This window comes from Phoenix dactylifera, chromosome 2, assembly GCF_009389715.1.
Source record: "Phoenix dactylifera cultivar Barhee BC4 chromosome 2, palm_55x_up_171113_PBpolish2nd_filt_p, whole genome shotgun sequence".
Taxonomy (NCBI): Eukaryota; Viridiplantae; Streptophyta; class Magnoliopsida; order Arecales; family Arecaceae; genus Phoenix; species Phoenix dactylifera.
Genome location: NC_052393.1, coordinates 3,504,144 through 3,575,331, shown reverse-complemented (window position 1 = coordinate 3,575,331; position 71,188 = coordinate 3,504,144). Strand labels below are relative to the sequence as shown.

The following is a 71,188-nucleotide window of genomic DNA, read 5'->3' as shown; positions in this document are numbered from 1 at the left end:
AAGACTCCAAATAACAGTGGGAGACAAACCTTATGTGGCATTATGGATAAGTGTAACTTTTTAGCTGGATTGGATGTCTAAGTTTAGCTCATACTCAGACTTTTGACCTTAAGAAATGCTTTGCAGCCTTTGGAGTCAAATTTAAAATTATAAGAAATGTTACACTCCATTGGTGCTCAATGGCGGCCCTTAGAATGGAGGGAGAATGGGGCATCAATGATTCAAACGATTCGGCGGTATTTGGATCAGGACAAAAAGAATTCCTTGACAAAGGTCAAGGGTGATCACAAGAGGCAGCTAGGACACTGAGAACAATTGAAGTCAAATGATTGGCTAAGAAAGTTACTGCATTCCCTGTGCCTCGTACGACAAAGGCCAATGCTTAAAGAGATTTTTGTATAAATATTTTTATAAAAATGTAAATTTGTATAAATACTCTTTTAAAATTTATATTTATTTTTGTACTTTTATAAAATATTGTTTTTGCACAAATACTTCTAATATAACGGTTCTTCTAACAGCATTAATAAAAATTATATTTATTTTAATTAAAATAAAAACTATATTTATTTTGTTTTCCATCGTGATAGCTTTTTTTGTTGCGCATCTATTCATTAAGAATATTTTAGCTATTTTAAATTGAAACCATTAATTTTTTAACGACGTTAGATGGCGTTGGTACATATGCAAAAATAAGCATAAGAAAAAGGTAGAATAGCCAAACAAGTGTTTTACGAGGGTACACATATAATATCAATTTTGAAAAAGTATATATATAAAATTTGATATTTTGGAGGGTATTCATATTAAAAAATCTATGTTTAAAATTGGCAATGGCACGACCATTGTAACTGGTTCTCAAATAACAACCAGTATCCAGCACTTGTCCGGCTATGATGGTTGTTATATGGTAATAATTTTGAGAATTGTTCTATGCTTTTACTAACTACTTAATTAAAAATATATTTTTTATTCAAAATTATGTGCAAGAAAATAAGTGTTGACTTTATTTGATGATCTTACTCGAGCAATATGCATGCAGGGATACATTTTTCCTTATTGTGTATTATTTTATAATAATCAAATATTGATATTTTGTTCTAAATAGACTCAGTTCAAACTGAAAGGGCAAATAGTGCTCATGGTTTCGTTATGACCAAAAAAAAATGGTTTCAAGGGAAGTTTTCCATCCGTTGGCAGCGATCCGGCATTATTGGAACGTTACCTAAAGCAACTATTAAGAGAGAAATTAATGTCTTAAAGAATTGTTGAGGGTGATCATATCTTAGTGGTAGTTATACAAAGTAATGATGATGAGCTCAGATCCTCTTGGATTCAGGGTCGAGGTCCTGAAGCTTCATTTTGAATAACAAATCATCTCGCCCCCTTTAATGCTTACCACTCTGGGAAGATTCTCTAGAGATGTTATGTATATGTTCCCTCACCTCTAGAGTGTATTATCTTTCTGGACTCTGATGGTTGTGCTCACGCGAGGCTAATATGAGCAGCCATCAAAAAAAAATAAAAAAAAATAACAAACCATCCATGTGTGGCCAGAATTATGATCGGATAGGACTCCTCCGCTGTGTAGAACATGAACCACAAGCCTTAATCATGTAATCATGGCTGATCTACAGCACACAAACTAGGGCATGACCTCTCCAGTTCAATCCTAGACTGAAGAGGATCTTGACTCAGAGGATCGCATCCAATTGATGCCAAAAACCTATAATACTGCTGATGTAGGACTCAAGTCAGAGTATCTTCATGTATGGCATCATCTTTGTCCCACATTTCTTGAAATTTAGCAGTATGTCACTTCGTTTCTTTTTCCTCATGGCCTAATATTTTTAGTGTTGGATTACACAGGATTATCCAAATAGTAGAGAATACCAAGGAGCTAATAGTTAGAGTATATTTGCATTAAAAAGCCTTGTCATCTGTGGTGGTTTTTTTTATTTTAATTTTCTTCTTGGGATAAGTTCTCTTGAGAGTTGGACGATCATGTATGGCCCAATGCATGGTGACAAAGTTCAAATTTCAAACTTCAAACCGTTCTTTCGCTCTCGCTCGGCGGGTCCAAACTTTCTTGCAAATTTTCGTACCATGGGTGTCCTTGTCTTGTTTTGTTTCGTTTCGTGACTTCAATTGTTTTAGGAAACAAAAACATAGATGTATACGGTATCTATGAATCGATATGTATGGATCTGAAATTAATTAACCTGGACAAAGGAACGCCGCCGTGGAATCGAAGACCAAGTCTGACATAGGAGCCTTGAATGAACTCCTGAAATTTAGATTAGATGGCATGGATCGTTTCCATTCATATTATTTGCAGGTGGATCTTTCTTTGGTTAATGTCAGCTATAGGATTTGCAACTAGTCAAACCGATTCTGTACCAAATTTGATTAATTAGTCAGAGAAGAAGAACACGCATGGAAAAGAGGATTCGACTTAATTTTCTTTGCATGGACTAAAGCTTATATTATCCCATGCTGCGATTGGGATAGCTGCTTGGCACCCACGTTTAATTCTGCACCTGAATCTCTGACAAATAATTACCGTGCCCAAGCAAAGAAATTGAAATGGATGTGAATTTAAATATGAACAAATATAAATAGGATACTACTATTGTTTTGAGAATAGACATTTAATTCAACATATCTTTAATTTTGAATTTTCAACCTCACAAACAAAAAACATTATCAATGCAAACCTAGTAATAACTATATCAAGAAAAAATAATAATGGGGTTAGAGAGTGATCCCACTAGGATTCGAACTCAAAACTTCTGATACTATGTTAAAATTATCATTTATTCCAAAATCTTAAACTGGTAGAATACAATAGGTTTATTTATATATTTTATATATTTTTTTTACAGATTAAGCATATAAATACATATGGTGTATATAAATAGAAATTATATAAATATTACGAACGTCAAACTATACCGGGGTTTGGTAAGTCTCAACCGCAGCCTCACCGGTCTACCAACCCCGCGGCGGACGAATCCAAGCGCTGCGGCCCTGCAGAGAAGTCGCCGACGCATTGACACGGAACGCATTAAAGTCCGGATCGGGAGTGACGCGACCCCGAGCCAATGGCACGACCCGGACGTGCGTTTGGTGAGCCCATTAATTTCTCGCTGCTTTTTTTTCCTCCTTTCCAAAGTAGTTAATTGGCATCGATTCTGTGTGGATTTTAGACTTTTTAGTTAAGCCGCGCAGCTGTTTGCCTCTAATTCCAAGATTTGACGTGGAAAGGCCGGCCAGGGCATTTAATCTTCACCATCCTACGTGGACTTTTTACCCAAAAGATTTCAACGAGCTTGACTCTTCGGCTCGTGTGATCGGGCCGCTGACAAAAAGTCAAGACCGGCGGTTGCTTTCGCGTCATATACAGGTTGGCCACGGATTCTCTGATGGCTGGAGAAATTATCTCGTGCACTGCATGCGCCTTATAGCATTTCATGCTGATGCGCCTTCGTATGGGATACAGCTCACCAAAAGACTCAATCCGTGCATAAAATATTACCCGATGTCCAGGTCATACTCGAGCCAGTCACTTTTTATCGACCCATATACCCTAATTTTTTAGTGGTAGATAACTAAATATCCAAAAAAAAAAAATGAGGGCAAAAGATGTAAGTAAGAGGAAGAACACTCTAGCAGACCGAAATACAACCTCCTTCTATTCTTTGATTGTCCAGCGACTTAGGCATCATAGGATTTCCGCCGGATACGTTCCGGCTAAAGGGCTTTTTTGCTTTGTGCTATTTCAAGTTGGAGGGCTGCCATCCGACGAGGACCTCGATTGCAGCAACCGAGCGCCACTTACCTCCTCGAATTCCGACTAGAGCAGTTGACCACTGAGCTCTTCAGCGTCATTGCGCTTCTCGCCGCAGTACCTAGAGTCAATTAGTTCTCATCGGCAGCACATGCTATAAACCATAATCGCTCGTTTCTATAATGATATATCAAGGTACATGCTTGATGAATTGGGTTCAAAAAACGAGTGGATTCAATTGGTGGCATGCACGGTGATGTGGTGCATACAACGTAGGCAAAAATTTTTCCTCCTCGCTGTTATGATTTGATATGGTTTGGTTTGCTGTTTTACAATTAAATACGCTCATCCCAGTTTTTCTATCAAAAAGGCGGAAGAAAGATGACTAAGCACATTATCGTCGTGGAGTTGGATGAATGGTGCTAGGCATTACGCATGACACATGCACGCGGGCGAAGGATGACTAAGCACATTGAGTTACAGGTATAGTCTGTGTAAATAGATTACTGCCATAGATCACTTGCCATATCACCAATTCAATATGGTAGTTAAAGTTGGTATGGGACATGATGTAGTAGTTATGAGATTGCGTCAGTTAGGCCTGATATAGTAGTCCGGGGTTGGTGAGGTACACGATCGGATTATTTTTAGCATTTTTTATTTAGATGTCATGTAATCTTTAATATTGAATCGAGTAGATCCAACATGGTAATGAGGCTATGTAGTTTGCACTACACGAAGATGCATTTCACGGAAACTATGCTTATGTACCTTGTCGGGCTGGTTTGGTTCGTGAGAAGCTTTTTTTTTTTTTTTTTTTTTTTTTTTTTTTTTTTTTTTTTTTTTTTTTTTTTTTTTTTTTTTTTTTCAATCAAAAAATATGATTTCTGAGAAGGAGATTTCTAAAAAAAAATGTCTAGAAAAGTACTTTTGGCATGTTTGGTTGACCATAAGAAAGTGACAGATTTGCAGAGTACTTATGTTTGGTTGACCATAAGAAAGTGACAGATTTGCAGAGTACTTATGTTTGGTTGACCATCTATTTTTCAAAAAAAGTTAAGTGTAATTCTTATTATACCCTTAATAAAAATTAGGTCTTTAATGCTTCTTTAATGCTGAAGGCTATTTTTGGAAAAAATAAAAATGGAGTGATTTCCGGCTCATGGAAAAGTAACTTTTCCATATTTTTCATAGAAAAGACTTTTTCATGAAATGTGAAAATCATATTTTTATAGAAATATAATTTTTTTATTTTTTTTTTGAAAACTCCAATCAAAAGGCATCTCATTACTTTTTCGTTGACCATATTTTTTCTTCTTATTTTTCTACGAACCAAACGAGCCCGATCAAGTTTGGTGTATCTGGGATTTCTTTACGGTCCACTACGAGAGGGAAAGAAGTCTGACGCAGCAACATTAAATTCCATCAAGCTTTGAATGAAGAATTATGTGATCTTTTGCCCGCAGAAAAATCTTTGTAAAGTCACAGCTGCAATTCCACGTCATCGATTTAGAAGTCAAACATAATTTGGAATTCGCAACATCATTTCTTATGTCTGGTATAAAATGGTAACCAAGAGGTTCCTTTTGTCTTGCGTCATTGAGCCAATAAAAAGAGAGGGAGAGAGAGAGACGCACATCATGCATCAAATCATAACAGCTAGGCCTAAGTCCGCAGGTGTCCCTTGAACCTAGAACCACTTTTACCTTCTTTCGTGAGGACAAGGTAGGAAAAGCCAGAACATGCCCGAGTTTGGTACTTAATTTGTATATTTGGTTAAAGAAACTTGAACTATAAAGTGACAATGAAAATGAGTGATTTCTATTTTAGCTCTTTAGTTAGAAAAGAGTTTCAGATTCTGCAGAAGAATAGAAATACCTCTATCTTCCAAAATTCAATCTCTACTTCAAATCCTATTCTAGCTTCAATTCCAGTTCTGATTATAAATCAAATGCATCGGAGGATATAGTTATTCTAATTTCAATTTCGATTTCGATTGCAAACCAAGTACACCCTAGGTTCATAGGATCTCCAAACATCAACTAATTGGCCCATCCACACAATCTAGGATAAAGGCAGGGTAGTCCTTTTCCTCAGCTGGGAATTCAGCAACCAAGTTAGGCTTAAAGGCCGCTGTAACGTCTGTTAACAGCTTGCGGATAAACAGACATTTAGCCAACTAATTAGAGCGTGACTTCATCTCAGTTGCTATTTTGCTATTTTGGAAGCGCAATGCACATCAAATTAATATAATTATAACTAAATATATACTAAATAATTATTTAAAATACATAATATATTGAAAATGAACAATCTTATTTCAATTACTCTTGACATGCATGGTAGCGTCGAACACGCACAAGCACGTATGCGCGCGCACGCACATATGTATGTATGTATGCAAGCATGCATATTGATTCATTATTAATTAATGTAGTTCGCTCAAGATGACTTAATTTAAGATGTAAGCTGCAAGTAGGGGTGCAAATGAGTCGAGTCGGATTATGAGTTACCCTGACCCAATTCGGTTCCTTGTTCGGGTCACTGCTACAATTTTTGACCTAACGGGTCATTCGGATCGAGTCGGATCCATGTATAACTCGAATCCGACCAAAAAAATTGGAACTGGTTCGAGCTAACTCATCTATGGATTTAGAACTTGTGTTTGCACCTCCTCGGACTGCAGCCCGCGGGCCCAAATAATTTTACAAATCTGGGTCGGATCGAGTCGTACAATTAAAAATCCAAAATTATCCAGATTTCAAATAGGTCGGATCGAAATTCAGTAAACCCAAACCCGACCCAGAAAATGGAACGGATTTATTTTTAGAACCCGACCCGGCCCAATAGATCCTCCAAAATGGATCGGGTCAGGTCACGGTTCAACCCGACCTATTTGCAGCCTTAACTACAAGGCTAACCACCTTTTACATCTCAAGGAGTCAAAGTATAATAGTATAACCTCCAGGTTTCCATCTCTTTAATTGATGGTAAGTTGGGCTAGGCACCCAATTTTTGCAGTCGCCTCATAAAGTTTCAGGTTCCGGACAAAGGGTGTCTAAATCATGGGTATCTAAAATTGTGTCTAAAATTTTCACACCGGAAAGAAAGCATCCCATCCACCTTGGGTATTTAAAATGTGAGAAATGGAGAAAAAGTCAATTATACTGTTTGGGAAATGGAAACGTTATCACCAATCTTGACAAACCAAATTCCAACGTTCTACATCCACATGGCAGGCTCTTATGGGCCAATATACATGCACTCCTTGATGGCCATGGTGATGTGTTGTTGAACGGGTCCTAAGGAGGACTGGTCCACGATGCTTAAAAATACTAGAAGATTTTCCCACACAAGACATTCACCGAATTGAGATGCCTTGTTTTTTCCATTCTTTTTCCTTCGTTCTATAAAGGGAAGATAAAGCTTCACGTAAAGGAGTACCGAACCGAAAGCTCCAAATATAGCTTGTAATTGAAGCCCACAATCAGGCATTTTGGATTCCTTTCGCATGATCACGAGCTGATCCAGACGACTTGAGGACTAGATTTTTAAGCTTTATACATTGTTCTGTTCTGACCAGCGAACAGCATTTTTATGCTTCTTTTCGGAAAATTGACACTCCAGTTGCGCATAGATTACAATTCGAGCTAGAAAGAAGGCATACAGCTACACAAGTTTTTTTATCAAAAAGAAAAATAAAGCATCATTCACAAAAGAAAATATATAGATTCGGAACTAACGCGGTCACAAAGCCATTGACTAGATTTAAGTGATAATGCACAATGTGAAGAATATAGTTAGGCCCAAAGCAAGAATCTTGAATTTGATCTCAGCTCCAACGACCGACCACCCATGATCGATCATTCGGCGAACCATGGATTTAAAAGCTTGCCAATGTGAATGGCAGGAAAGGCGGAGTTATTTTGCTTCACACGAAATCATGGAAATGAATGATTAATCATCGAAAAAAAGGTGTATCCAATCATTCTTCAAAGCAAGACATGAGTTGTCCCTAGAGCTAGCTTATCAGGAATCACATACTTTCGGTCAAGTGGGAATTGATTCCAAGCCAACCACAGGCATGGCCAAAGTGGTTATAATCAGCCACAGCTCCAGATCTCAACATTTCACAATGGAAACAAGATAAGGTCCGGCTCTGAGTGGTCGGGGGAAGTTCGCATCTATAATGCCAATGACAGGTTGCAGATGAAAGGAGCCACGGCTGTCTTGTCTTCATCAGAATCTGCTTTTGAAAATTTTAAGACAGATTTCCATCTGCATAGGGACATCATAGTGAGAGCTAGACAATCTGACTAAATAGTCACCCAATCAGAGTTCTCAAGGATACTTCAATAATTGATGTCGATAAGAAAATAAACAGGACGATGACATGGCTAACACAGCTTGAGCAAGTGCGCAATATTGTGATGGGTTCTAAGATGCTTTGCTTGTTCAATATGATAATCTTTTTGAATATAATATTTAATACTAGAAATAAATGTTAAAACTACTCACTTTGTTCAGCCAATGATTTCTTTGCTAAAGAACGTAAGAAGCGAATGAGAGGCTTCTTTGCTTCAGTCAGCATAGCATCATATTCTGCCCCATTTTCGTCAACCTGGGGGCCTTCGATTGAGTGTACTCTACGAACAAGCTTCCGCAGTTCCTGGCAATAGCATTGTCAAGTCAATAAGTCCATGCCCACCATCACATTTCACATTGATGAACAAGTCTCCAAAAATTTGAAACGTGTTACATTGATTGTCAGACCAGCTATACATATATATCTCATGAAGAAGCAATGACGAAAGGAATTTCAGTCAAAGATTTGCAGCATGCTTTTCTAGCTATCAACATAGAAAGCTGGGGAAATGCGATGGTCCCTTCCTCAAAAACCAGCACATTCATGCAGCTTTCATTGCTTGAGTCCTAATGATGTTGTTGATGCTTCACTTAGAAGCCCCTTTATGAAAAAGCTCATGGAAACTCAATGACCGAATAATAACATGGTCGCATCTTGAGCATATCAAGGATCTAATCTGCAAACTCATACCAGAGGTCTCTCTGAGTTTAAAACTTGGTATTGGTTTTGGTTTTGACCCCTCCAATAGAGTTTTGGTTTCGGCACATTCAGCAATTTGATAGTTCGTTATGAATTTCAGTCAAAAAAGGTCAAGAAAAATCTAAAAATAGAAAATAAGAAAAAAAATAAAAACTCAAGACATGATATCTCATATCATTTGATTATGTTTTAGGTTATCTGAAATCATAAAATTCAGATCATTTTGGCCTGAGTTTAAAATAAATTGAAGATTGATAGCTTTGTCTGATCCTTTGAGTAATATACCAATACTAATATCACTCAATCAAGCCAAAACAAACCAAATAAGTACGTAATTGCATAAAATAGAATAAATTAGAATTACCGATTAAATACAACGTACCATTGCAAGGTGGGTCACATAAATAATGGTGGCCATCATCATCATGTAGGTGAGAAAATTGACAGGGATAGGGATAATAACAAGATAGCACACCACCAATCCATGTAGTTATGGAATGTTACATTTAATTATGTAAAAATTCTTTCTGAATTATTTATAATAATCTTTGTAAAGTACCATAATAAGGATTATTTTACCTGTCAAGGATTATATTTATTGTGAAAAACAAGGGATCAGGGTTTGAAGTGTCAAATGAAAGAAAGGGTTTTGGCTGCTTTTGGTCAGTTTAAGCTGAAAACCAGCAAATATAGTAGATCGAGTCCTAATGATGTTGTTGATGCTTCACTTAGAAGCCCCTTTATGAAAAAGCTCATGGAAACTCAATTATCGAATAATAACATGGTCGCATCTTGAGCATATCAAGGATCTAATCTGCAAACTCATACCAGAGGTCTCTATGAGTTTAAAACTTGGTATTGGTTTTGGTTTTGACCCCTCCGATAGAGTTTTGGTTTCGGCACATTCGGCAATTTGATAGTTCATTATGAATTTCAGTCAAAAAAGTTAAGAGAAATCCAAAAATAAAAAATAAGAAAAAAAATAAAAATTCAAGACATGATATCTCATATCATTTGATTATGTTTTAGGTTATCTGAAATCATAAAATTCAGATCATTTTGGCCTGAGTTTAAAATAAATTGAAGATTGATAGCTTTGTCTGATCCTTTGAGTAATATACCAATACTAATAAGTAATATCACTCAATCAAGCAAAAACAAACCAAATAAGTACGTAATTGTATAAAACAGAATAAATTAGAATTACCGATTAAATACAACGTACCATTGCAAGGTGGGTCACATAAATAATGGTGGCCATTATCATCATGTAGGTGAGAAAATTGACAGGGATAGGGATTATAACAAGATAGCACACCACCAATCCATGTAGTTATGGAATGTTACATTTAATTATGTAAAATTTCTTTCTGAATTATTTATAATAATCTTTGTAAAGTACCATAATAAGGACTATTTTACCTGTCAAGGATTATATTTATTGTGAAAAACAAGGGATCAGGGTTTGAAGTGTCAAATGAAAGAAAGGGTTTCGGCTGCTTTTGGCCAGTTTAAGCTGAAAACCAGCAAATATAGTAGATCGAGTCCTAATGATGTTGTTGATGCTTCACTTAGAAGCCCCTTTATGAAAAAGCTCATGGAAACTCAATTATCGAATAATAACATGGTCGCATCTTGAGCATATCAAGGATCTAATCTGCAAACTCATACCAGAGGTCTCTATGAGTTTAAAACTTGGTATTGGTTTTGGTTTTGACCCCTCCGATAGAGTTTTGGTTTCGGCACATTCAGCAATTTGATAGTTCATTATGAATTTCAGTCAAAAAAAGTCAAGAAAAATCCAAAAATAGAAAATAAGAAAACAAATAAAAACTCAAGACATGATAACTCATATCATTTGATTATGTTTTAGGTTATCTGAAATCATAAAATTCAGATCATTTTGGCCTGAGTTTAAAATAAATTGAAGATTGATAGCTTTGTCCGATCCTTTGAGTAATATACCAATACTAATATCACTCAATCAAGCCAAAACAAACCAAATAAGTACGTAATTGTATAAAATAAAATAAATTAGAATTACCTATTAAATACAACGTACCATTGCAAGGTGGGTCACATAAATAATGGTGGCCATCATCATCATGTAGGTGAGAAAATTGACAGGGATAGGGATAATAACAAGATAGCACACCACCAATCCATGTAGTTATGGAATGTTACATTTAATTATGTAAAATTTCTTTCTTAATTATTTATAATAATCTTTGTAAAGTACCATAATAAGGACTATTTTACCTGTCAAGGATTATATTTATTGTGAAAAACAAGGGATCAGGGTTTGAAGTGTCAAATGAAAGAAAGGGTTTCGGCTGCTTTTGGTCAGTTTAAGCTGAAAACCAGCAAACAAGGAGAGATTTCATTTCGGTTTTAACCGAAATGTCAAACACTGCTCCAAGATGCAGATTTGGAACTTTACCGAAGTTCCACATTATTCAGCAATTACTGGTCCTGCTCAATAAATTGCTGATGCATAATCTACCTTAAACGAAGTTAATGTGCATATATTGTATCTTAGTCTATAACGTGCTTGTCTGTACATTCTCATATCATTAAGTGTCATTTTCCACCACCACAGTGAGCACAAACATGTGTATCTTATACATTTGTGTTGTCATCCATATTAATATAATATGATTTGCATCAAACTTTGTTGCTCCTTGTTTGTACCTGCTATCACTTCATCTTCTCCTTGCTTGAAGGAGGCTAAAGAAGCACAAATTTCTTTGATTCATAGAGATAAGAAATCATGAAATTTTAACAATCCATGCATTCAGGATCCATTTTTCAAAATTGTTGAGCCTAATTTATTTTATTAAAATACAATCATATTAGTTGTGAGGCTTTTGCGGGTAATTTGATTGATATTACCATAATGAAACTTACTCTAGGTACTGTTGGAGTCAATGATGATAACTTGCCCGCTATTTTACATAATTTTCTATCAAGAGTATGAAGATAAACTTATTGAGGGGTTCATGTCTAAGCCTTTATGTGCAAATGAAAGATAGTCTTTGGGGTTAGTGGCTCAACAGAATATAGTGGCATGATAATAATGAGTGATATGCAGGTGAACCACATCATCAATAAAGCGGATAACTTACTATTTGAAAGTGAGTGCTTGAACAAGCCATGATGACAAGCAAACATTCAAGAAAGCATATTTTGTAGGGGAAATAGGGCAAGATACAGGCCATATATATATATATATAGTTTCTCTTTCAATCTTTCCAATTAGCTTAAAGATTTTCAGAACATAACAATTTCAAAGTTATTTTGAAAACTAACTCATAACCAATCTGTTTAAAGAACAAAAGCTCACTTTTAACATTTTCTTAGCAGATCAAACTCCTTGTTGGAAATGTCCAACTCTCCACCAATATCTAAAAACTGCAACCAAAAAATTTATTAAGTTATGACTGTCTTATGCATGTGCAATTTAAATATGTATCGAACATGATCCTAAGATCTAGACGTGAGTGTCTAGGTAACGAAGATCATTAGTAGCAAGGGATCAATAAAACTAGAAAGAGGTTGTAGGAAGACATCAATGTTTTCCCTATAACACATGACTCTTGTATTATTATAGTGCATTCCAGGTACCGCTATTTAATTACAGCCATTTTAATCCTGTTTAATGGTTTTTGATTTGATAGTTTGGATTATTTAGAGCAATTAATATTCATATCATAAATAACACAAGTATGGAATTTGAATAATGATATAGTGAAACATTGAATTTGGTTTTTAATGAAAGTTTTCCTTTTAGCTACATGAGCCTAACTATCTAACCAGTAAAGCAACTTGCCCTAAATGTGAGCTTCCTACCCACATTTTCCTCCTCCATGCAGACACTATTCAAGTTCAATGAAACCATGGAGGGCAGACTGCTTTTCAGAAAGCATGATCTTAAATCACATGACCAGCAAAATATCCTTCCACCAGTTGGCTTTCTAATTATTACAGAGGGCCCCATTCTTGGCCAAAATCACCCAAGTCAGTAGCTAGACAGCAACAAAGAGAGAACTGATGTTAGATTTTGAGCCCATCATAAAATAGTCTACACTTTGATGGACAAACTTTGATCCAAAAAATCCATATAGATGGAATTAGGCATGTGAATTAAGGTCAAGGTATTGTCATGGAGAAGTTCTCCTGATTAGTATTAGTTCCAATCAACTCTAGAGGTGATTCTAGCCTTTTCTTGTACTTCTTAACTTCAGTTTTCAATTTTTCTTCCAACTCTATATTTTATCACGATTTAGATGATCTGTCACAGTTTTGAGAGAGAAGTTTTTTTGGACAATCTCAAATAAAAAACAGCAGGTTTTAGGTCAAAGTTCCATCGAAATCTCTCTCTCTCTCTCTCTCTCTCTCTCTATCTATCTATCTATCTATCTATCTATCTATCTATCTATCCATCTATCTCTCTCTGAGTGTGTGTGTGTGTTCTGTGTCTTTAAATTTTTATTAGAGGAGGATAAATTTAAATTATGAGCTAAATTGGCTAAAGGAATGGGGCATAATTATTATGGAGAACCCTGAGGACAGCTTAGTTTGCCCTTCAGCTGTTCAGTCTTTTTTTTTTTTTGCTGAAATCAGCTGTTCAGTCATTGGACCACCTTCCTTTCTTTTTTTTTCTCCAGGCATGGTAATGCTGACGATGCCTCCAATAGCAAGTAAAAAATTTGAAGTTATAACCTGATCCGAAAATGGGGTGCCAAATAATAGCCAAGAGCATAGGAAAACCAACAAATCATCACATCTAATAGGAAAATCTTTTGTGAATCCAAGTTTTCTCTTTGACAGCAAACAAAGAGCTGCCTTGAAAATTATTGCCACTATGACAAAGGCATGTAATGAGGCTAAAATTGCCATCTTCAAACTTCACAATCAATACATATAACCTTGATGAAATGAGTCTTGTTTTTTTCTCCTTATGTATAGATTCTTATGACTGCTCATGCTTATAGATGCAAGAAAGCTTGAGTAATCTTGTGCAAGTATTTGCTGAGGATGAATAAGTCAATTGTAGGAGCTCTTAGATTCTAATGAGATGTTAACGAGTAATTTTAAAAAATGAAACAATTTTTCCCAATTACAAACAAGTATACATTTGGGCACACAAACAAGTGATTTCACATGAAGTAACGAATATGCATCTAAAACTTAAAAAATCAAGCCTCAGCAAAAACTTTGGAATTACAAACAAGTGAAATCAGCTTAAAGACATATGAACAAGTACGCATATCACATGAAGTGGCAAAAATGCATCCCAATCTTACATAAATCATGCCTCAGCAAAAATGTTAAGCAAGAAATAATATGAAATATGCATTTCTGGTTCGAATAGCATGCTATTTTTTTTTCTTTTGAGGCATTGGTCATCATAGAAAAACTTCATGATGTCAGTGTTAGACTTTTCTGTCATGCTTAAGTCATATATTTTAAAGTCAAAATTTAGAAAAACAATAATACCTGACGATCAAATTCGACATTTTCAACTGAGTACACTTCATTCGTAATTGATGGATCTTTGTAAACAAGGCCATCAAACCATCTGGCTGCTATTTCTATATAGTTCTCACTCTCCTAGAAGAAATTCCCATAATGAGCGTGGCATCAGCAGCGAAATGATTGTGAATTAATAATATGTTACAAGATATCATGGCAACTGAAGAGGGCAAAATCTACACTCAGGGCAAATGTAGTATTGTTTACCTCCTCCTCATATGTGATTTCTTCTTCCTCTTCATCATCTTCAATAGACCATGTTTCCTGACCAGAGAAAGCAAGCAGCCTACTATTGTCACCATCTTTAGAAGCCTGAATTAGAGCATCCATCAAATCAGGTTGTGCTTTCCGCAACAGTCTTCCTAACATAAATTGTAAAAAATCCATCAAAACAAAGTAATTTATAAAACAGCAAAAAAAAAACAAAAACCTGTGTCAACACACAGACATGCACATATTGTATGATCTTTGAATTAGACTATCCAGTAAATGATCCACACAATCAAGCACTAAGAAAAGAAAAGTGAACGGTTGACAGGATCTGAAAGATTGGATTGAAAACCCCAGACACTAAATGGAAGAAAAGAAATTTGAATAAAGAATCAATTCTTGATATGGTGGAGTGACTTATGGCAGATGGAATCCAGTGGCTCACATTGGGTGACAGGAATTCAAATGTTTTCTACAAAACTATTCAGTCGAGAAGGTCCTCTGATAACATTTTACTTGTTACTGGAACTAGATCTGAGGCTATCAATGTTAAAAAAGATGCAATGCAATTCTATAGTAGTCCTTTTGGATCAAAAGGTGACGATTATTCATCTCAAAGTTTTTCTTTACAAGATTAATTTCTCGTAATATGGCAAGATAGATGAGTTGGCCTGTACCTTCCATGAACTAGAGCAAGCTGTTATGAAATCCAACCCTTATCGATCGCCAAGGCCTGATTGTTTCACTGACAGTTTCCTCCAAAAAAACTGGCATTTGATTAAAGATGATATCTGCACTGCTGTTTCTTGTTTCTTCACTTCTAAAAAATTGTTTAATGAGGTAATTCAGATTTTTGTCGCCTTCATTCTGATGATCGCTTGTTCTCTTGCAGATTTAAGACCTATTTCTTCCTACAATAATCTGTACAAGTTTATTACTAAGTTCTTGCAGACAGACTTCAAGTTATCATGCAAGATCTAATATCTTTGAATTGGCATGCTTTTATCAAGGAAAGGTTATTTGTCAAACATATCCTCCTTCCAACAGACGACTGATGGTTTTCTGAAAAATAAAGGGGCCAAAAATGTTGCATTAAAGTTGATTTTTTGGAAGGCATCTTCCAGCATAAATAGGAAGTTCTTCATTCAAGATTTTAAAAATCTGGGATTCAATGAGATTTGGATAAGTAGGATTAAGGAATATGCAGATGCTCCTTCATTCCCTATTCCTTTCAATAGCTCCCTATGGTCTCACTAAGTGTAAGGCAAGATGATCCTCTCACCTCATCTTTTCATTACTGTCACGGTGTATCTTTCTTGCCATCCTGCTCTGGTCATTTCCAAATGCCAAATTTAGCTTACAAGTTTGGTAATAATATCCTTGTAACTCACCTTATTTTTTGAGCATACTTTGGTAATTTTCTGCAAAGCTGACATCTCCTATCTTACTTAGACGATCTTGTCACTACATTATCTTTCTTTAATGGTCTCTTTATTGAGCAAAGAGAAAAGCAGGATATATTTCAGCAATGTTCCTCCAATAAATCTGGCATTTGTAGTTTATTTTGAATCTCTAAGGTTGATTTCCCTCAAGTATTGAGCCTCCCTCTTATGAAGAAGCTAAGTTATTCTTTTTGTGGCTCTCTCAGACAGGGTAAAAAGTAATAGGATTCATGGAAATTTAAATTACTCTCTTTGCTGGGAGATATAGCTTGCTCGAATCCATTAGCTCATTCTTCCAAGATTATATGTCTGTTGCCTGTACCATTCCTAGAAGAATTTTAAACCATTATGAGGAAGATGCAGAAATTTCTCTGAAGGGATAACTTCCATATTGTTAGCTGGAAATTTATTAATAGATCTTTGAAGGTGGTCTTGGACTGAGAAAGCTAGTGGATTGGAAGAATGCTGCATAAATGAAATTAATTTGAAATTTTCTTTCTAGAATAACCTCTCTTTGGTAGGCTAAGTGAAAGTAACATATACTCTAACTAGCAATTTGGGAATATTAAACCTAGGATTTCCATTATGTTACTTGCAGAAGCATACCAAAATTGAGATCCACTACCCTCTTGTCCCTTACCAAATTGGTGACAAGTCTTTTACTGAGTTTTGGTTGGATCAATTGCCAGCTCAGGGGAGCCTAGTTGATCAATTTAGTTGACAACAGATAGATGAATTTGCGAGAATTGATGGCAAAATATCCTATTATATTCATCAGGGCAAGTAGATTACTATGCATATACCCATTTGGATCTTTGGAATGTAGGGTTTTAGAATCTGTCATCTTGATATGGTCCCCACTTAGCAACTTCCATTGCTAAGTACACCCAGATTGGTTTACTTCTTGCTCCAAGGGAAAAAAATAAAAGAAGTGAAGCAGCTAAGAGTGAGAATGCATCTATTAAATGACGCAAGTTTTTTTTTTTTTTGGGGGGGGGGGTGAATTTTATTCAAATAATCAATAAAAGTCATCCATACTTCCAAAAAAGAACAAGGCAGGCTGCCAAGGATGTGCCTAGTCTATGATTTTCTTTAGGACCCAGCTGGAAAGAACTGGAAATAACATCAGTTCCACGAGGAAAAGGGGCCATAGGTTCCCATGGAGGCATGATCTCCACTAACCTTCAACATAACCAGACTCTCGCATAGGTATAGGGCACGCTAGTTTACTAAGGAGTGAAACTCTCAACATACTAGCATGGAAGTAAAATTAAATTCCAATAAAATGCAGATAGTGCATTTGTTGAGATGGAGCATTGGGACAGCAGGATGCATTGGTTATTTATTATCAGGGTGGGGATCCTTCTTTAAGTTGTAGGTATAGTTTCTTGAGTTATTTTATGTATCGGGGCATATCGGGTTTGGAAGTGTGAAAGCTTTTGCATGAAGGAAAATGTTAACACTCATATATAGCTGTGAAGATTATGTATTATTCATGCATCAACTTGGTTGAGTATTGTTGGCTGGAACACAATTTGCTTGGAACCATGCAATGTACATCCTAAACAATTCTTTCAAAAGAGCTTTGGTCCTTTATCAGGGGACTCCAAAATCAATCTCAAGCGTCAACATTTTGGCTGATGTACGTGGGAAGATATAATTTCCAGGTCCATTATTGACATTTACAAGAATACCAATAGCCCCTATATTATAAATTTGTCGTCAATTTGGCAAAATTATGACAGGGTAATTACTTCAAAGACACCATAACAGTCAAATGCCTTTCATCAAATACATGGATATTCAAGTGAACTAAGCATACCAATGTAGTTAAACTGTCTCCTTTTCCCTTCTCGGACGTCCGGGCCCAATCTCTGCCAACGAAAAATAAATTCATTCCCAGGTTAAGAAGCGATAAACACAGAAAACCAACCCTCGTCAATCCAACCCCAAAACAAATGGAAAAAGAAAAAGAAAACAATGCAATAAAGCAGTACCTTTACGAGCATGAGTGCGTCGAAGACCTCGCGGTCGAGGGAAGCAACCCTGCAATCCGAACAACAGCAACAGTCAGGAAATAAAACAATCTGCCAGAATACTATCACTGGTGATTAGCGTTCGGGAAACCAAGAAGTCCAGAGAAGATACCTGAGGACGCGTTTGATCTGAGGGGGGGAGAAGGTGGAGAGCTCCATCCCCCATTGGACGGCGCGGCGGGCCTCCCTCTTGAGCTCGTTCCGGCTCTTCTTGGCGGTCGGGGGGGCGTCGGAATCGGTGTCATCGTCCTCGGGCACAGGAGCGCCGAGGGGCCTCAGGCCGCGGGGGCCGCGGGAGCCGGAGGAGGTGGAGGAGGAGAAGGAGAGAGGGGAGGGTTTTCGGGTGAAGAAGAGGAGGGAAGAGAGCCAGGGGCGAGGGGAGTTCCTTAGAGGCGCGGCCGCCAATGCCGCCGCTTGGGCCATGGTTTTCCCTCTGGGGCAGGGCTGCGGCAAAGACGGGGGCGATCTTGGTGGATCACAGTATGTGGTCTAGAAACTGAAATTGACTAGCCCTAGCCATTTTGGGTTACATTAATGATTAATCTCCATCTTTTATCTTGGTAAACTAGAGCTTTCTTCTATTTTTCCTATAAATCGCAAAGAAGGGGGCGATCTTGCTGGATCACAGTATCTAGTCTAGAAAGTGAAATTGACCAGAGCCCTAGTCAATTTGGGCCAATTGAAATTTAAGTTAATCTCCATCTTGGACCTTGGTAAACAAGGGCTCCCGCTCTTTCTTATAAATCTAGTGTCTTACACAAACGCATGCTCGTATGCGCGCATGCGCATATATATATATATATATATATATATATATATATATATATATATATATAGGGGGTTGATAACCTACTCTCTGTTATGGTAGGTTATCAATCTACCTATTTTTCATTAGACAAAAAGTACCCTTACTTTTTATAACTTTTAAGGATACTTTATGTCTTTTTACAATCTCACATTTACTCACCCTCTTAACCCCTCCAATTAATGCTCTCCCTCTCTCTCTCTCATACATATACATATAAATATACATACATATATACATACATACACATACATACATACACATACATACATACACATACATACACATACATACGTACATACATACACATACACACATACATACATACATACACACATATACATACATACATACATATATAGACATACATACATACATGCATACATATGTATGTACATACATAAATACACACACATTGGAGAGAGAGAGAGAGAGGGAGAGAGCATTAATTGGGGGTTGAGAGGGTGAGTTAAGGTGAGATTATAAAAAGACATAAAGCATCCTTAAGAGTTACAAAAAATAAGGGTATTTTTTGTCCAATAAAAAATGGATAGATTGATAACCTACCATAACAGAGAATAGGTTATCAATCCCCATATATATATATATATATATATAAAATTTTACATCGAGATTTAGGGAGAATCACATGAAGTATTTTTTGATGTATATAACATATTTTATTTATTGTTTGTTCAAAGCAATAATTATTTTATTACAATTAAAATATATATTTTTAGGAATTTATAATACTATCAGTGACTTACAACAAGAACTTGCTTATGTTTTTTGGGGGTATTGGTGGTGGTAAGGAGGAATTTTTTAGGACGTAGAAATGGTCTAATAACATCAGCACTCAGCAAATTTTCTACATTCATATGTCCTCTCCATCTTAAACCATCCTACACTTATATCTAAAATTGTCCATGCAATTTGTAGCCTAATTTTTTTCTCTATACAGACAAGCAATATAAAATTATTCGTAGATGCAGTTGTAGACTAGATATCAAATTGCACCAATCATCACTAACATCAAGTTGCTCAATGGCCCATATCGAACCTTTTCGATGTTGTCTATAACTTGGAAAGAGAAATGGAAGATGCTTCTATGCAAACAACATTGATTGCAAGTGGCCGGCATATACCCATTCCAAACAATGAATCTTATACTCACTTTTTTAAACTCCTTGATAGCAGATTAGCAGTACTCCTTTTGATCTTTAAGACTCTAGGTATTGGGTAACCCATTAGAAGATGGTACCAGCCACTAGGGTTGGTGATTTCAGTGAAGCCTAAATTTTGATTTAACAATTTTTTAAAATCTAAATAGTATTTACTATCAAGCACTTCCTCCGATGGTATCATCCCTTTTCCAAGTATTGCACAATGATAATGGATCTAAATCCTCGAACATTAACACCATTCAAATTTTAGGGCTACCCTACAAACCAAGACTACCAACATAGACGGTTCTAGTCCATTGCTTCCTCGAGCACAGCCAAAATTTTTGAGAGATACCACCACAAATTTTGAATGGTTAGCCTCTTACTTTAGGGATGAGAGAGTGTACCACTAGGCTATGCTCAAGGATCTAGCAGAAGTATTTCAAATAAACTAGCATCTATGTAAATTAAGCTAGAGAGAGAGTAGTTTTATGCACTCTCAGAATCCACCTAAAGTTCAAACATCACTTCTTCAATTTTCATTGTCTTGAGACAGATTGTTCAGCGTTAAATATTGGAAATGCTACACCGTCTTATTGTAACAATAATGTTTCTTAGACAGATCATTTCTCCTTCAGCCATGGAGTCATAGAAAGATGGTATACAAATATCTTGCACCTGATCATTGATTATCTTTTATCAGGCTTGTTAAAATGATAAAATGACAGATAGACTTGAGTAATTAGTTTCATGGAGAACTTAAGTGACCCAAATCGGTCCCCCAAGTCAAGCAAGGTTGAGCATAACCTTGACTTCGAACTCTTAGGGAAGTTTAGGAGTAATGTGCACCTGTACATGAAACCAATCACGCACACCGCCAATGGAGAAATTTTCCAATGTAACTTTGAGGAATAAAAGAGGAAATCTAAATCACTGCAGACTTGCCTAAGCCAATGTTAACCGGAACACAAGGCTCAGAAACCAATCAACAAAGTTGTAGCTGGCCCAGATTGGCCATAACAAATTGTATGGCGTCTAGCCTATAAATATCACGCCCGGCCACAACACAAAACCATCCCAGTTCACAGAACTAGGCCGCATGCATGGCTCGAAATCAGAGACTTGACTCTAATCTGGGCTGAGGATGAGTGAGGTTAGACTCAACCCAGCTCAAACCATTTGCTTCCTAACTTGAGTTAGGACCATCCTTTCAATTCCTTGTATTGGGAACGGTACTGCATTATGAGGTGCCGTGCTAGCAAAGATTTGGGTGCAAACAGCTCGGACTAGGGGCGGCAATCAGATCGGATTGGATCATATACGGATTAGATCCGATATGAGTCTTGGCAAAAATCCATCAATCGAAATCCGACCTATTTATTAAATAGATAACTCGATCCGACCCATATAACCCATTTATTAAACAGGTTAAGTTAGGTTTAACGAATTAAACAGATTTTTAATGGATTAAATGGATTTAAACAAATTGAACAAGTTAAGTGGAGCAAGGTAAACGGGTCAAAAACAGATGAAGTAGGTTTTAAATAGGTTAAACATGTTTTAAATAGGTTTAAATAGATCAAAGGTCAAGTCTGAATCTAATCCATTTAATAAACAAATCTAACTGGTTTTATTTGTTTATGACCCAAAATTATTTATGTCAAACCCCAGTCTGCTTAAAATAACTATGTCGTTTGGAGGTTGGATTAACACATCGGGTCATAAATTGCCAACCGAAGCTTCGACAAGAAACTCCTCTACAATTTAGTGCAGATTTTCTAGTGGATGTTGTCTGTTCTCTGCAACACTGATTTCCATATAGAGATGTGATGCAACAGTGATCTCCACAGCAGGTATTAAAGCGGTCCAACCCAAGTTGATTACGATATTAATCTATGTGCAAAGGTAAAAAAATAAAATCAATGTAATCGTGCTTTGTAACTTGAAGCACTTCGGGAATACATGTAGGAATTTAAATTTTGGTGCACATACACTTTCTCAGACACTATTTTTCTAAATCGAGATCGCCTTGGCCCAACCAAAACCTGCATTTATTATTATTTTTTTTTCAAAGCATTTGAAGTCTTGCTGAGTTTGGGTTGAGGGGGGTTAATTAGACTCGTTAGGTTTGGGTTAGGAGACTTGCAAGGCTGGGGTCTCAATTTTCAATTACTTTAATGCCATAAGATCTCGATTCTTGATGCTTCCTAGCAGCTAACGGCTCATGGATCAAGTTGGCTTACGGAAAATCTTGAACACAGCCTGTTCACACTGCGACAAGTCAGCTATGTCTTTGACTTGATCCAATAGGTTTAACTTGAACCTCTGGCCTTTTTGGAAGAAAAAATTAAACACCAGAGATATACTTGAAAAAAGACTGATAGAAGTATAAGAGGTTGTGTTTTATGTCATCAAACACGGGAATCAATGGATCATTTGTTCTCTTTTTGCCCTTTTTTCTCTACCATTTGGAAAAGGATATGCTGCTCTCTCAAAATTCTTTACCCTCGAACCTCCTTTCAGTTTATCATTCTCATGTTATTTGTGGCGATGATCTGGACTGTTTGGAAAGAGAGAAATACTAGGATTTTTCTTAACAAGCACTCCTCCATCACTTCTATTGCTTATGCTGGTTTTCAAATTGCGGTATGTGGTCTATTCTATGCAATCACAAAAAGCTACCAGTTGACGGAAGATTGGAACAAAATCAAGAATTTTTCTTACTTTCTTCCTATTGTTTGATGAAAGGTTATTATTATCCATCCCTTTATCTCTCTAATTGATCTTGTTCTCTCTTCCAAGATGCAAATTCTTTTTTATCTCTAGTAATGAAAGCTGGGTGGCTCCTTTTGGCCTCTCTTTAATCATCAAAGAAAATTTGGCTCCAACATGGTTTGTAAAAAGGAGTGTTCTTGGCGCTTATAGCTTATATAAATGAATGAGCTTCTCTAATTTAGCAATCCCGGATTTATTTGCGTCCTTTCTTTATTGGCGTACATTATTACTCTGAACCATAACTGGTTCAAAGATAAATAATGCATCTAAAGATAACATCTATAAACCTAGAAAAAATCATTCGTCAGATGGTATCAACTAGTGAACCCCAGGCATCAGGCCCAACCGAAATAGCTCAAAGCTTTCACACCAAGCAAATTACATCACTAACAATGCCTGCAATTTCATTATCCCACACGCAAAGCCACCTTTAACCAATTGCCCAATACCAGCGACCAATTCGCTCCAGCCATTTTTTTTCTCTTAAACATCCCCACTATCTCACAACTGGTTAAGGGTACAGACAACAATGCTATCAACAATCTCAATTTGTCTAAAAGAACAGTAGAAAGTACATGCAGTTCTGGGAACAATCTCTCCCAGGCTCCAGGCGATAACAAAGCAACCCATTACAATTGCAGCAGGAGGACAGCCTCACATGGTCTTCTTATGTTGTTATTCTATCCCTCAGAAAGTGAGAGATAGAGAGATGAGCATGAGGAAGAGAGAGAGCTGTTGCCAGTGTCAATGCTTGCGAGCTTTTCAACTAGATTCCTCCATGGGAGATGACGCTCATGATCTCCTTGCACCACACATTGTCCCACTCCTGCTCTCGTGCTCTCCCATATGGGTCCCCTCTGGTGATGTAAGCCCATTGAGTGCAAAGTCAGACGAACCACTTAAACAATAAACAAAGCTTTCCTCCTTTTTGGCTTAAATGAAGGCCTCTTTACGCAATGCTGATAAAGGATTGGATCGCATTTCATGAAAACCTGAGAGCTTTGACCACATTTCTCTAGATCTCTCCATGCTAGATAGCTAGAGTGGGAGCTTCGTTTTGGAACCCCTCATCTTGCGGTGAGGAGGAGGAAAAGGGATCGAGCCCCTCAAGAAGACAACATGATGTTGGTTGTGGAGGGGATGACAAGAGATCTAATGATACTGTGCATACGGCAGAGGCAAAATGTGTGCTTTGGTATGGAGTTAGGGACCATCATGGACTCCTACAGCCATTGTTGGGAAGTGAGGTGGGATCTCCCGAGTCCCACAATTGCTCTTCAACCCCTCATGCTCTTTCGTTATTCATTGCTCTGAGATGGTGGCTTGCCAAAAGCTAAGAGAGCCTTTACCACATGCTCAGCGCATTAGGACTCTGAACAAGTCATGAGAAGGTCTGCACTTTATGCGACTCCCATATTTCACCAAGGAAATTAATGTGCAGTCCGGCTCTACAAAGCTGGACCAAAGGATCTTTTGTTAAGTTCTTGGAGTTTGGAGTTCTCTGTATCCATTCTCTACCTTTCTCTGCCTTCAAAATTAGAATGAATGTGGTCACTGGTTTCTAACCTGATTGGGTCATTTAACTGAACTCCAACTAGGAATTAAAGGTGGAAGATGGCTTTATTTAGTCAAACTTTTGTGATCTTGTAAAGGCTTTTCTTTTGAAAACAGCACCACTAAAGCAATTTGAAACCAGCTTTAGTACACCTTTGTGATGAAAAGTTTTTAGCATATCAATGTTGAGAACAGGAATAAGAGGATAATATAAGCAGAGACTGAAGCAGTGGCGCTTCAATCATTGCTAATCATATGGTATGAACTACCAATCCAAAATTAGCTACAAAGAACATAACCTCACTGCAGCATGCTTTTGTATATGGACAAGCCAAAGCTTTAGAATTTTGCAGGCATGATCTAATGGAAGAACTCTTAACAAAAGACAAAGGTAGTGCAATTAGAAAGAGTCTGATTTCAAAATTTAGCGTTAGCATGTGCAAAAGCAAGCTATTATTTGAATATTTGTATACGTAATCCTAGCATTTAGGTCGACTGGAATTGTCAAAGACATGCTAACTTGCGATGATTGTGCGGACCTACCATGAAGCTAAACCTAAATTTCCGTTAAAGTTCGAATGTTCGTAGCTGTAATGTTGTCAAATATTCTTATAATTCCTACTATCATCAGAATGCCAGATATGACGTAGTATGTATTGCTATAATGAACGTTGTCACCACAAGATCAACTAATACCATAAGACTAGAGTAAATAACATATATCATGGCATTAGAGGGATCGGACGCCAAGATAAATAATGTGTGCTCGTTACTGTTTCAATTCATGTGATTTTGAAAGATTTTAGTAGGTAACTTGATAAACAAATAGTGCATGCAGTGATGCAGCAAATATGGTTAAAGAATTTGTAGTTTTAACATATTAGACTATTCCCCATTAGTCTCCATTTACTCCAAAAAAAAAAACATATTAAACTGTCTTTCTGGCTTCTTTTTCCTGAGAAAATGCTGATCTTCTTCTTATTTTCACACAAGGTTCAAACGAAAAAGCTAATGGCCCTAGAGTTGAATTCCTTATCAAACATGATTCATTTTCCCCTTGTTGAGTACTTGTGGAAGAGTAGCCAGTTGTTTCAAATGAAGGATAAAGAACTACCCATAACAAACACTTGGAATCACCTCTTCCAAGAATTAAACATGAACTTAATTATCTGCTCATTGTTATTCAACCCCGTCTTCGTAAATAGTTATGAAACATACAATTATATGAAGAGTATAATCATCTTGAGAGAAACCCAAAATGATGCCCTGATTTAATGCTGCTTATACAAAGTTATGAAGGCGAAGAAGGAGAAAGTTGTAAATTTCATCAACTCTTGATTTTAACAAACAAGCATAGGCAGACAAACATAAACGGTTTACAAAGATTGCTTAAAGTTTAAATATCGATGATCCTTTCTCTACTAATAGTTTATTGCCCAACATTGCTCATCTTGTTTTGCATTAGCATGTTGAACTATTGAAAGAATGCGAATTAATTGGTATACTGACAACATTGACATCGAATCAAGATATACATTTTTTTGAGAGGTCCAAGATATACAATTCCTTGTCCAATTTTTGGTGCAGACCTTGTGGATGCATAATATCAATTCTGTGTAACCAATCACGCTGAAACAAATGGCTAAACTGAAGTTTGGTTATTTCTCCATCTTTAGATATACGGCATGATATCCCTTCTCTTTTGTATCATTTTCTTTTTTTTGACTTGTCTAGCTGTACTCATGTGAGATCTATATGAAATGCTGTTTTTATCCAAAAAAAAAAACTCTGTTTTGCTCACCTGACTTTGATAAATAGTGGACTTATAACTTGTGTCTTTAGGGTGAGAGGTTTGGAGCATCATGCTTCAAACATGAATCTCCCAACAACTTTAACAAGCCTGGTCAGGGAAAAAGGTATCAAAACAAAAAAAATCCCAGCTTTCAGCATTATATCAAATTGCATGATTGTTTTGAGTTATGACCTCCACTATTTTTGAGTTAATAAGGGCAAGAAAGAATAGGCATGACAAATATGTCATGAAGATGGTGCAGCCCCAAATATTTATATATTGATGTAAGAAGTGACACACAAGTTGGGGATAAAAGAATTCCACCATGTGGGGTGTGTGGGATGCGTTCCAATAGAAGGGGTGGAGCACCAGGCGTTGAGAGGACAAAAAGAAAGGGAAACACAATAAGGGAAAAGAGGGAATGTTACTGCGGGGCTTGCCGTTTCCCCGGGGCGCACGGCCCAAACACTCGATCCGCCTTGTGGGCCCCCACGTGACATATGCGGTGGGGCCCATTTCTTCTTTTCGGCCCCCCATGTGGTAAAGCGCCTTTGGTGGCCGTCCACAGCCTTCGGCCCCTCCCCCACATTAAAGCGAACACGCTCGCTCGGATGCAATCATGCGGTCTTCCTCCTTTCCACCGTTCGCACATGTCCGTTGCCATGGGAAATTCGTCTCTCCAGTTCCGAGATTAACACGGACCCAATTCAAAACAATGGAAGTGATTTTTATTTGCCCTTGCGCCCCCCTACCCACAATTGACGAGACAAATAAAAGTTCGGCAATCATAGCCATCCATCACCATCATGGACGTGCCAGACAATAAGTTAATTAATGGTAATATCAGGGGCTCACTGGGTTCCGATCCATCCAAACTCAAACCTAGAGTAACCTGAACTCTCGGTCAAATTGGGCAGCCAAATATACCTTTGTATCTTTAGATAGCTTGTAGAAATGGGTATAATTACCCAATATTGATATCAGTGGTGTGGTTGATATAATCCCTCCTCTCCTAGTTGTTGAAGGAAATTTTTGAGTTGGTGTTGGACCGAACAATGTTAATAGTGTTTACAAGCTGGTTCAAACAGGGGGAAATTACAGAGTTATAGAATAAACTGGATCCGAATTGAAAGAAACCATGATCCCCCCCAGGCCTGCAATGGATGAGGAGGAATACATGACCGAATTGGGTTGGATCGGCTTTTGCCTCTAAAGCGAATGGATCCAATAAGCGACCGTGGGTTGAGCCAAGCTTTATCTTAGTATTATTTGGATTTTTTGATCTTATATAAGTATTCAAGACCTATCCGGGGAGTAACCGATGTGGGTTGAGGTTTTAAGGGTGGGGGAGGAAGGTGGTGGAATATTTAACAAGCTGCGTAGCAATTTTAAATGGCTTTGTTCTTAATTAATCACGATCCGCGAACGATGGTGTGGTCCGGGTGTGGAGGACTAACTCGGGAACCGGGGCGAGCCGGCCGTGCGGAGCAGGATAACCACGCTACCATCACTGCAAATTTTAAAATTTATTTAATTTAAAAAACCAACGGTCCAAAAACCAGGCTGTTTCCTCCTTAAAGCCGGTTTTCCCTCACTCTTTTCTTCTCTTCTGAGCTGCGTGAGAGAGAGAGAGAGAGAGAGAGAGAGAGAGCTCATGAACCCCTCTCAAAACTACCTCACTTCCCCACCACTCGCAGTATAAATAGAAGACCAACCCCCTTCTTTCCCACTTGGAGTCCAAACGGTAGCTTGCTAGTCATCCCATTTCGTCAGCTAGTTCTCAAACAAGGAAGGGAAAGAGAGAGAGAGAGAGAGAGAGAGAGAGAGAGAGAAAGAAGAATAACTAACAAGAGCACTTTGAGCTAGAAGAGAGAGTACGCAAAGCCAAGGCGGAAGATGGAGTCGGCCTCGAACGGGAACGAGGACAAGGTGGTGGAGACGGTGATGGTGGGAAGGTACATAGAGATGGAGCAGGAGGGGGAGTCCAAGACCGTCAAGTCAAGGCTCTCCAGCCTCCTCTGGCATGGCGGCTCCGCCTATGACGCTTGGTTCAGTTGTGCTTCCAACCAGGTTCAACACGCACCCTTTCCCTACTTGTTTCCCTTCCGTTCTTCTCATTTCTCGCCCCAATATGGACTAAGACTTAATTTGGTATGGTTTGGTTCTCAGGTGGCCCAGGTGCTGCTTACACTGCCATATTCCTTTTCACAGCTGGGCATGATGAGTGGTATCCTTTTCCAACTGTTCTATGGTCTCATGGGGAGCTGGACGGCTTACCTTATCAGCATTCTCTATGTGGAGTATAGGACTCGGAAGGAGAGGGAGAAGGTGAACTTCAGGAACCATGTCATTCAGGTACTGCTCTCTCCACTTTTCTTTGTTTAAGCTTAGAAATTGTCGATGGCCACTTCCTTACCTGGCATTTTGTTTCTTTGTTGCATTTTTTATGAAAAAAGTGGTTCGAGGTGTTAGATGGGCTTCTAGGGAAGCACTGGAGGAATGTGGGTTTGGCCTTCAACTGCACTTTTCTTCTATTTGGATCTGTCATTCAGCTCATTGCTTGTGCTAGGTATTTGCTGCTCTTGTTCATTTTTATTTTTTTTTTGCTTTATTAATTTTGTTATCTTAAAGATTATTAGAAAGAAGGTTAAAGCGTAGAGAGCTGATCTATTGTTGTCTCCGTGTCTGCTTTGTGGCAGCAACATATACTATATCAATGACAAGCTGGACAAGAGGACATGGACTTATATATTCGGGGCTTGCTGTGCCACCACAGTGTTCATCCCATCTTTCCACAACTACAGGATGTGGTCCTTCCTCGGCCTCCTAATGACAACCTACACTGCCTGGTATCTCACTGTTGCTTCCCTCCTTCATGGCCAGGTATGCAGTCTTCTTGAGAATCACAAGATCGCCAAGCCCATTTCTCTTTTGGTTCTTCTTCTTTAGCTTGTCTCTTGAAACGTGGGATGTTGGGTGGTGAAATGACGCCAGGTGGAGGGAGTGAAGCATTCGGGACCGGCTAAGCTCGTTCTCTACTTTACTGGCGCCACAAACATTCTCTACACCTTCGGTGGCCACGCTGTTACAGTGTAAGGCGACAACTCTTACATCAAAATAACAAAAATAAACAAACCCACTTGCCCATCTGGCGTGATCTGCCCGCTTCTTCTTATCTTTCTTTTTTTTCTGAATTTTTTTATCGCTTGTGATGCATGCATCATCTGAACCTGTCTGCTTCTTTGACCAGATAATGGGACCACTATACCCCTCCTCCCCTCCAACCTAATCACAGCACTCTCACTCCTATCTTATCTTTATTTACTTTGAAGAAATATCATTAATGCACCATCAAAGATAGATAACTTTCACCATGTCAAAAAGGGTCCTGAGGTTTTCTTACGTACACCTGTTCATATGCTCTCTTTAATCATCTTATTCCAAAATAAAGAAAAGACAGCTGCATGCAACATTTGTTCTCTTCTGCTCTCTTCTTTCCTCTCTCATCCATTAATCACAAACACAGTGCTCCAACCTCTTCTAAGCTAGAATCCCAAGACTCTCTCTCTCTCTGTGTGAAATAGTATTAGCATGATGAGGTATACGAGTTCCCACTGTCACATCCATGGTAAGTTTTGACAGTCAAACAAGCTTAGCTTTACTACCACCTTTAAGGCAGGAGGCAGTAGCATCTACTGTTGGCACCTGCATGCTAGACTAAGACAGATGCATCTCGACCAATCGACCTCCTGCACAATCCCTTTTTTTTTACTGTGTTTCTACAAGTAACAAATAGTGTTACTGATGCTAATAATAACACTAGCTGAATTAGCTCACGAGTACTAACAAGATAAAAACTATACATATATCGTCATCAGGGAGATCATGCATGCTATGTGGAAGCCTCAAAAGTTCAAGGCCATCTACTTGCTCGCAACGTTGTACGTGCTGACGCTGACTCTGCCATCGGCGGCGAGCGTCTACTGGGCGTTCGGCGACCTACTACTCGACCACTCGAATGCTTTCGCTTTGCTGCCGCGGACGGCGTGGAGAGACGCGGCGGTGGTGCTGATGCTGATCCACCAGTTCATCACGTTCGGGTTCGCGTGTACGCCTCTCTACTTCGTGTGGGAGAAGCTGGTGGGGCTCCACGACTGCCGGAGTTTGTGCAAGCGGGCGGCGGCGCGGCTCCCCGTCGTGGTTCCCATCTGGTTCCTGGCCATCATCTTCCCCTTCTTCGGCCCCATCAACTCCACCGTCGGCTCCCTCCTCGTCAGCTTCACCGTCTACATCATCCCCTCCTTAGCCCATATGCTCACCTTCCGCTCCGCCTCAGCCCGGGAGGTCATTTTTTTCCCCCCAAAAGCAATTCTTAAGAAAATTCATTATTGCATAGAAACCCTTGACAGATAGAACTATTTCTATTAAGCCCCTCTGAAAGGTCACATTACTTTTTGTCTCTAAAAGCCTGATAGCAAACTCACTAACTAATATCTACTTTATTATGCTTGCTTGCATGTCAGACAAGATTTCCGCATCCACTTAATACAAAAAGCCAAGTCCACTTAGTACAAAGAAACGAATGGGGCCCGCAAAATAGATCTTATTACACTAAATATATTTAATATATGGACTTGGCTGTCTCACTTTTTTGGAGGAAAGCAACTTGTTGTACCTAATGTTAGTTTGTAGTCTTTTCCGAGTTAATCTTTAATTCTGTACAAAAAATATATATTTTAAATGCATGCAAACATGTAATTAAGGAAATCTCATTGCAAAACCGAATTTAGTGGATTACTTTAGCAATATATGCTTTGTAGTGCGTGAAAATTCAGAGCATGAAGCAAAAGCAATACCATCATCTTTAAGCAAGCAGGCATCCCAAATCCTAGGAGTCTATAATTAAGTATAGGTTTCTATGGACGCTAACACGTCTTTTGTGGTGCCTTGCAGAACGCAGTGGAGCCGCCACCGAGGTTTGTCGGGAGGTGGATTGGCATGTACACGATCAACGCATTTGTGGTGGGTTGGGTGCTGGTGGTGGGATTCGGGTTCGGGGGTTGGGCTAGTGTGACCAATTTCGTCCACCAAATTGACACCTTCGGCCTCTTCACCAAGTGCTACCAATGTCCACCACCACCACCACCACCATCACCACTAGGTCTTCCCCTCCCTACCAGGACTCCGGCTCCGTCCACTACTCCATTCCCCACCACTGTTCATAACTACACCATTCCAAGCATCTCCAGTATCGCTCCCTCTCCGTCGCCCTTGCCGTCTTATACTGGCCATCACCATCGCCGCCACCACCATTATGGCCCATGAGAAGCTGTACTATCAGCTACAAAGCCTTTCCTATGTGAAATGAGACCAAAGTATGACCCATGAACCTGGATTTCATTATCATTGTCCCATTTGAGCTACTAGGCTTGGTGTGGTGAAAAGAGGAAGGCCACTTTGAACCTTTGGATTAGGTAGCCCTGCGCGGGGTAGGCTAAGTAGTCATTTGCTTCTTTTTTTTTTGGTAGAGAGGAGGAAGGGGGGGGGGGGGGGGGGGAGAGAGAGAGTCATGAGGTGTTACTAAAGCAGCAGCTGCGCCTCTTTTTGTCATTCTACTTTGCTCTTCTAGTTTTTTCTTTTTCCTTTTTTTGTGCTTGTCGATTGAGAAATGTAAGCCGTATGGTGTTATTATATGATGTGGCAGCAGTAGCTGGCTCTAACTTTATCTTCTTCTCATGCTCCTTTTTTCATTTGATTCTGCATGAATGCCTTACTTTATTGCTAGCTACTTAGGAGGAGAGCCCCTGCCATTTCTTGGTTCTCGTAAGCTTTACTCCCTTTCAATACACAGTAGCTCAGTTTTAGCCAGTGAGACACTCTGATTTTAGGGAAAAGAATCTCAGGTATACTGGAAATAACAGTGTTGCAGATTTAAATATTTCACATGCGCCAAAAGATAGTTGGTGGCTTGTTTGGATTGTCTAAAAACCTGCCTGTCACGGGCAGGAAACCAACTTTGTAGCATGTAGGAACGGATTCAAGGTGATGCATGTAGGAGAAGAAACAGAGAAATAGGTGTTAAGATTGTGAAGTTAACAGGTGACACTTCTTGTCTTACTGCAAACAACACCATGCAGCAATTCAAATGGTATATATCCCAAGTCCTAAGAAGACCACAGCTCATGTGTGTCTTAATCTCATAAGCTTATCTTGATCATATTTCGCTAATATACCTTGTCACCTTAGGTATTTATGTAGTGCCTCATTCTTAACACTCTATGAACTAGAGAATATTGGACAAGTGGGTCAAAAATAACAAGCCGGTGGGAAAGTTGTCTCCTCTAAAGATGCAAGAGGAAAGGACAAAGAGTTGTCCTTTGCTATGGCAGTTTGGTTAGGAGTAGCAGAAGGAATCCCTGAGCAATGGCACATGACATGTTGAAATGAGAAAAGAGGGAGAAAATAAAGAATATTCATTTGAGGAAGAACCAGTTCCTACTATTTTCCATCACGCAAATAGCATGAACTGGATCATAGACTCTGCCATTACTTTGGACTCAACAAAGCCATTGATTCTTTCAAGGATTGGCACACATCATGCACTAGAAGTATTAATAAAAAGAAGTGATACTTTTCTGGACCCCCACCCAAAAAAAAAAGAAGTGATAGCTTTCAGCCTTCTTTTTCTTAGGATTCTTTCACTTTTAAGAGTGGCAGGTAGGGTTGTGATACTCTCTGCTTGATGCATCTCTCTCTCTCTGTCTCTTCTCTTTCCAGCTTCAAAATATGTGTCAACAGAGAAGCTGAACATAATAAGACTATGACTACCAGGTTGATCATCAATAAGTTTGTTACTTTTCTGATCTCAATATTTGTAAATTAACAATTAAGCATGGCCAAAATTATCCAATTTCTTCTCAACTAATTGAAAAAAATCATGATCCCTATCAAAAGCCATATGTAAGTTACCTGATATGACAAACATAATAACCTGTTGAACCCTGGAAAGCACTAAACATCACCAGAGGACTGCCGGAGATTAATCCAGCTTGCGGCGAAAAAGCGCTGAAATACTGTTTATTAGTGATTTAAAGTAGATGCATGTAAAAATGACATATAACCATATTTTTTTGACACTACTGATCTAGTCAAAGACTCGAGCAAAATGATTTATGAACAAAAACACATTTATGATAGCAACCTCTCACAAAACATCCACATATCTCATGCAGAAATAAGGATTTTTTGAAGACATTTTTTTTAGGGGAGACAGGTCCAGTTGATTTTGTAGTTATATATTACAAAATGTCTTGATATTGCTGCACTTTTAACCAACTACTATATATTGGTTCAATGAGAAGCCTAACTTGCATACTGTTACAAGACCTTAAGTCCGTTCTGCGAGACACAGTAATAGCTTATAAACTAATCAAAATTGGTTTGGTAATCGGTAGCAGCAATCCAACGTTGTCACTAATTTGATTTGGGACTATGCTCAGCCCAAATATTCTTCCACACCATAATGTCACATTTTCTCCATTTCTCTCCAGTATATATCAAAGTTGTCCCAATCAGCAGGAAAATGGACTCCTCTTTGATTCATTTTAGCCAATATAGATCCACGTTCAGCCATATCATGCCCCAACATCCCCTGAAGTTTCTAACAGTAACAGTAACTTTAAACCACAGGAGGACAGATAACAACTTAAGGCTAATAACTGCACATAACTATAGGCGTGAAGACAGTCTTGGGCTGGCTCACTAACAGGAGGAAACAGCAAGAAAGCTTCTCTACTGTTCTTTTCTCCCAAATTTTACTTTTTTGTTTGGTTCTGTTTATCTGTTTTTGGCCTGTGGGGGGTTGAGAAAATGCCAAAAGCAACAACACAACAACTACTGAAAAAACTTTAATGTTTGCTACCACAATGTTTGCAACTTTGAGCACCATAGAAACAGTCAAACAAGTGAAGGCTATCGACCCCACCATTGTCGAAACTATCCAGATCCATATCCAAATCTTCCAAGATGATGATCAGCCAACAGAAATCCACAAATAGTCGATGTGGATATTAAAATTTAAGGATAAGTAGTTTTGGAAAAAAATTCTATATTGTTGTACCATAAATTCAAGATCATATCTCACCATTATCAGGATAGAGAGCTTTGGGGGTCTTCGAAAGGCCTATCATGTCAATCCAAATTAAAAGTAAAACTTTGATGAATGATTAATGTTGATTTTGTGTTTCAAGCTGAGAGTAGTATCCTCAAAAGAGCGAACTAGTGCCTCATTTTTGAGAAAAGAAGATTAGCATTACCAATGAACATTTTATGAAGATCATGTAGTGTTACAGGAAAAACACCACAGGGGAAGAAATCAGTGAGGAGGGAGAGAAGGAAACTAATGCATCTTAGTTTGATAGTAGCACATATAGAAGAAAATCTAATGCATCTGAGACTGATAATAGTGCAAACATAAGTAAATTTAATGAACATGAGGCTTAAAATTAGGGCGAGGAGAGTATCTATTGTCAGTCATGGAAATGTAATAACGAAACAAAAGTAACAGTAAGGAAAACACCAAGGCTGAGTTTAGGAGAGGAGATAATTTTTGGAGAGTTATCCCCTTCACTGTAGATGGAATAGTCTATTCTAGGGAATTCATTACTTTTCGGTTGGAGGACTAAGTGGACGAATAAATGACTCCATCAGTTTTTCGTAATTATTTGGATTTTATTATATGAATAGAACTGCTCTCCCTTTTTTGGTGTGTTTACAAAGTAGACAACAGAAAAATTGTAATTAAAAGGAATAAATTGCCCACTAATCTATGGAATAATTCTATTCTATTCCACAAAGACTGATCAGTGGCCTTTTGAGGTGTTTGACAGGATAACCCCCAACTTATCCCAGATATCAAATGCAGCCTAAAAACAAGAAGTCAATAAGTTAAAAATGGAAAAATCTGATGGGAAAACGGAGCTAGTTCAACGCAACCATCAAACCATAAGTCTAGCAAGTCTTGAGGATAAAAATATGAAAGAGAACACCTTTCTAGATCGTCAACCTTTTCTACATCAAAATATAGAACAACAAACATCAAATACTACCCCTTAATCTCCTCATCATAAAAATGCCAGTTCAACATACAATACAAAGATCTTAATGAAATTCTAATGGATCTTCCATCTTTTACATCAAAAAAGAAAAAAACAAGCATCACAAAGTACTATAAAATCGGATTTAGGATAGCTCAACAAATATAGTAGCACACTATCTTCTCATCATCTCCCACCTAAGTTCATCCTGAACTTTTAGGAAATTCGAATCCACAAGTCTTCCCTAGCAAGAAGAGCTGTCCAATAAAAGAGTGTAGAACAAAGCACTAAACTCTAATCAAAGTAACAAATTCCGATCCGGCACAACTTTGCTACAGGCCTCTATGGACACTACTTATGTTAATATCATAAATATGTGACTCCATCTCCTCATGAGAAGAGATAGCCAACCCTCAAAGATGTAAACTGCCTCGCTTGCTGTTATGTTATGACTCCATCAATCTTCAAATAATAACTTCTTATGCTTGAGAATGGGAAAGCAAAAAAATATAGTTAAGAAGAATTCTGACCACCCTGCCACTTGGATAAGAAAGTTTTGGATCACTTAAAAGTTTTTGAACTCCAGGAGAATCAAAAGCTTATAATGAAGCTACTGGTCAAAGACTCACATCAAGGAAGCAGTAAACCATAATGGTGCCACGTCCATGCTAGAAACAAGCACTTAAACGGTGCATACAGATTTGCTTCACAATTCTGAGCAACTCATCAAGTTGCTGTAAACAAATGGGCATGCAGTATGACAGCAGCTCCTTGTGAGGTAATGTGTCATGCTGAAGATTTGAGACGCTTGTCAGAAGAAATATGTGAAAATTTCATGAGTTTCCTAAGCTAAGTGCTAATACAACTTACAACTATGAAGCTCCTACAAATCCTAATGCTAGCCGAGTGCTTCAGAACAATTGCTGACCCACAATGGGTGGAAACAAATGACAAAGCTGCCAACGTAGACACAAAGCACAAGTCCCAGTTAGGACAGCAATAGACAAAGCTCATGGCCAAGCAACACAGCCTAAACCACCATGTAAGAGTCCAGGCGCAGCCTTCTGCTCATGGAAACCTGAGAAAAAACGCAGCGAACCTAAGAGGAAAAGATGCTACTAGGGACCAGTCCACCCAGATAAGCCAACAGCAAAAGAAATCAAGAGCGACTTAATTTTGGATAGCTCTTTCAGTTAAATTTTCCAGTTCAACATGAAGTGAAATCAAAAGGCAACTGTTTTAACTATTTCCATCAAAAGTTGGGGTCCTCATGATCACTGAAAACACCATTGAAGTTTTAGAATTCAGGGGAAAAGATGCATGAAACAGGCTACATGATAAGCTTAAAACCCCAAGAACAGTTAAGATCATACTAATGATCACTGAAAACACCATTGAAGTTTTAGTATTCAGAGGAAAAGATGCATGAAACAGGCTACATGATAAGCTTAAAACCCCAAGAACAGTTAAGATCATACTACAGCGTGCTCCTTGGGTAAGGCAAACAGAAAAAAGACCAAATGGTATGAGCTTATAATTCAAAGCAATGAATATGCTCATAGTGCTTGCAGCATAGTGCTCCATTGCCCCATGTTACGAGGGTATTGCTGCTTCAAATCACAAACCCATCAGCACCAATCCTCCCGTGCCATATGGCATGTGTAGCCTGTTTGTGGTACCAGGCATGAGACCCTCTGAAAGAGATGCGGAGTTGCAAGGAATAAGCGTGTTCCTTTGTGTCTCCGACATACTGAAAAAGATTTCGATGGCTCTCCTGCTCGGTTCTTACACCAAAATGATTAGAATTGGCATACTAAAGACGGACAGGGCCTCACCAGATGGTCAGCATAAAGAAGAGGAGGATGACATCAGCAGGAGAGCCAAATGTGGGTCCAAATTATGGATGACATGAGGTACTGTTGCATCAAAAAGACATGAGGTACTGGAGATCGTCCCAGAACCAAAGAGAGCATGCCGCTGGTCCCAATACTATTTTTTTTTATAATACGGATGGAACATACAAACTCTAATGTAAGTACACCTACGTAACTCAAAAAATATAATAAAATGGAAAAGAAAAGAGGTAGCCTCAAGTCCCAATACCACTTTTACGAGGCACGCGAGGCAAAAGAAAGAGATGACAACCTTTCTTTTAATTTTTCTATGAGCTTATGCCATCTTTCTTTACAGTGTCCCCCTGTGTCTATATGGAAAAAAGCTAATCTACCTCTCACTCTTTCAGTTTCTCCACCAATGTCTCTTTCAGACGCGGATTTCCTGCAAAGGTGTGGAGAACAACAGCCATCCTCTATGATGTGACACAATCCACTTTCTCAGTAAAGGAAGCAGCTCTTTTACCCACTGTGCAACGTCCGTCCAAATAAATTCTTGGTTTCGCTGTGTTGGACCGTCGGAAATCGACGCTTTTAAGCAGTGGACAAGGACTGTTCACCAAGAAGAAGAAAAAAAAAAGGTCACAGGGACCCGGGCAACTTTTCCTTGCTGCAGATAGGAGGCAGCGAGGTTTTTAAGGGCGGGTATCTCGGCCATCTCAGCGGGTGCCCGACACCAAGATGGACCGCCATGGCCCCTTCCCATCTCGCCTCCACTTCTCTGCCTCGGTGCCGTTGCCTTCTCCCCATCTCTCTCCATCGTTCTTTCTCACATCACGCCACACGTGCCCGCACGTCGGCCCTCCACTCCACCGAGCTTTCTATCCCTACTTTATTTGTCAACGATATCACCTTCGAAAAATATGGGCGATTTTTTTTTTTGTTTTGTTTTTTTGCTAAAACGGGGTATCATACTCGACGGAAACGGATACACCCAATAAGGTCAAAAAATAGGATACCTCGAAGTGCCAAAGGCAACTCCCCATCATCAATCCACAAAGTGCCTCCGGAATGACAAGCTACATACGCAGCTACCCAATCCGCGGCGCCGTTACCTTCACGGTAAATATGCCTGGCCTGAAAGGCCCATCCATCCCTCGCCATAGCCCAAATATCACGAAGCAAAGGATGATCACTGCCGCCACCCCTTGGACCCCTCTGGATCCAACTGATGACAGTGGCTGAGTCACCCTCCAGTATGATGGACCTAGCCTGTAAGACACACCGGGCATGGCGAATACCCGCCCAGGCTGCTCTCAGCTCCGCACACGGAACCGAAGTGTCAAATAACTGACTGCCACCGGCAGCCACAACCCTGGCAGACGGGTCCCGAATAACAAAACCCGCGCCACCCCGTGTGCCACTATCCAGAACAGACCCATCAAAGTTGACCTAAATATCGACGATATTCGGATATATCAATAACTGATATAATCCAACCTAGACGATATTTGGATATAACAATAACTGATATAATCCAACCTAGACACTGCAGCATAAATTTATTGGAGCTGACTACGAATCAATCGTAGTGTTTGTGATTAAATTTGAATAAATTTGAACTCTTAGTCTGAATAATAAATTGATGGATTGTGATGGTAAAACTATCAGAGCTTAGGTTCAAGATCATTGAAAATTATGACAGAAAAACTATCACAGTTTAAGGTTTAAGATTATTATGAAAGGTTTAAGATTATTAGAGATCATGACAGAAAAACTATCAGAGCTTAAGATTTAAGACCACTAGGGATTGTGACATAAGTGGCATCAGAGTTTGAGATTTGAGATCACTGAGAAGTGAGAGGCCGTGTCGCGTACCGAATCCGGGTGCTGGATTCAGAGCATGACGGGACTTAAACAGATAAAGTATGTGAGAACTCGTGCGGATGTGTGTTCAATCCCACATCGATTATTTGTTAGGTAGATGTTAAAGATCACTGGAAAGTGTGAGGTCGTGTCGCGTACCGAATTCAGATGCTGGGTTCAAAGCATGATGGGACTTAAATAAAGGAAGTATGTGAAAACTCGTGCAAATGTGTGTTTAATCCCACGTCGATTATTTGTTAGGTAGATCTTGAATACTTATATAAGATCAACGAACCCAAATAACACCTTCCGACTAATCTTTTTGGATGACACCTTAGTGATATATATACATATATCATATCACATTTGTCTAAATCAAGATCTAGCTGGGAATTTCAGCCTAGACAAAGACCTTGGGATGAAACCAAACACCAACATTGACCAACATATCAAAATTATGCAACTATCCTTTTCACCATCTTCCTCACCCTTCTAACTTCCTTTAATAAGTTCAGATGGGCTTTAGCCATCCTTCTAACTCGGACTAAAAAAAAAAATCAGTATTATCTGATGATGTAGGTATATAACAACCTAAGATCTCACATAAAAAAATTACTCATAAAATATAATTTAGATTCATTAGCTAATGAAAACTGTGGCTGTGCAATGAATAAATTTTAGATACTTATACAAAGTCAAATTTAAATAATATTTTTTGGCTAGATTTTTCGGATGATTTTTTTTATTACAAGGTACACATAAAACCTAAGGATAATTGTGATGATCAGAGCGCGAGTACTAGTTAAAGCAAATAGTTTCTTTTTTGGAAGAAGTCTATAATGAAAGTTAAAGATGAAGTGACAGCCTAATCTAGCTAGAGATGTAAACGTAACCAGGACCAAGATGAGCATAGACTTATTTCACATTTAACTCTCAAATAGTAAACTAGACCTGGCATCATGAATAATACACGGTTGCTGCAAAAAATATCAATCAAACCAATCGTAAAGGCCATGATCAAAAGGACAAAGAACACAAAGCACTGAAGAAAAGGACAAAATAATTAATTTTCTTTTCGTCGTTTTGCTGTGATAGAATAGAAAAATCTTGCTTAACCAAAAAAAAAAGGGAAGAGACACGAATGAAAGACAGAAATTCGATTGAGCATTCAGACAGCAAGCTAGCCAAAAGTCCAGCCAACCTTAAATCATAAGACCTGAACAAAAATACCCTGTTAAGCTAAAGTCCATGTAACCATAAGTTTAAAGTCCTGAAGAAAATATACTTCGCCAAAAACAAATGAAAAATACAGTAATCAAGAACTTTATCCATACGAAGAAGAATAAAGCCTAGCCAAGAGATCCCAAAAGTAGGTGTATTAACATGAAACAGCAAACCATAAGGTCATGCCACTAGTCTCCATGCATTAACCAATCAGTATAGCAGAAACAATAGTGGAGCATATATTCTTATCGCAAGTATTGCTTGTATTATATGAAATTAAGCATAAGAATGATGACCAGAGGCAAAAAAACAAATATGGAGGGAGAAAAAAACTAACAAGGGCTATGTATCCTCTGGAATAAAAAAAAACTTAATACCAAGGTTACAGCCACGGCATCAAACAAAGGGTCGAACAGATGTGCTGGAAACCAGAAAACAACATATTCTATATCGTATTTCAAAAGCAAAACTAAATAAAGGAATACGTTTTTTACAATCCAACGGGTTTCGATACACGAGGTGTAAAACCAAAGAGGGAGAACAAACATAGTTTTAAAGAAGCATTATAGATGCAATAAGCAAATCATTTCATTTCGGTTTCATGAAGGTGAGAAAGAGCGTCAAAAATGAGAAAATAGGGGAAACCATTAGAAAAAAAAATTAAGTAATAGCACAAGGAAACGTAGACCATCTAAATTAGGTCCCACACATGACACTGTCAATGCCCTTCCCTTTTTCTATATCACTAACTTTGACAAGCATTACAGATTCAGTTTCATGTTTCACTCATAATTTCCAACATGCAATCTCTCTAATCGGCCAACCACAACCATAGCTATCAAGCCAACTACTATCAACTAGAAAACCATCATATATTGCAACATGGACAACTTCGACATTCCTTGTATTCACTTTTTATTGAGTCCCCCAGCAATAGACGTAGCCAAGGCAATTTAGGAAACCACTGAAGCATGTCACACATAGTTACAGACAACACAAGTAGATTGTTTTCAGCTCTAGTCTCAAGCAACCCTAAGCTTTCATCAAGAAAAAAAAACACACACACACAGTACGAGAAAAGAACCCTGTAACTCCAAAACTGAAGAGAGAGCACTTCGGAACAATCCATGCACAGCAAAAAACGTCCACGAACATCTCCATGTCAACATGGTCTCATCCCTCACACCCCAACTCCAATTCTACTTTTAAAAAATACACTGATCCGAAGATAGGATACAAGTAAATACCACATCTCGAAACCATAAAAGGAGACAACATAGTAAAGCATATATGGTACTCACACCAAGCATGATCTAATAAACAAACTATAGCAGAAGTAGTATGCATACAAGATGGTATAGCGCGAAGAATTAACAACGGTTAAACTGAAACAAAAGCCTTCATTCCACCAACAGCCACAAACATATATTGGAAAAGCCTCAAACTATGTATTAAGGAAGCGTATAGCGATCATCCATCTTTTGTAGCATGTTCGCTTCCCACACAGACATCAGTAACAATCACCCCAGAACACACAATCCATTAAAAAGTTTAAGATATCACAAAAGAAAAAGGATAGAATCCAGATGGAAACAGATCCCAGCATTCACAATCCAAAACGGCAAATACTTTTGTGAAGGGAGGTATAAGGAGAAGGGAAATAAGGGTCAAAGAACCATCCTCACTTCGGGCACTCCCTTGCGAAATGCCCAGCTTCCCCACAGTTGTAGCAGGAGCCTCCGCCGCCGCCGCCTCCGCCGCCGCCGCCGCCGTACCTCCCGCTGCCCCCACCGCCCTGGTAGCAGTCCCTTGCGAGGTGTCCAGCCTCGCCGCAGTTGTAACAGAGCCCCCCTCCGCCGCCGTAGCCCCTTACCCCTCCACTCCTGCCTCCGTACCTGCCGCCGAAACCTCCTCCGGCGCGGCCCCCGCCGCCTCTCCCCCCGCCTCCGCCGTACCCGTCCCTGCGGCCTCCTCCACCGCCGCCACCCTGGACGGATCCTCCCTCAGGGCCAGTCACATCGACGGCCTTGGTACGGCCGTCGTCACCCTCGGCGACCGTGAACTCGACATGCTCGCCCTCGGTCAGGGTCCGGTAGCCGTCGGCTTTGATCGACGTTTGATGCACAAATAAGTCTTCCCCGCCGTCATCCGGCGTGATGAAGCCAAACCCCTTGGTTCCGTTGAACCACTTCACCGTCCCCTTCATCCGCTCGCTCCCCTGCGCCATTTCCCCACCCCCACAACCCTAACCCTAAGAGAGAGAAGAAAGAAAAGAAGCAACGATATTTTCTCTCTAAGTGGGGCGTCGCGCGCCTGTCGTATTTTATAGAGCGAGCGGGGCCCAGTGTATCGTTTCGCACGCCACGTCATCCCTTCTCGCCTCGGCGACCATTAAATTCTCTCTTATCGGACGGCTGGGACGAGTCCTCAGTGAAATGTAGAGCGTCTGATCGTCTGGGACCCCGCATGATGCCGCCTCGGAGACCGTGACAAGCCGACCATGTTAATGGCAGGCAAAGCTCCCTCGGTTAATCAATTAATGAACTGATTAATTACTATCTTTAAGATCCAACGGCCAGAATTAGCAGGGGGCGGCACATTACTTCGTTAATTAATCAAATCAGTTAATTCGGTCATAATTTTTTATTTTCCATTTCGGCATGTTCTCATAATGGAATGGATAAGATGAAGAGAGGGAGGACCGGTCAAAGGGTCAACGGTTGGAGTCAGAAAGCATGTCGGAGATGGGACAAGTCGGTTGGGGCTGTCGCTTCCAAGAAGCGAGCCTTCCTTATGATGATGCACGGAGAGGCAGGTGGGCGGTGGCTGGAAGCCTATGGTCCCCTCCGCCTCTTGCTTTTGGGGCTTCTGGGGGAGTAAAGGGAGCCAGGAAGCCAAAAGACTTAATTGCCCTATATATATTTCTATTTTTATTTTTTGTACAAATATATACTGCCGTTTAATGTTTAATAATAGTTACCCTAACAGTATTTGGACGGGTGTCATGACGGTTTCGGATCGCTTTTATAATATTTTATTTTCAAATGATACAAAAATGATAATGACTGTTATAATAAAGTATTTAATGCAACAGAAAAATGACAATGACTGGTGTAAGGAAGTATTTAATGCAAATAATAACTATTAATTACAATTATACTATTTTTAAACACATATTTTTTCTGAAATTTTGCATTTTTTATGAGGATTTTGCATAAAAATCCTCTCATTATGATTTTGCAAGAAAAATCAAATGGTAACTGTTATGGGGGAATTGAGCCGCCATGCCCCACGTGATCGGCACGCGTATCCAGGAAAGCTACAGCTGCCCTATGATCCAGCACTCCGACCCCGAGTCGGACCTCCTCGGCTCCGCAGCCCGACCCCGGGTCGGCTGCCCTATGATCCAGCACTCCGACCCCGAGTCGGACCTCCTCGGCTCCGCAGCCCGACCCCGGGTCGGCTGCCCTATGATCCAGCACTCCGACCCCGAGTCGGACCTACTCGGCTCCGCAGCCCGACCCCGGGTCGGCTGCCCTATGATCCAGCATTCCGACCCCGAATCGGAGATCTTTTGATAACGACAGGCTATTCTCCAGAGGCACGCCGCGGCCTCCTGCTCCACTACTCCCTGCAACGGCTGTACCCGATGCTGCCCACGATCTCCTGTATCGACCGTACAAAGCGGAGCTCCACTACGCCCTGCCATGACCGTACCCGGCGCTGCTCCACGACGCCCCGTAACGGCCATGTCAGTGGCCATTCTATCGTGCCCCACGACGACAAACCCCCCTGAGAGACCTCCCAGCCAGGCATATATGCGGCTGGGGGAAGAAGGGGGGGGGGTAAGCAATACCTCCCAGAGCACTCTCTCCCACTTGTGATTATCATCTCTCCTCCTCCAATCTCCTCTGACTTGACCGTCGGAGGGCCATCACCACCCTGGTGGTGGTGCAAGGCTTGTTTGCAGGTTCCTTGGCGGAAGGTGGAGCGCAACCAGCACCAACCAAGACAACTCAGGCGGAACCCCGTTCACACCGTCGTGTCAATCATTCTCGGTTTGGACCACCAGCAACAGTTGGCGCTAGAGGAAGGGACGAATCTCAGAACGATCGTAATGGCACGGCGAGGTGGTCGCGGAGCTTCCAATGCTTCCGGTCGCGGAGCCTCTCGCGCCTCTGGCCGGGAGGCTGCTGCGTCCCCAACACACTCTCAGCAGCATTCCACCGCTTCTCCTCCCATTCAGACGGTCGAACCTGCTCAGTTCGACCAGCTAGCCCAGCAGGTTCGCACCCTCGCGGAGGCAGTGCAGAATCTGCAGGGTGTGATCTCTCGGGTGCCGCAGCGGGCTCAGGAGCCGCTGCTCCCCGAGCACTCGCCTCTTCCTCACAACCCGCGCTCCTTCCTCTCCCATGGAGAGGAGCGCCGGCGCGGGGAGGATTCTCGAGTGCGGTCCATTCTGCCAGGACCTTCTCATCGGAGCTGCGCGGGGTACGAGAGGCGGACCCGGGCGCGTTCTCAGACACCCCAGTCCTCGAGGGGCCCGCACTCCAGTCGGTCCCCCTCGCGCCGCTCCTTGTCTCCCACCCACCGGTCGCGCTCCCTGGACCGGCGGGTGGACGATCTCCACAGACAGCTCCAGGTCCTGAAGGGCCACTCCAAAGATCCCTTCGCCGACTTGGAAATCTCCTCCCAGCCGGCGCTTGCCTCAAGGATCCTGCGAACCCTAAACCCGCCGGGGTTCAAAATGCCGGCGATCGAACCCTACGACGGGGCGGCGGACCCACGGGACCACGTGGAGAGTTTCAGGACTCTTATGCTCCTCCATGGAGCATCGGATCCTCTCCTCTGCAAGGCCTTCCCGGCGACCCTCCGCGGCCCGGCAAGGGCGTGGTTCGCCGGCCTGGAGGCTAATTCCATCCAGTCCTTCCACCAGTTCACCCGTCTCTTCATCAGCCATTTCGCCGTCAGTAGCCGGCGAAGACTGGTCTCCGACTCCCTCTTCGATGTCCGGCAGAACGAGGGAGAGAGCCTGCGGGATTATCTCACCCGCTTCAACAAGGCAACACTGGAGGTCCGGAATTTGAGCCAGGAGGTGGCTCTCTCAGCCCTGAAGCGAGGCTTCCGGAAGGGCAGACTCACCTTCTCCCTGGACAAACGTCTGCCGCGGAGCTTCCCGGAGCTGTTGTCTCGGGCAAACCAGTATGCAGACGCCGAGGAGGCAGCCTCCCACCGGAACAAGGAGGCCGCCGAAGCCCCTCTAAAGCCCGGGAAGAAAAGGCGAAAAGAGGCACCCCAGAGGAGGAGCCCGACGCCTCAACGCCGGCGCAGAAGCCCGTCACCAGCAAGGAACCACGGCGCCACACGCCCTCGTTCTCCGCACCGGCGCTTCAACCGGTACACCCCACTCCTGGCCCCCCGGGCCCAGATCCTCATGGAGGTCAAGGGGCGGGAGGACCTCCCGGTTCCGAGGCAGATGAAGAAGATCCCTGGGAGGAAGCCTTCTCGGGCGTACTGTGAGTACCACCGAGACCACGGCCACGATACCGAAGACTGCTTCCAGCTTCGGGACGAGATCGAGGCTCTCATTCGCCGAGGACGTCTCGGTCGATATGTAAACGACCGACGTCCCCCCGCAGACCCGCGTCCAGCCGACCCGGCCCCTCAGGAGCCTCGGGAGCAGAATCGACCCGTCGCGGGAGTGATCCACACCATCACTGGGGGCTGCTCTCGGCCCGTGAGGAACGCAGGGGGCTCGGCGGAAGTATCAGGAGTGGCCGTCGCGAAGAGGCAGCGGGTCGGAAATGTAATCACTTTTTGTGATGAAGATGTAAAGGGGGTTCAGACTCCCCACGATGACGCCATGGTGATCTCTCTCACTATGGCGGACTATGATGTAAGGCGTGTTCTTGTGGATAGTGGAAGCTCAGCTGATATTTTGTATTACGAGGCCTTCCAAAAGATGGGCTTTTCCCGACAATTGTTGCACAAAACATCCACCCCCCTCATAGGATTCACTGGAGACGCTATCTCGGCCGAAGGTGTCATCGAGCTGCCTGTGACTGCGGGCATTGCACCCGCAGAAGCCACGGTGCGGCTCGGGTTCTTGGTCGTCCGTGTCCCCTCGGCCTACAACGCTATCCTCGGACGACCCGGACTGAACGCCCTTCGCACGGTGGTTTCTACCTACCATTTGCTCATGCGGTTCCCCACAGCGGCCGGGATTGGAGAGGTCCGAGGTGACCAGCCGACCGCACGGCAGTGTTTCCTAGCAACTCTCAAAGGGAAGAAGCCCATGGAGGCCCTAAGCGTCGAGTCACTTGACGCCAGAGACGAAGTGGCCTTGCGGCACGGGGAGCCGGCCGAGGGCGTAATCGAAGTTCCCCTCGAAGAAGGCCGCCCGGACCGCACGGTCCGGGTCGGTGCCAATCTCGACTTGGAAGCTCGGCTCCGGTTAGTGGAATTCCTCCGAGCCAATGCAGATGTGTTTGCCTGGTCGGCGGCCGATGTACCTGGGATCGACCCGGAGGTCGTTTCTCACGCCCTCAACGTCGACCCGACCCACCGACCGGTAAAGCAAAAGAAGAGACACTGTGCCCCGGATCGGATCCGGGTGGTCGACCAGGAGGTAGACAAACTCTTGGAGGCAGGTTTCATAAGAGAGGTGAGCTACCCCGAGTGGCTGGCAAACGTCGTACTTGTCCGGAAGGCGAGCGGGAAGTGGAGGATGTGCGTCGACTACACCGACCTGAACAAGGCGTGCCCCAAGGATAGCTTTCCGCTTCCACGGATAGACCAACTGGTCGACGCGACTTCCGGATATCAGCTACTGTCTTTTATGGACGCCTTCTCCGGCTACAACCAAATAATGATGGCTCCACAGGACGAGGAGAACTGCCTTCATAACAGACCGGGGGCTGTACTGTTACAAGGTAATGCCCTTCGGTCTGAAGAACGCTGGCGCCACTTACCAGCGCCTCGTCAATAAAATCTTCAAGGAGCAGATCGGCCGGAATATGGAGGTGTACGTGGACGATATGCTGGTAAAAAGCCGCCATGCAGACCAGCACATTGCAGATCTGGAGGAGACTTTCACCACCTTGCGAAAGTTTCGCATGAAGCTAAACCCAGCGAAGTGCGCTTTTGGTGCTTCGGCCGGGAGGTTCCTCGGTTTCATTGTCAACCAGCGCGGGATCGAGGCCAACCCGGACAAGATCAAAGCCATCCAAGATATGTCCCCTCCGACCAAAGTGAAGGAGGTTCAGGAGCTCGCTGGAAGGGTCGCCGCGCTCGGACGATTTGTGGCAAAGTCGGCCGAACGCTGCCAACCATTCTTCAAGGTGTTGAAGCGCCCAAAAGACTTCCTCTGGACGGCCGAATGCCATGCGGCGTTCGACCAGCTCAAGGAGTACATGGCGTCTCCTCCCCTGCTGTCCAAGCCGCAAGAGGGGGAGATGCTCTACCTTTACCTGGCGGTCTCCCCAACCGCAGTCAGCGCAGTACTGGTTCGGGAAGAGGCAAGACTTCAGAAGCCTGTATACTACATCAGCCGAGTCCTCCGGGATGCCGAGACGCGGTACACGAAGGCTGAGAAGATCGCCTTCGCGCTGCTGACTGCGACCAGGAGGCTTCGCCCCTATTTCCAGGCTCATTCTGTCACCCTTTTGACCGATCAACCACTGCGGCAGATTCTCAGCAATCCAGAGAATGCGGGACGGCTGGTGAAGTGGGCAGTAGAACTTGGTGAGTTCGACATCCGCTACCAGCCCCGACCAGCCATCAAGGCCCAGGTACTCGCGGACTTTCTCGCTGAGTGCACTGTGCAGGAGGCGGAACCTAAGCCGCCGGAGACACCCAGCCTCGATCTCCCGATCTGGACGCTCCACATTGACGGGTCGTCGAACCCTGAAGGTGGAGGGGCTGGGCTGGTCCTCACCAATCCCGATGGAGTGATAGCCGAGTATGCCTTGAGGTTCGGATTTCCAGTGACCAACAATGAGGCGGAGTACGAGGCCCTAGTCGCGGGACTCAAACTCGCCAAGGAGCTCGGCATCCGGCGTCTGAAAGTCTTCACCGACTCCCAGCTGGTGGTCGGGCAGGTTCGAGGGGAGTTCGAGGCGCGGAGCCCGACCATGCAGAGCTACGTCCGGAAGGTGCAAACACTCATTCCCGACCTCGGCAGTGTTGACATTCAGCAGGTCCCGAGGAGCGAAAATGCCAGGGCCGACAGGTTGTCCCGCCTAGTGGACGCAGACGCGCACAACTTGTTGAGGGCAATCTACCTGGAGACCCTGGATGCCCCGAGCATTGACGGGGCTGGAGCGGTGATGGCAATTGATCCGGAGCCGTCTTGGATGGACCCGCTCGTCGCCTACCTCGCCGAAGGAATCCTCCCTGAAGACGAAGATCAGGCCCGGCGGCTTGTAAAGAAGTCCGCCCACTACGTACTTTATGAAGGGAGGCTGTATCGGACCTCGTTTACCGCCCCCCTCTTAAGGTGCCTCCGCCCCGCGGAAGCGGCCTACGCCCTCGGCGAAGTCCACGAAGGCATCTGCGGATCGCACTTGGGGGCTAGGTCCTTGGTGCATAAGATCATGAGGCAAGGCTACTATTGGCCGACCTTGATGGAGGACTCGAAGGACCACGTGCGGAAATGCGACGCCTGCCAGCGCCACGCCAACGTCCAGAGAGTCCCCTCTGTCCCCTTGGCGCCAATCACCGCGCCCTGGCCCTTCGCACAATGGGGAATGGATATCCTCGGACCATTCCCCGTCGCTTCGGCCCAGCGGAAATTTTTGATTGTCGCCATCGACTACTTCACCAAGTGGGTGGAGGCAGAGCCACTGGCCACCATCACGGAGGCACAAGTCCGGAAGTTCGTGAAGCAGAACATCATTGTCCGATTTGGAGTACCTCGGGTCCTCATCTCGGATAACGGTCGACAGTTTGATAACAAGCACTTCCGGGACTTCTGCGAGGAATTTGGGATCGAGCATCGGTTCACATCCGTGTCGCATCCCCAAACCAACGGCGAGGCCGAGGTCACAAATCGGACAATCCTCCAAGGTATCAAAGCGCGGATCGGCCGGACGGGGCAAGCTTGGGTCGAGGAACTCGAGAATGTCCTTTGGGCGTATCGGACCACACAACGGACTCCTACTGGAGAGACGCCTTTCAGCCTAACCTATGGCACGGAAGCCGTTGCCCCCGTGGAGCTCGGACTCCCCTCGCCTCGGGTGGCCGCGCACCGACCCGAGGCCAATTCGGAGCAACTCCGAGGGAACTTGGATCTCTTGGAAGAGGCAAGGGAAATGGCTCAGGTACGGATGGCAATGTATCAGCAGAGGGTGGCCCGATATTACAACTCCAAAGTCCGACCGAAGCTTTTCAGAATTGGAGATCTGGTGCTGAGGCGAGCTAAGGCATCTCAACCTACGGAAGGTGGGAAGCTAGCGCCAAATTGGGAAGGCCCGTATAAAGTTCGTTGGGTAAACCGACCTGGCTCCTACCAGTTGGAAGCCCTAGATGGCCGAGAAATTCCAAGGGGCTGGAATTCCGCTAACCTGCGGATGTATTACCAGTAGAACAACAAGGCCAGAAAGACAATTTAAAAAGGTGCAATACTTTTCATTTCAATAATTTCTGGTTACAGTGGCGTGCTCGTGTGATTACAAGGAATTCCCAGAGGGGAATTAGGGAGTAAAGAAAGTAAAGAAGAGGTGGGGACCCAAACCCTCAACCCAGGGCGGCTGCAGTCCCACCAGAAGTGGGTGCTTCTAACCGGAGGCGCCATCCAGCACCTCACCAAAAAGAGGAGGAGCCGCCGCAGAAGAAGCTCCCGCTGCCCCCAGGGGAACGCCGCCTCCAAAGGATATTCCCATCTTCCCTAGTGGTAGGAAAGAGAAGGAATTCGAGGGGGAAGAGTATATGGAGGCGCGGTCCCGGATTGAGCGTCCGGCGCAGAGCTCAACCGGGAGGCTGAACTTCAAGGAGGGGAGATGTGATCCCGGATGAAACGCCTAGAGCGGAGTTCCGCCGGGGAGACCCTCCTTGTTGATCCCAGATGAAACGGCTAGTTGGCTGAAGTTGTAAGGGGAGCGCCTCCCCTTTCCTTCGACAGGAGTCTCTCAGTCATATGCCAAGGAGGAGGTCTGCGATCCATGGCAACCTGCAGCTCCGGCTTGGCAAATTCCATCGTACCTGCACCTGTATTTATAGCCAAGCTGCGGCCCCCTGGTAGTTCCGATACGGGTGGCTCCAATAAATGCAGGCGCACTGAATCCGGAGCCGTTCCGGCTCCCGAGGCGTATCTCCCCGCGATTTCCTAAGCGTCATTCTCCTTAAATCGCATTCTTTGTGCAGGACGATCCGGGTGACGTATACCCCTAGGTCCACGTGTCTCCGCTCGCGCCCAGGCCGCATCCTCCTCGAAGAACCCGCGTATCGCGGCCGCTCAACTAACACTCCTCACCAGCAGCAACTGGCGATCCGATTTCCCAGGTAACGCATTAATTAGCGTTTAATACCCTTCTCGTGTTCCCCCCAGGCAACGCTTGGAGGAGAGGAGAAACACGGTCGCGGCTGGGCACAGAGAAACCCCGATGGGCGGCGAGCGACAAGTGGCCGACCAACGAGTGGAATTTCCCTGAGGCTTGACAACCCTCAGATGCCTGGCTAACCCGATGATCATCCCGGGAGCAGACTAGCCGGAAGCCCCGACCGGTCGCCTCGGCTTGCGCCAGCCTTGGCCGACCAACGAGCGGAATTTCCCTGAGGCTTGACAACCCTCAGATGCCTGGCTAACCCGATGATCATCCCGGGAGCAGACTAGCCGGAAGCCCCGACCGGTCGCCTCGGCTTGCGCCAGCCTTGGCCGACCAACGAGCGGAATTTCCCTGAGGCTTGACAACCCTCAGATGCCTGGCTAACCCGATGATCATCCCGGGAGCAGACTAGCCGGAAGCCCCGACCGGTCGCCTCGGCTTGCGCCAGCCTTGGCCGACCAACGAGCGGAATTTCCCTGAGGCTTGACAACCCTCAGATGCCTGGCTAACCCGATGATCATCCCGGGAGCAGACTAGCCGGAAGCCCCGACCGGTCGCCTCGGCTTGCGCCAGCCTTGGCCGACCAACGAGCGGAATTTTCCTGAGGCTTGACAACCCTCAGATGCCTGGCTAACCCGATGATCATCCCGGGAGCAGACTAGCCGGAAGCCCCGACCGGTCGCCTCGGCTTGCGCCAGCCTAGGCCGACCAACGAGTGGAATCTCCCGAGGCTCGGCCCTCGGATGCCTGGCTAACCCGATGATCATCCCGGGAGCAGACTAGCCGGAAGCCCCGACCGGTCGCCTCGGCTTGCGCCAGCCTAGGCCGACCAACGAGTGGAATCTCCCGAGGCTCGGGCCTCGGATGCCTGGCTAACCCGATGATCATCCCGGGAGCAGACTAGCCGGAAGCCCCGACCGGTCGCCTCGGCTTGCGCCAGCCTTGGCCGACCAACGAGTGGAATCTCCCGAGGCTCGGCCCTCGGATGCCTGGCTAACCCGATGATCATCCCGGGAGCAGACTAGCCGGAAGCCCCGACCGGTCGCCTCGGCTTGCGCCAGCCTTGGCCGACCAACGAGTGGAATCTCCCGAGGCTCGGCCCTCGGATGCCTGGCTAACCCGATGATCATCCCGGGAGCAGACTAGCCGGAAGCCCCGACCGGTCGCCTCGGCTTGCGCCAGCCTTGGCCGACCAACGAGTGGAATCTCCCGAGGCTCGGGCCTCGGATGCCTGGCTAACCCGATGATCATCCCGGGAGCAGACTAGCCGGAAGCCCCGACCGGTCGCTTCGGCTTGCGCCAGCCTTGGCCGACCAGCGAGCGGAAGAATTTCCTGAGGCCTAACCCTCGGATGCCTGGCTTAGCGCCGGAAGAATTTCCTGAGGCCTAACCCTCGGATGCCTGGCTTAGCGCCGGAAGAATTTCCTGAGGCCTAACCCTCGGATGCCTGGCTTAGCGCCGGAAGAATTTCCTGAGGCCTAACCCTCGGATGCCTGGCTCAGCGCCGGAAGAGTTTCCTGAGGCCTAACCCTCGGATGCCTGGCTTAGCGCCGGAAGAACTTCCTGAGGCCTAACCCTCGGATGCCTGGCTCAGCGCCGGAAGAGTTTCCTGAGGCCTAACCCTCAGATGCCTGGCTTAGCGCCGGAAGAATTTCCTGAGGCCTAACCCTCAGATGCCTGGCTTAGCGCCGGAAGAGTTTTCTGAGGCCTAACCCTCGGATGCCTGGCCTAGCGCCGGAAGAGTTTCCTGAGGCCTAACCCTCGGATGCCTGGCTTAGCGCCGGAAGAATTTCCTGAGGCCTAACCCTCGGATGCCTGGCTTAGCGCCGAAAGAGTTTCCTGAGGCCTAACCCTCGGATGCCTGGCCTAGCGCCGGAAGAGTTTCCTGAGGCCTAACCCTCGGATGCCTGGCTCAGCGCCGGAAGAGTTTCCTGAGGCCTAACCCTCGGATGCCTGGCTCAGCGCCGGAAGAGTTTCCTGAGGCCTAACCCTCGGATGCCTGGCTTAGCGCCGGAAGAATTTCCTGAGGCCTAACCCTCGGATGCCTGGCTTAGCGCCGGAAGAATTTCCTGAGGCCTAACCCTCGGATGCCTGGCTTAGCGCCGGAAGAATTTCCTGAGGCCTAACCCTCGGATGCCTGGCTTAGCGCCGGAAGAGTTTCCTGAGGTTTAACCCTCGGATGCCTGGCCTAGTGCCGGAAGAACTTCGGGAATCAAAAGTCAGCAAGAAGCAACCAAGAGCTAAAAAAAAAAGAGGACGAGGGCGAGATGAAGAAATATTCAACGTGCATTAATTTTCAGGGCCGAGGCCCATACAATTGGGCAAAACGCCGACATACAAAAATAAAAAAGACAATGGAAGGTACAAGAGGTCAGCTTGGAGGAACTCCCGAGTCGGAAACGCCGGGCTCGTCCGCGGGAGGTAGGGAAGCAGCAGGAGAACCAGCAGGCGATGGCGTCGGAGAGGAGTCCAGGAGGGAGATCTCGCTCAGGTCAACTTCGGGATACTTAGCCGACACCCTTGCCAGGCCCTCCTCGAAGCCCAAGGTGAAGGCTTCGGCCCCCGCGTCCGACGCGTCATGGACAAACTCGTCAGACTGGCGATAGGTCCGCACTGCCTCCGACATATCATGGGCGAACTCGGCGGACTGGCGATAAGCCTCTACCGCCTGACGCCCGATTTCCGCCCTCTTCTCGGCCAGCTCCGCCTCAGCTCGCTCCATAATCTGAGCCTTGGCCTCCAAGACCTTCGCCACAATCCGGCCTTCGGCCTCAGAGGAGACCCTCAGCAGATCAGCCTGAGCCTCTTTATGCTTCGCCTCGGTAGCAACCCGAGCGGCCTCGGCTTCCTTCAGGCGCGAACGGAGCTCTTGGACGTCCGTGCATGACTTCTCCAGGGCTGACTCCAGTTCGCCTAGTTTGGCTTCAAAAGAGCGGATTCGGTCGCAGGCGTTGTCGGCAGACCGCTGGGCCTTCTCCCACCGCTCTCGATAGTCCGCGATCTTCCGGGACTGTTTTTCAGCCCGTTCCTCCGCCTTCTTGACCCTGCTTTCGAGGCCCGAGGCGGCTTTGAGTTGCTCCCGAGCCTCTGACAGTTGCTCCTCCAGGGCGGCGAAGCCGAGTGCCCGCTCTTCGGCCTCCCGGAGCCTCGCCTCGAGGTCCCCGGTCGTCCTGCCTGCCGCAGCCCGGCCTCCCTCTTCCATTGCTTTCAGCCGGTCCTCGGCCTTCGCCAAAAGCCCCGCCTGTTCCTTGTAGCACTCCTCCAGACGGATCATGTACTGGGCGAGCTAAGAAATAGGAAAAATAAGGGAGTCAGGCGGAGAACAACAGAGCCAATAAATGGTGAAAGACGGCCAGAAGAACACTCACCGACATGAGACAGACGCAGCTGGCGGCCCCAACGTCAGAGACATCCAACTCCCGGACCCGCCGACGGTCCTTCTCCAGCAACACTGTTTCGATGAGATTTCGGGCGCCATCGGTAGTGAAGGCAGACCCCGATTTCTCCCCGGAGCTGGATGGTGGTTCTGCAGCCTTACCCTTATCCATCGCCTGGGGAAGAGTCCGGCTGATCACGCTCGCGGCGGGGGTCGCCCCAGGAATTGATAGGGTCCCGCTCGGCCGGGGCCTCGGCGCGTCCCTCCTCGAGTCATCAGGAGCCGACCGAGTCGAAGGCCGGGTTGGGGACCGATCACGTCCGACCCGTCCGTCTTGAGCAGGCTCAGGTGGCACCTCCGGAGTAGCGGCAACCTTACCACCGGAGGGCTGATACAGCGTCAGCTGCCGGTCGGTGCCCACGACATCTCCCTGATCGGTGGGCCCGGACTCGTCGGTCGGCATCGGAGGTATCTCCTTACGGGACTTCTTCGCCGGTGGGGCCCCGCTCGGAAGAGCTCGTTTCCTCCTCCGGACTGCTTCCAGCAGGGACGCCCTACCAACAGCCTTCGACTTCACCGACCGCATGACGTCGTCGACCTCTGCAAGAAGGACGGGATGGTCAGGGACTGAGAAACCGAAAGGAAGAAGGAACGAAAGAGAAGAAAAGAGCTAAAGAAACGATGGCGGACTCACGGTCGGTGGGGACCGAGCTCAAACCGACGTTCACCAAGGTATCCTCAGAAATGAGGCGGCCCACCGGGGGAAGCTGGCCCTCGGCGACCAACCCCTTCAAGGCGGCGACGCCCTCGGATTCCTCCCTCGACAACTTCGACAGGCCAATTGGGGACTTCACCGGCGTCCCCCAGATTGCCCTGATTTCCCAGGAGGGGTCTGCATCAACGAAAAAGAAGCGCTCCTTCCAGTGGTGAATGGAGGTAGGACCCTCTTTGACAAGGCCGCACCCTCGCCGCGCTGCGAAGCACCACCACCCTTTGTCCTGGGGGTGGCCGCTCAGGCCGTAGAGCTCCCAGAAAACGTTCAAGGTGGCGGGAATCGCATGCAAGCGACAGAGAACCTGGAAGACCGTCAGAGCACGCCACGAGTTCGGCACCAGTTGCGTCGGTGCCATTCCTAAACCCCGGAGCACCTGTAAGACTAGGTCTGAAGGGGGAAAGCGGAACCCGGCTTGGAGGATGCCCTCATTGATGGCGATCTTCCCTCGGGGAGGATGAGACATCCTCTCCTCAGGCCCTGGGAGCGTGACATTGCAGGCCTCGGGAAGGTGGTACCGAGCCACAAATCCGTCTAAGTCCTCGGCGACCAGTTTTGACTTGATGCTATCTGCTCCCACTTCGCCCATCCCTAATGGCCAATCTACGGTCAGGACGGGGTCAAGAAGGAGGGAAAGGCCGGAACGACTGGGGTGCACTAGTACAAAAAGAAAAAGTATGAAGAGCTCAAAGTAGAAGAGTGGGAAACTCACTTGAAGAGGAGGAAGAACGGCTCCGAGAGCGTCAAAGGAAAAGCAAGCGAACGTTTCGGCGGCAACAATGGTAGCGCAAAGGAGAAACTCGAAAATGTCCGTAAAGAAGAAGACGGACGGGGGAGGGCCCCCGATTAAATAGGCGAAAGGGCAAGTGACACCTCGATGACGCCAGAAGACGCCTGGCCGCCGAAGGGTCGCTCGCACCCCAAAGGCGAATCGACACCATTAAGGAAGGATGTCCGCCGAAATCCTCAGGTTGCCAGGTCAGCAGCAACCGCCATACGCCATAAAGAAGGCGGGAAGCTTGAAGCGCGCGCGCCTCTCCGAAGGATGGCGGCAATCTCGAAACATCACTCCCTTCACCTGTTCCCCTTCTGGTTCCAGGCTCGGAAGTGGGGGGCTACTGTTATGGGGGAATTGAGCCGCCATGCCCCACGTGATCGGCACGCGTATCCAGGAAAGCTACAGCTGCCCTATGATCCAGCACTCCGACCCCGAGTCGGACCTCCTCGGCTCCGCAGCCCGACCCCGGGTCGGCTGCCCTATGATCCAGCACTCCGACCCCGAGTCGGACCTACTCGGCTCCGCAGCCCGACCCCGGGTCGGCTGCCCTATGATCCAGCATTCCGACCCCGAATCGGAGATCTTTTGATAACGACAGGCTATTCTCCAGAGGCACGCCGCGGCCTCCTGCTCCACTACTCCCTGCAACGGCTGTACCCGATGCTGCCCACGATCTCCTGTATCGACCGTACAAAGCGGAGCTCCACTACGCCCTGCCATGACCGTACCCGGCGCTGCTCCACGACGCCCCGTAACGGCCATGTCAGTGGCCATTCTATCGTGCCCCACGACGACAAACCCCCCTGAGAGACCTCCCAGCCAGGCATATATGCGGCTGGGGGGAGAAGGGGGGGGGGTAAGCAATACCTCCCAGAGCACTCTCTCCCACTTGTGATTATCATCTCTCCTCCTCCAATCTCCTCTGACTTGACCGTCGGAGGGCCATCACCACCCTGGTGGTGGTGCAAGGCTTGTTTGCAGGTTCCTTGGCGGAAGGTGGAGCGCAACCAGCACCAACCAAGACAACTCAGGCGGAACCCCGTTCACACCGTCGTGTCAATCGTTCTCGGTTTGGACCACCAGCAACAGTAACACTTAGGGGTCTTGCATTAATTTTGTTCCCAGACTTAAGCACTTAATAATCTGAATAAAAATATTTAATATTAAAAAATATTTATTTTTGATATATGATAAATATAAAATTATAAATAGGTCAAGTCAACTCCTGATTGGTCCGCTGGTCTTGGCTGGACCTATTTTTGAAGGGCTGTAGGTCTAAGATCAAAAATTGCTCCATATGAAAAAATAAGTCAGATCTTGATTTTGTAACTTCTGACCCAACACATTCTGGCTTGACCTGCTTGCCGTATAAGTCTAATTGGACTCAAACCCAATCTAACCCACCAAAAAAATCCGAATCTGGGAGTATCAATAGGTTCGGCCGATATAGTTCTGACTCAATTAGACCCAATCCAATCCATTTTTAGAGATCCGTAAGTTGGGTTGGGGTCAAAAAATGGACCTAATTTGGAAACTAGCTCGAGCTAGGATTTCGTATATTTTTACTATGACCCCAACTCAATGCATATAATATTTAGGTCTACTTTGGATTAATAAAAAATAGAACCTCAAACCCTACCAGATCCAACCCAACTTGAAAATCCAAATCATATACAACCCTTTCTCCTTCATATTACATTCTTTTTCGATTCATCGAATGAACTTATTTAAATTAATCTATCTCTCTTCATCTCAACAACCCCATCCCCTCTCACCTACTTATCTTAATTATATCTAAACATCATTGTTTATTTTCATAGATTCTTATTTATAACATTCTTAAGTATACTACTATTTTTAAATTATATTTTGTAAATTTATACAAATAGAACATTATAACAAGAATGGAATGCTGATATCAATTAAGATTGATAAGGAAGAGATACCACAGAGCGACCAATTTTATTATTTACGATTATTATAGAATATAATATGAAGATAGATGAAAATATATTTAATAGAATTAGAGGTTGATGGATGAAGTAGAGAACTGTATTTAAAATGTTATGTAATAGGTGCATATTATTTTGTCCGTTTCAATGAAATAATGTTGTTATTGAAACCTTATTATCTAAGTTTGATCAAAACTATGGGATCCACCTTCATTGTTATGCCAGCTACTCAAAATTCTACGTTATCATGACGGTCACTCTTTTTTTTTCAGATCTTTTCTGTGGGTTCGGCTGCAGTATTGCTGTGGGATGGGAAGGAGGTGGCACAGCTTTTATGATATTTTTTTCTGAGTTACTTTTGGTTTCGAGGACTCGGAAAGTTGACTGGGTATAAGGAAGCAAAAGGAGAAAGCATGGCACGAAGACATCATTAGCTGTGCCTTGTGAGGAGCTAAGCTTAGCCGTAGTTGGGCCAGCCAGTTGCTTACCACGTAATATATTTTGCTACGGGCTAGTCGAAACTAAGATAGTGCTGCAAATGGGTTAAGATCAACTCATAATCGAAACAAGTCCGATCCCATTAAAATTGATCCAATCTATTTGGAGGTCCATGATTTGGGTCAGGTTTCAAAAGTTAGGAATGAACTAACCTAACCTGGCTCGTATATTATTCATGCCTACTTTATGATTTTTAAAATAAAAAAATAGGCCTGACCTAACTCCAACCCGAAAATCCAGATTATGTAAAATCTCTTCTCCTTCACACTAAATATCTTTTCCAAATTATCAATAAATCCTTAAAACTAATCTCCCTCTTTTTATCTTAACAACCTCATCTCCTCTAGCCTATCTTTCCTTAGTTTCATTTAAACATTTACTATTTATTTTGGTAGATTCTTCTATATCAATACATATTTAAAAAATGTATAGTTTGTAAGCTTAAGACTAATCAGTTTCTTGAATGAAATTAATTTTAGTGACCATATATTGAATATGATTTTTTTTTTTAGCTTAAAAGAATAGCTGAATACTTGATTTTGAATGTGACCTGACCTGTATTGGAATATGTTGAGTTTGTTCTACATTATATATTAATTATATTTGTTTCTTAGCATATGCATGGCACATGCGACACTAGTTAGACATTAAATTGTTTGTTCAATGAGATAATAAACTTAATCAATTTTTGAATATTATTTACCATCAACAACTTGAGGGAGCAATACTTGATAAGCGAAATAATTGTGTCATTTGTATGTCCTCATAGACTGTCAATCGCAGTTTTCTATTTTGCCCCTTTGTAAGATCTACCCCATGCTTAGAATATTGATCATGTTTTTCTATTTTGTCCATTTGTAAGATCTCCGAGCTAGATATTACGCCCTAGCTTCTTCTTAGCCTTCGTCCTCTTCTTTGCTACCGCCGGGAGGCACAACAGCATGTCTTACGCAACTGAGAGGCGAGAGATGGGACGAGTAGAGAGGATAACAGGTTGGAATTATTTTAATAACTAAATTTTTTTTTTGCATGTTCTTTTATTTGAGCAAAGTCGTTTTGTATATCTTGATTAATCAAGAATTAAATTTAGTGTATCCCTTTTTAGCCAAAAGAAAAAAAAATAAGAAATTTTATTAAAAATGATATAACTATAATAAAAGGGGTACGTTTGAACTCTTCTCCGGTGGATAAGCCATCATTGTAACGCGGAAGGCAGGGAAGAGCCCAAGAGTGCGGGGTTGCAGGCCTTGATGATACTTGGCAACTTGCGTAGGTCGCCCAACTCTCCATCCTCTCCCCTTCCTCTCCATCTTTCTCGCTCCTTCCTTCACACCCTCCAATCCTGGGCTATTCTAAGAAAAATTATCAAACATGCCCTAAATTTAATGATAAAAATAGATCGGATAATATTTATTTGAATCTATTTTTTATTCAAATATATCCAGATATAAATAAAAATGAGTATTCGATTAATATCCGTATCCGTATCCGAAAAAAAACATAAATATGAATATAAATAGATAATTATCCGATCTATATGCGAATATTCGATTCCATTTGTAATCCTATTTAATTTTATATGGTACTTATGAGCCTTTAAAAAAACTAAATGACCACATTAACATGCTATTAACTGGATTTATCATCCATTTAGTAATATCTTTGATTTTATGGTCATAAAGTTTAATTATCTGATTTATATCCGTATTTATATCCATACATTTGGCATCCGATTTGTATCTGTTTAAAACAAATATAGATATGAATTTTTGCATCCGACTAACATCCATATCTATATCTTGTTAAACAAAATAAATATGGATATGGATATACTAGTATTTTTGATCCGATTTTGGCCCTATCTAAACTTTAAAGGAAATCTTAAAAGAATTTATTTATGGTCATGACTTCAGCCAGTTTTGGTTGTAACTAGAAAACCATCGAAGCTAGGAGATTAACCGATACAAATTGTAACCAAGATCTCGTAGATATTTCAATTCCAGCAAACGATGATGCTTTTAGAATCGGTTCCAATTTGGCCATGGTTGAAACCAATCACTTGTAATCAAAACAAATCATTTTTGCCTGAAACTTATCATCTTAGTGAATTGGCCATTCATGGTAGAGGTAATCTTATCAATCAAGAACCTATCCGTATATCTCTCAAATCGAAAACAAAAACAAAGATTTTCTTTTAAAAAAAAAGTAAAGTGGCAATAAAAATCTCAAAATTTGGCAGCCATTGGATAATATTACTATAAGATCGAGTGAAAAAAGAGCGCTGAACATGCAGAGATGAAGATAAGCAATCCAGGAAAAAAGAAAATAAAAAAAAATTAAAAAAGCTTCCAAAGAATGGAAATTAAAACTTCAAAAGATGAAATTAATTAGATTAAAGAACCTAGGAAAGAAAGCCAGAATTAGTGAGCTGAGATGTTACCTAAAAGTATTTCTAAAGGCTGCAAGAAAGCAGGACGCTGTAAGCACTAAAAGACTCTAATGCATATTTCCCATCAAGATAAACATGGATTTCCATTGGAACCACAGCAGTGGAATGGAGATAAGAGACACATGCCCTTAGAATTTCAAGTACATATTACTTTTAGTTTGCAGACATGGAGGGAAAGTTGACATAGAGAAACTCTAATAAGAGGTATGATACTATGATACTAGAAAAAAGTCTCATGTTTCATAGAAGGCAAAATAGAATGAACGAAAAATATTCTTACATAGTAATAGATTATTCACCAATTTCGTAACAGGAAAAGCACTAAGGATCATTGTGCATGGTAGTAACTTTGGTGTTTCTTCTGCTGAACCAGCAGGGAACAAAACCATCCCTTTGTGTTTTCATGCAGAGCTAAATTACTTGTACTGCTCTGCGAGAAGGAAAATAGCATAAAAACTATAAATATTGTAGCTGAGGTTCATTACAAGGCATCGAATTTGGCTAGAATTACAATTTTAAAATCCCTCTTGAATAAAACTTACGAGGCCAGAATAATACAGTTGCCTTACAAGAAACTAAACATAAAACACAAAAGATAACATTACCTATCTACGTAGGAGTAATAGTATAGTAAAGAAGGATGAGCTCCCTACACAGCATGCACAAAAAATGCAAGCTAATACACTTCCACATTCCACTGCTCTGCCCTCTTCAGGTTCCTTCTGTACTCCGACCAGTCAATACCTGCAAATTATGCAGCAGAATGAATTATGAAATTAGTGTGTATAACATATGATTTTCCCTTCATTTATCTGCATCATATTATATACATACCATCTCTAGCAGCCAAGGATACCATGATATCATCAATACCCTTCTCCATTCCTTTTAGTCCGCACATATATACATAGGTGTTGTCCTTCTTGAGTAGACCCCAGAGTTCCTCGGCGTACTGCGCCATACGAGTCTGTATGTACATCTTTTCTCCCTTCTCATTTGTTTGCTCTCTGCTCACAGCAAAGTCGAGCCTGAAATTATTTGGTGCCTTCTCTTTCATCTTCTCAAATTCCTACAGATCACAAGGCAGTGAGGTCCATTAAGAACATAAGTAATAGCTGGCTATAAGATTTGATGACCGAAAGAAACATAAAAGAATTTAGAATACATGATTTCCTTATGAGAAACTTTTAAATTCATAACAATAAGTCCACCTCCTTATAGAGCAACGAGCTGCTTGTAGGAACTCCCAAGAAGAGCCACGCTAGTCCGTTGAACTGCATAAGAATTATAATAAATTAAACTTGCTCGTCCAATGATGAATTATTTGAAACATCATGAGAACCAACTAATGGAGCATAGCTAGCAATTTTTACAAACTGCGGTTTTCAGTACAGACAGTTTGGTCACATGTATGATATAATTCATTGGAGTTTTTCTCTCTTTTTGTGTGTGTGTGTGTGTGTTTGTGATTCATTGAAAGTTATGAGATATTCATAATTTCAGAAGGAGTTTGCCACAAATACTATCCAATGACTTGCCTAATAAGTTATAAGACCCACTCACTTCTTGTTATGCAAAATAGCATTACCTTGTAGTCATCATGCTTCTCAAAGAACATTTTCCACAGGTAGGAGCGGAAAGGTGCAATCCCAGTTCCTGTGGCAAGCTGCAACCAGCCAGATCATCAATAAGCACTTGAAAAGATATTCACAAAATGTAATGGGTCGATGGATCAAAATACGACACAGATCTCGACAGCTGCATGTGTTAACAAGAACAAAACTAGGTCACCAGATTACCATTATGATAGTTGCATTGGGATCCTTAGGCATAAGCATTTCTTTCCCGACCGGTCCTGTAATCTTAACTTCAGCACCAGGTTTCATGTCGCCTTAAAGATACAACAGCATGGCATACATGGAGTATCATCAATCAATTAATCAACTGGAAGTTCTAATATTAGGTTGGACAAAACATATAACAACAGGAGAAGAGGAGTTAAAATACCCACATAAGAAATTTGAGCAGACTCCTTTCACTATTTCCCCTTGCTCATTAGTATAAACAAGCCGCTTTACACACAGAGAAACCTGTACAAGAAATGCATCTTGAACTCATACACCTTCTATAAACATAGAAGGTTTGTTCAGAACAATTAATTAATCATCATACAAAGCACACTTCATTCAAAATTAATCATCAGAGACACCCATGAAATCATGATTCACAAGTTTCTGAAAGTCACATCTCCTTAGCGCTTGTGCCGGAAAGAGGTTCTGATTTCGACTTGGAAATATACCATTATTCTCAAAGAATAATGATTACTCAAAGAATGATGGATTACAAAATAATGAATTTTAAGTACTAAATAAACAAATTCTTATCATTGTTGATCAAAAACCAGAAGAAAGATCTCTAAAATTAGTAATTGCAAGTATCTGAGAAACAAAACCACACACAGAGAGATGATTTGATAGTCTAATGAAGCGACTGTAGACTTAATTTAAGAGAAAAAGCAGAGTAATGGAGAATTCAAACTCACTGTCTTGGAGTCACCAAAATCTCCAAGAGCGCTGCTGGCGATTGAATACAACCTGAGCTTGTGTGGTTTTCCATTCTTATCAATTCCATCAGGGATCACACCAATGGACTGTCCCTCTCTGTATGGAACCTCACCTATGAAAAGCCATCATATATATATATATATATATGTATACCATCAATCTGATCATCAGATATTAAAACTCTCTGCTAACGTTTCCTTCAGATATATATTACAAGCATATAGAAAGGTGATCGATACCCTCGGTGCTGAAGACCATGTGCCACGTTTCTCCGGGTGCGTCATCGCCGGTGATTTTGGTGTTAAGGAGGCACCTCCCAATGTACGGCTCCTTCGGCTTATACTTGTTGATGACGACACCCTCGTCGTCTTTCTTGGAGACCCTCTGTACCTTGGCAGGAGTCTCTGTTGTGACCTGGGCTCTTATTGAGACCAGCTTCCCCGCTGTGGACACGCTTCTTGGATGCAAACATGTCTGCAAGCAAGGATTCAGCATCAACATAGAGCACCGACGACTGTATGATATCTGCATACAGTAAGAGGATCAGAGATTGTTTTACCTTGTGGAGACTAAGCCTCTCGGAAGTGGAGATGGAGGTTCTACTGGTGGGCAGGGCAAGGGATGAGGACTTGGAGGATGGGAGGGACACTGCAGCAGTTACTGCAGCAGAAGCCATTGCCTACTTTTCTCCTCTGAATTCAGGGGGAGGAAGAGAGACAATGGAAGAGGAAGAAGTGTTAACGGGAGTGGGGGAGGGGGAGGAGGAGGAGGAGAGAAAGAGAGGTGCTTAGAAAAAGGGTGGGAGAGGATTGGGAGATATGAACGGGTGGAGGAAATTGGTGGTGGGAATGAAGTGGTCGTTGTACATTTTGGAGGGGCTTCAAGATTTTAGTGGAACGTTTGTGGATAATGCTCCGTTTGTAACTGTAGTCTCACAATACCATATCTACTTGGTTCAGTCTGGGTTTGACCCTCATCCCAATCCAAAATGGCACATAGAAGAAATTCTCCCCCCAGTTCACTAGTCTAATAGACTACTCCTGATGGAATCTGGTACTCTGGTGCTGGTATGACCCAATCCTTGTGCTAGACTAGTCATTTACACATGGATTGCATAGATTAATTCATTCAATGAATCACTGGAACCATGCGAAGTGACTTTAATTAAATGCACAACTTTAAAAATTTGATGGTAATATTTGCCTCCTCTGTATTTCAAATTTTCAACTCTTTAATAAACACACAATTTTATTGAAAGAAAACTCGCAAGCGATTAAAAAACCAGCTTACTGCATATGAATCTAGTTGTGTTTTTTTTTTCTAATTTATGTATGCATGTGTTTGTGTAGGGTATGGAAATGGAACTAGTAGATTAAGGATTCATAAATAATGAACCATCATCAATTTGGTATCTTGAAATATTTTTGGATCGATATATTTCGAAGTTGGGAGACTGATCGTGGAAGTTGATCTTGTAAATTAGTAATCAGTTAATATTAAACTATCTATATTCTGAGCTATAAATAAATTTTTATATATTCCTAAGTCAACAGGCTTACCAAATAAGGGGCTGATAAGCGATAAATCATCCATTTAGGAAGCCATAGATAATCTTTTTCCAATTCCCAGCATATTCCAAAATCGGCATTTTGCCAGACAATAAGTCACGAAGTGCCGATTTTATATCAAGTTCGTCAGTTTAGGGACCAAGAAATTGTATTCTATCTGTCGAAGGACCTTGAAGCAATTTTTTCCTACTCAAACTCGGGCCATTTCCATCTACTCTTTCCCTCCCACAAACCCTAACCCTAGATCTTCCCACCTCCAAATCTCCAAGCTCCTGCCGCTAGGCAATCATCCAGCGTCCGAGGAGGTGCTGCTCTTCGATTCCGGAGTCCTCGTGTTCGTTTGATCTTCCACTCCATCCCTTCGAGTCGGATGAGGTATTCTTGTGAGCAGATGAGAGCATCCGCATCCTCCATAACTCTTTAGTTCGTCATTCTTAAATTATATAAATAAAAACGAGGATATTTCATTATTTTTCGACGAAATTATGGAAAGGAAAAGGATTAAAGAAGACAAGAACCCTGGTGGTAGCATCGGTATTCTAGATGTTTGATAAAATGCCGCACAGGGATCCCTTACAATTTCAACTGGCTCCTTGCTAGTTTATTGATTATCTACATGTAAAATTGGTTCATGGATGTGTTTTCGGAAAGAAAAAAAAAAGATCTGATAAAAATTGTTATATGGATCCGATGTGAATTTTGAGATGGACCAGTTTCTAGTGAACACTAGATGCTTGATGTTAGATATGACCCCTAACATACACGATACATTGGTATAGTTGGTCGCTATCCTGTCCGGGTGCCTTATATCAAATTTTTCTTTTTCCCCCTTTTTCTGTTTACGAATGTTCTCTAACAGATTCTTTGGAAGAGGAAATAATTTGTCCAGAAGTTATCCACTATTCAGGTAGTGCTTATGAGATTTTTATTTATCCTTTGGATTAAGATATTCTAAACTATTCTGATGAATATACGATATTGTGATCACAGATAGCTATGAATGAGCTTGAGAGCCTAGATGCAATGAGCAGATGAGGTAGTTGAGCAAACTTGTAACTGAGCGACTCCTTGAATCAGGGATCTACAGTTGGAACTCAAGTTTATGAAATGCGCTATCATTAAATTTATCAAGTGGTCTTGGATACATAGGTAGTGTTAGCTTAAACTGTAAAAACAAGAGAGGAACCCTGAAATGACTGTCCAGGCCCCAAAAATAACATATTCAGTTTCCAAAATACGGGGGTGACAATCCTCCTATGGGACAGGTTCTTTGAATGGAAAAATTCAGGAAACTGACGACATTCAGACTATAAATGGTTGCCTTAGCTCTGATGATCACAACATGTTGAAATTTCATTGTTTCAATGGATGGAGAAGTTTTTTTTGGAGAATTGTTGTTGATCCAATTTACCCAGAGAATTTGTATGCATATTGGCTTGCCTTAATCTATAACAATATAGGACACACACTATCTAAGCTATAAAAGTCCACAACTGCATTGGAGTCCTAGACACAGTCTGACTGATAGATGTACTAACTAAGCAATTCCTTTAGTTGAATGCCTTTGAATTATTAATTTGTTCCATCTCTTGCAGATGACTTTGCTGCTAGAAAATGGTGATCTACTAAAGCATGGTATGTGTTAGACAATATGTTACCAGAAAATTGTAATTGGGCATTGGGCATGCTCAAGGGACTATACTTAGAGAATCACCGGTTTTCTTATCTGCTAGCTTCTGTAGCTATGATGCAACCCAGGTTTGTGAGGCTGTTTTGGTGATTTAGAGATAAAGGCTCATTTTTCTGCTACTGTAGTCTTAGAACCAGTTTCTGTGGATTAACAGCAACAAGTCACGTTCCTTTTTGCACGGCCAAACAAAAGAATATTTACAGAGCCTCATTAAAACAGAAAGGTACTTACATTAGGTTCAGATCGGAGATCTACTCTCTTTTTTCATTGACAATAGTAACTAGCAACAGCAATTGGAATTATAAAAGAGGGGGAGGAAGAATGGGAAACCAGTAGGGATGTATATAAGAGCAGGGTGGAGCATGACAGAGTTTGGAAGAAGAATATAACCAGCACCTCTTTCTTTTATTAGCTTTCCAATTAAGCCTTCATAAAGCAAAACACCTTCTAACCAGTCTCTCCCTTTTATTCTATGTTTGGTTGGCATGACTCCAAGCGGAGCAAATCTTTCTAGCATGAAGAATGAAAATTATTTGTGGCTACATTTCAAGGCCATATTTGTTGGCATTGGATTTAAAACTTTAGAAAATTTTAAATTTTCATTTCTATTACCACCAAGGTTTAAAAACTCATCTCTGATTTGGTTTTTACTAGGTTTATGGAGTTTTGGTTTTGGTGATTTCAGTGGTTTTTGAAGTTCCAATCCAAGTTTCAAGGTCTTGGTCAGAAAAATAAAGAAAATATTAAAAATACAAAAATAGGAAAAATTATCACATTATTATAGAGTAATTTATGTTGCACGAATTCTTTATTTATGTAGTTTTAACAATTTTAGATTTAAATTAATATTTCATATAAATCAAAATTAAATATATTGGTATTTTGTATTGTGCATGAATTTATGAACATAAATATATTATATACTACTTGAGATTTAATTGTTCAGAGAGTCATTATCTTTCATTTTCAGTAAAACTCACAAACACATGGAATTTGGACATTTTGTTCATATTTTTGGTGTTAACTAGCTCTTAAATTGAATGCATTTAGCTATATAATGTTATGTTTAGTTGTATAAAAAATTATTTTTGTCAAAATATCATATATCTAGTTATTCATATTAGTCTTTAAAAAAAAATACTATGTTCGGGATTTTTGTAAGGCCTCAGCTTATCAATGGTTAATTTACTCTCTATCTCCTCCTTTGACTCAGAAAAAAGAAAGAATAATTATTGAAAATTCATATTATATATCCTATGTGCTTAAATACATAAACTATGTCAATTGTGCGTAAATGGCCCCTGTAATGGCTGCTTTACGTTAGTTTAGTTCAATCTTAGTCAAAATCACCATTGCATTAACCAAAACTGATTGAAGCATGAAATTGGGGATTATTTTCAGCTTGCGCTTGGCCAAAACTTGAAACCGTGGTTTTTGCATCATGCTAGACTCAGATTAGAGGTTTAATCTTTAGGGTGAAAGGCTAGTGGGATTGATCCCTCTGTTCCCTGCCCCATTTTTCATTTTTTAATGACCCCACACTTAAAAGCCTCTTAATGCAGTAGAAGCATAGTGGACAGAAAGAAGATCACTGACTACTCGAAAGAAATTGATCAAGCAACCATACAGTTGTGAGTTGTGAAGGAATGCCATCTTTTTTTCCTATGCCCATGAGCTAGAAAGAGATCCACTCTATTTTCACAAGATAAAACAAAATAATTTATTATAATCAAAGAAGTCCGTTTCCCAAGAGAGGTTTGGAGTGACCAGAGATCATGTACTTCTTATAGTCCAAGTCAACTAATTAAGTAATATTATATTTTAGTAATTTTGTGGTCTCATACTACTAAAAGTTCACTAGTTTCCTGGTGGCTGTGGGTCACCGACTTGCACTACCGATTCACAGTACTGCATGCCACTAAACAAAAATAAAACAAAGAGAACTGGTATACCGAATACAGATGGCATATATGGAAATTTTCCGACTCCAGCTTTATTCTCAGTGATATGCTCTGCATCTAACCTGATTTCTGTTGATAAGCTGGTGTTCAAAGTTTGGTCAGCTTATTCTACTTCACCTCTCAATGAAAATCATGCAATTTATTTGGAATTACAAGGATTATTTAGATTTTACCCTTGTAGCTTTGGTAGTTTATTTGTAATTGTCACTGGGCTATCATTAGCCTAATAAACTCCCCTTTTGGGATACCAGCTATTGGGAGTTGTAATATGAGTAATTTTGTCAACTATTTTGGTCATTTGAATGGTGTTTTGGCTAGGTCTATGAGGAGATTGGAAGTAAATATGATTTTTCTACAATTTTTTTTGTGTATGTTTCTCCTCTCCTCTGTCTCATTTCTTTCAAGATTGCTAGTGGGATTTGCAGCTGAATTCCTGAGGCTTGCGGCCGTCCAGAGCAACATTGGATAGGTGGGGATTGCTGTATCCTGGGAAAATGTTCAGTTAAGGTTGTGCTATAGAGCAGCACACTGTTCCTTTAATCACAATGCTTCGAGCATGCCCCCATTTTTCTTCCATAACCTACCCCAACAACTGGATCATAGCCATCTACAAAGTACACACATGCTTTCCACCTGTCAAGTAGTAGTTGATCATATGAAGGCATAACTATTTGACGATGACATTTGATTGCATCATTTTAACATGGCACAACTTAATTTCTCCAGGTTGGCATGCAGAAGATCATTCAAGAATTTGTTTTCTCTAGGTTCTAAAGGCTACCAAACCAGCATGTCAAACTTAGCCTGTGATTTTACTCTTTTATGATCACCACTGACATGAATTTCTTAATGGATAGTTTGGCATAAAATGAAATTTAGTGCTATGGAACTATGTTAGTCGTGTTCTCGACTAGATAGGGGAAGGTAGTGATTAAGCTGTTTTACTTGTTTCCATCTTCAGTTAATTGCGGCCATTTCTTTGATATGATGCAGGCTTCAACTTTGAAATCTTACCAAACTCAGGAGCACCTGCTTCAGTGACAGAGTCATTTCTTTTTTGTTTTTCTGATGTAACTACTATGCCGATCTGAATGTCTTTGGTCAATATAATGATGCAACTGCTGATGTTTTGTGACTTTGGCAATCATGCAGGATGACAGCATAAAACCGAAAAAAAGAAGATTCCAACACTTTGAACTTTCATGAAAAACTTTCCAGTTCACACAGCAGTACTTCGTAAAAGCTCATGCAGAGATTTTGAACATTTGAAGCCTGTGACAGGGAAAGCGAACAAACTAGGACACTACTTTATGGCCATGATATTTGATTCTGTTAGTATCGCATGGTAATTTGTATAGCATGATTGTTCTGAAAGGTGCCATTGTTTCATTTTTTTTCCTCTTGGGACGCTTTTGCAGACATCGTTTCCTAGCCGATCATGTATTGTTCCTTAATAACCTTAAACTCCTTTTTACCGCCATCTTGGTATTTTCTTATATCAGATGATTAAAATTTTTTGATGTACAAGTTGCACATGTGCGCGCACAAACACATGAAAAAAAGAAAAGGGATTAGTTCAAACTCTTGCTACTTGGGTTGATTTAGCACATGGAAAGTATTCAAAGCCTTTGTATCAATCATCAATCCATGTTCATATTTCATAACAACCATCACCTGTTAAAATGGTGCAGATGATGTGCTCGAAAAGCATGATGCCTGGAACTTGGCGTGGGCAGCGTCGACGTTTCATGGAATTCAGCCTCGAAAAGATGCTGATCAAACTTGTAGACTAAATTTTACATATATTTTCACTTGTATAACTATCACTAATGTACCAAAGTTTCCAATTGGCAGGAATTTTGGCCCTGATCTGCCCTTGAGGGAACCCAAGGGTACAAAAAAGGGAAGCATACCAGCTTCAGCAGCAAGAGTTGGCCTCCACATGGAAGACAACCTGTAGTGGTTGGACCAGAAGCGGGCGAGCATCCATGTGCTGCCATTTTTTATTGGCATGCATTAGTGGAAGCTCTGCTGTCAATTTAGGGTTTGGCAACGGCACTCCGAACATGTTTATGGCCCTTATGCCGGATTGGTGTCTCTACTTTGCCAAAAGGATTATTTCACTCTACTTTGGTTCCGCTTTTATTGCATCTAGGGGCAGCTTCTGTTGATCTACTCCCATTCTCTTAAAATTGTCTTCCTTTATCTATAACTACTTTGAAAGGGTTTCAGGAATTTGCAAGGAGCATTGGCAAGAGAAGGTCTTTCATGTCGAATGCCATGCTATTTTTCTGTCTTTCTAATAGATCTACTACAGGCAGGACTTTTCAATGGGGCAGCTTTTTCTCGAATATCCCTAATCCCTTGGAGGTGGGATTGAAACTTCATTTTGTACCAACTTAGTCAGCCAATACCTTTCGATATTATGCATGGAACAATCAGTTCTTCGTCCATCAATATTGATTGGATCATACGTATACTACATCCTGTGGAAAGTAATATGAAAACCATGATTAATTGGATAACCAACCAGGTGACTCACTTGAGCGGTGCTCCTCTATGACATTTGGAGGATTACGTGTGCTCTTATTTTCTTCTCAGGGATCCATGGTCATAAAGAGTAGCCTTCTATACTTCAAATCATAGGGAAGATCTCCTGTTGGACTCTCCTTCGCCCCATGTCACCTATGGGATATTTTGTTTGCTTGTTAGCTGTATAATATATCAGATTTTGAAGAAAAAAAAAGAAAGAAAAAGCAAACTACAATGGTTGTGTTTGTTAGAATCTATGAGGCAGTGACAGCCTTTGTACTGCTAGCCGATCCAATGTTTAAGTGATCATCCCTGCTATT

The 71,188-nt window shown here is 42.3% G+C and overlaps 4 protein-coding genes and 1 long non-coding RNA gene across 9 annotated transcripts; 2 read left to right on the top strand and 3 right to left on the bottom strand.

Annotated features, from left to right (window-relative positions):
* Nucleotides 1-7,714: 7,714 nt before the first annotated feature.
* Nucleotides 7,715-18,584, bottom strand: LOC103706153 (UPF0307 protein Asuc_0809). Of its 2 annotated transcripts, XM_008790167.4 has the most exons (7): nt 18,191-18,581; nt 18,040-18,088; nt 17,865-17,916; nt 14,598-14,752; nt 14,355-14,468; nt 8,309-8,459; nt 7,715-8,068 (listed from the first exon to the last, which is right to left on the bottom strand). In XM_008790167.4, the coding sequence occupies exons 1-7, from the start codon at nt 18,499-18,501 to the stop codon at nt 8,052-8,054; spliced, it is 849 nt and encodes a 282-aa protein (XP_008788389.2). In that variant the 5' UTR covers nt 18,502-18,581; the 3' UTR covers nt 7,715-8,051. The 2 variants fall into 2 exon arrangements, with proteins under 2 accessions (XP_008788389.2, XP_008788391.2); XM_008790169.4 differs by lacking the exon at nt 14,355-14,468 and having other exon boundaries at nt 18,191-18,584.
* A 9,210-nt stretch (nt 18,585-27,794) lies between these two features.
* LOC103706152 (auxin transporter-like protein 2) lies at nt 27,795-31,897 on the top strand. Its single transcript, XM_008790165.4, has 7 exons — nt 27,795-28,237; nt 28,337-28,522; nt 28,624-28,736; nt 28,867-29,050; nt 29,162-29,259; nt 30,046-30,511; nt 31,121-31,897. Exons 1-7 carry the CDS (start codon nt 28,064-28,066, stop codon nt 31,490-31,492), a joined length of 1,593 nt encoding a protein of 530 aa, XP_008788387.2. The 5' UTR covers nt 27,795-28,063; the 3' UTR covers nt 31,493-31,897.
* Nucleotides 31,898-41,564: 9,667 nt separating this feature from the next.
* Nucleotides 41,565-42,495, bottom strand: LOC103706151 (cold shock domain-containing protein 4-like). Its single transcript, XM_008790164.3, has one exon. The coding sequence runs from the start codon at nt 42,409-42,411 to the stop codon at nt 41,866-41,868; it is 546 nt and encodes a 181-aa protein (XP_008788386.2). The 5' UTR covers nt 42,412-42,495; the 3' UTR covers nt 41,565-41,865.
* An 18,487-nt stretch (nt 42,496-60,982) lies between these two features.
* LOC103706150 (ferredoxin--NADP reductase, leaf isozyme, chloroplastic) lies at nt 60,983-63,953 on the bottom strand. The gene is made up of 9 exons (XM_008790163.4): nt 63,677-63,953; nt 63,357-63,591; nt 63,096-63,229; nt 62,565-62,643; nt 62,353-62,444; nt 62,142-62,219; nt 61,765-61,827; nt 61,388-61,622; nt 60,983-61,297 (listed from the first exon to the last, which is right to left on the bottom strand). Exons 1-9 carry the CDS (start codon nt 63,791-63,793, stop codon nt 61,230-61,232), a joined length of 1,101 nt encoding a protein of 366 aa, XP_008788385.2. The 5' UTR covers nt 63,794-63,953; the 3' UTR covers nt 60,983-61,229.
* An 804-nt stretch (nt 63,954-64,757) lies between these two features.
* On the top strand, nt 64,758-70,771 carry LOC103706149. 4 transcript variants are annotated; one of them, XR_005507696.1, is made up of 3 exons: nt 64,758-65,060; nt 66,281-66,320; nt 69,330-70,771. It is a non-coding gene; the product is annotated as an uncharacterized LOC103706149 (long non-coding RNA). The 4 variants fall into 4 exon arrangements; XR_003385498.2 differs by lacking the exon at nt 66,281-66,320 and having other exon boundaries at nt 64,768-65,060; nt 69,330-69,406; nt 69,489-70,771; XR_603922.3 differs by lacking the exon at nt 66,281-66,320 and having other exon boundaries at nt 64,765-65,060; nt 69,489-70,771.
* The last annotated feature ends 417 nt before the right edge of the window (nt 70,772-71,188 follow it).

What these genes read in the sequence shown, in the direction of transcription:
- LOC103706153 (XM_008790167.4), bottom strand. Translation starts at nt 18,501, where the DNA reads ATGGCCCAAGCGGCGGCATTGGCGGCCGCGCCTCTAAGGAACTCCCCT. An exon ending in CAGATCAAACGCGTCCTCAG is followed by an intron (nt 18,089 to 18,190) that starts GTATCTTCTCTG and finishes TTCGGATTGCAG; the next exon opens with GGTTGCTTCCCTCGACCGCG. An exon ending in ATGTCGAATTTGATCGTCAG is followed by an intron (nt 8,460 to 14,354) that starts GTATTATTGTTT and finishes TGCTATTGCCAG; the next exon opens with GAACTGCGGAAGCTTGTTCG.
- LOC103706152 (XM_008790165.4), top strand. Translation starts at nt 28,064, where the DNA reads ATGGAGTCGGCCTCGAACGGGAACGAGGACAAGGTGGTGGAGACGGTG. An exon ending in TCAGTTGTGCTTCCAACCAG is followed by an intron (nt 28,238 to 28,336) that starts GTTCAACACGCA and finishes TTTGGTTCTCAG; the next exon opens with GTGGCCCAGGTGCTGCTTAC. An exon ending in CAGCTCATTGCTTGTGCTAG is followed by an intron (nt 28,737 to 28,866) that starts GTATTTGCTGCT and finishes GCTTTGTGGCAG; the next exon opens with CAACATATACTATATCAATG.
- LOC103706151 (XM_008790164.3), bottom strand. Translation starts at nt 42,411, where the DNA reads ATGGCGCAGGGGAGCGAGCGGATGAAGGGGACGGTGAAGTGGTTCAAC.
- LOC103706150 (XM_008790163.4), bottom strand. Translation starts at nt 63,793, where the DNA reads ATGGCTTCTGCTGCAGTAACTGCTGCAGTGTCCCTCCCATCCTCCAAG. An exon ending in AGAGGCTTAGTCTCCACAAG is followed by an intron (nt 63,592 to 63,676) that starts GTAAAACAATCT and finishes CCTTGCTTGCAG; the next exon opens with ACATGTTTGCATCCAAGAAG. An exon ending in AGTCTGCTCAAATTTCTTAT is followed by an intron (nt 62,445 to 62,564) that starts GTGGGTATTTTA and finishes TGTATCTTTAAG; the next exon opens with GCGACATGAAACCTGGTGCT.